At 44.3% G+C, this 72,089-nt stretch overlaps 2 protein-coding genes and 1 pseudogene across 2 annotated transcripts in view; 1 reads left to right on the top strand and 2 right to left on the bottom strand.

The window, feature by feature from the left end:
• The window catches only part of Smim34 (small integral membrane protein 34), a 5,849-nt gene extending 90 nt beyond the window's left edge, over positions 1-5,759 (bottom strand). The window contains exons 1-3 of the mRNA XM_076868628.1: positions 5,628-5,759; positions 5,157-5,304; positions 1-296 (exon numbers count right to left, since the gene is read on the bottom strand). The exon at positions 1-296 is cut by the window's left edge and continues 90 nt beyond it. Of these exons, the coding sequence (XP_076724743.1) occupies positions 1-296; positions 5,157-5,304; positions 5,628-5,759 (576 nt within the window). The remainder of the gene's footprint in view (positions 297-5,156; positions 5,305-5,627) is intronic.
• A 24,515-nt stretch (positions 5,760-30,274) lies between these two features.
• Kcne1 (potassium voltage-gated channel subfamily E regulatory subunit 1) lies at positions 30,275-71,162 on the bottom strand. Its single transcript, XM_076868627.2, has 2 exons — positions 71,146-71,162; positions 30,275-30,759 (listed from the first exon to the last, which is right to left on the bottom strand). Exon 2 carries the CDS (start codon positions 30,707-30,709, stop codon positions 30,275-30,277), a length of 435 nt encoding a protein of 144 aa, XP_076724742.2. The 5' UTR covers positions 30,710-30,759; positions 71,146-71,162.
• On the top strand, positions 66,960-68,610 carry LOC143408123 (elongation factor 1-alpha 1 pseudogene; annotated as a pseudogene).
• Positions 71,163-72,089: the final 927 nt, after the last annotated feature.

Genomic DNA, 72,089 nt, shown 5'->3' with positions numbered 1-72,089 from the left:
GCTAAGGGTCAGTGAGGAACATTTGGCCACCTTGCTCTCGAACGTTTTCTTTTTGAGCTCATACGTCAAATTTGAATAATAAATATCTTCAAAGGACTTATCATTCTTCTTGAGGATGTTGCTGGCTAACCGGAAGAAGATGATCACCCCATAGATGCCGACGATGGTGAGGATGTACCAGGCAGCACTTGTCCCCTCCGGCAGCCACAGGAACCTGGTGGAGTTGGTGCCATTCCTCTCCTCCATGGGGTCACTCAGGAGAGAGCTGGCCTGGGTCTGGGGTGTCCTCGTGATCACTGAGAAACAAAGAGGTCCAGATGAGATGCAGCATCCTGGGCTGAGGCCTCCTGGCTGAGCCACACCAGTGAGAGTGCTACTTTTCCCTGCAGCTGCTGAAAGGGGTGTTCTCTACAACATGGATGGGAGCCCAGAAACATGTGCCTCAATAAAGCTTTAAAAATCAAGAGTTCTCAACACCAAGTTCTTGAATAGGAGACATGAGATCATTTCTACTGTTCCCCAAAAAGTGCAGTATAAATATCAGTAGGATTTCTTTGTGAATAGATAAACTATTTGTATGGAAAAAGTAATTGTCAAAACTAACTAGGAAAAATCTGGGAGAAAAAAGTGATGAGTGAGTTAACCTAACCAGAAATTTAAAACTCGCCAGCCAGAAAGTATAACTTGTGTGTATAAGATCATGGCCCAGCTGCGCTTGGCAGGGTACAAAGGGGAGGGATCCAATTCTCCCTGCAAAATCTCCCAGTGAGACTACAATAGCTAAAACAAGGTATTGTTGATACATAAGCAAAAGACCAATGGAGCAGAGTGAAGGCACCCCCACAGGCGAGGAACTGGGCTGAGGTAGATAATCAAGGAGTGTTTCTGATCAGGAGCGGGAAAAGTGGGCTCTTCAATAAGTAGCATTGGAGCAATAAGCTTTGGACCCACATCTCTCATCATGGGTACCAGGACAGTCCAGATAAAGCAAAGAATTTCACATAAAAAAAATGAAACAATGTAAAGTCTTAGGAAAAAAAAAAACCACAACAGATTTTTTTCCCCCTTATCATCTCAGACTGGGATGTCCTATCTAAGTATAACAGAAAAATGCAGAAGAGAGAAAGAAAAAGTTAAATTCAACTACATTTAAATTTTTTAAAATTATTGCATAACATAAACTAAAAGACAAATGGCAAATCAGAGGAACGATGGAATTCATAGCACTAATTTTCTTAATGGCTCTCGGTTTGTAAGAAAAAGTCTGCAACCCTCTAGAAAAATGTGCAAAAGGTGTGGACAAAGAGATCCTAGGGGAAAAGGAACCGTCAACACAATGAAAAGCTCGATATCATTCATCTACTAAAACTACAAGTTATTTTGTTACCCGTCAGGTTTGTAACTAGTGATATTTCAAATCCACCTGTGGATACATTGTGGGGCAGTGAGGCCCCTGTGTAACCGCTGGTCTCAGCATAAAATCATGGAGTATGCAAGGCCCACCAAGGTCTACTGATATCCAAATGCATTTACCTTTGACCCAGCAATTCCACCTCTAGCAATTAATCCTAAAGGTGCTCTGGAACATGGCTGATAGGACAGTGCAGTCAGCCCACTGTATCCATGGGTTCTGCATCCGGGGGTTCAGAGGGTCACGGATCAAAATATTCAGAAAGAAAAAACTGCACCAGCACTGAGCATGTATGGATGTTAAAAAATCTCTAACAACACAATATGACAATGATTTATATAGCATTCACATTGTATTAGGTATTATAATTAATTTGGAGAGGACTTAAATTATACGCAAATATTATGCCCTTAAAGGATTTAAGCATATGCAGATTTTGGTGTCTGTTGGGGCTCTGGAAAACTCCCCCATGGAGACAGAGAATGACTAGATGCTTAATATAAATCACTGCAGCCTGGTTTGTGATGACTAATGAATGATTGGGAACAGCCAGATTAGTATCCACTGAGGAATGGTTAAATTCATTTTGGAAACTCCATGCAATGGAACCCTATACATTCATAAAAAGGAAGATTTTAGGTATTAAACATTGATAAGTAAAAAAAAAAAAAATAAGCTAAAGCCCATATAGTAAGCAATCAAGAGGGGAGGGGATGCTTATTTTTATTTGTCCGCGGTTTATGTGCTGTGTGTTTGCTTTCTGTTGCTGTAACAGATACCTGAGATAAGTAAACTTATAAAGAAGCAAAGTCGATGAAGGAGAAAGATTAGTTTTAGCTCACAGCTTCAGAGGTTTCCAGTCCATGGTCTCTTGGCCCCACTGTTTTGGGGCCTGTGGCAAGCCACCACGTCATGGTGGGGACGTGTGGAAGAGGAGGCAGGACCCCAAAATCTCCTTTAGGGCTCACCCCCAATGACCCAAAGTCCTCCTGTAAGCCTGCACTTCCTAAATATTCCACACTCCCCAATAATACCACAGACTGGCGACCAAGACTCTGGGGGTCACTTACCTAAACCACAGCAGTACAGAGTATCTCAAGGAGAAAACTCAAGAATTCGGTACCTGTGGTTGCCTCCAGGGAAGAGAACTAACTGGAGGAAGAAGATGTACTTTTTACTGTCTGCTCTTTTGTACAGTTTGTACCATGTCCATTTATTTTAAAAAATAAATAAATCTAAAAACGAAAGAGTACAAGTGGGTGCTTTTCTGGTCTCCTTGGTAAAGTGCCCCTGGGTAAAGACATCATGTGCCCTTGTCAGATGGGAAGATTAAGATCTCAATTGCTGTTTAATTCAAAACTGTGTTCTCTACTTGGGGAGCCAGTAAACAAAAGAGAACAATGAGAACCTCAGAAATCACACATGATCCTTGGCTCCCTGGCTCAGACCCCAATTCTTGCCCTCCACCATCACAGACACATTCAGAAATGTCGTAGGCTAAATCTCAACCTCTTGGGAGACCAAAGATGCTCCATAAGTGCCTCCTAATTGGTATCTGTTTGTTGCTCATTCATTTTTCTAACCCAAGACTCAGAGATATCAGTATTTTTAGGTATAGCTAGTTTCCCGGATGTGTCCATTTTCTACAAAAAAGAAACTCATTATATTAACGATTGCAATATAATGAACGTGACCTTTTTCTTGTAAAAAGCCAGGAGACATCTCAGGGGATTAACACATCCTGTAGAAGAGCTGTATTATTTTGCATTTGTAATTTAAGGAATTAGGAAGCAGTTCTGGAGCTGCCAGCCTTGCATTGTAACGGGACACTCACCTTCTCACACCGTCCTGCCCTTGACTCTCCCGGAGGTGAGTTCAAATGGCCGCCGTGGGAAGCCAGAAGAAAGGCAGTTCTCCCTGCTGACCATCACAGTCCCCCGGTGGGCAGCAGCACGGGGTTCCTGGGCAGGGAGTAGCATGGGGGCCCAGGAGGCAGGAAATGAGCAAGGACATAGATTTTCTCTCTTTTCAGTTAACCGAGGTTCCTGTCCGTCTGTCTTCTGTTGGCCCAGAAGGAAAAGCTCTTCCTGGCTTTGACTCATCAAAGAGGTCTAAGTCAGGATATTTTCAAAAACTACCCCAGAGGTCCTCGGTAGTCCCCAGCACTTCCAGGGCCCATGGAGGCCTGCGGTGACAGGGAGCTGTCCTTGAGACTGGCTTGCCGCTCAGAGCCAGGGTGTCCCCTGAACCTCCCCGTCTGCACTGGCTGTAGGTGTGGCCTATGGCCTCATCACAGGCAGGAAACTCAGCTTTCTCTTGGACAGTCTCCTGCTGAGGACACCCAGCGGGAGGAAGCAGGCCCAGGGGACACGCTGAGGGGTCCCAGCCAGGGGTGGTGGGCAGTGGGTTCATGGGCCAGACTGAGAGGCTCGGCTGTCCTGTTCCTAGACCCCATAGTCACAGGCCATGTTGGATTTGGGGTAGACTTGACTGGAAAGTGCTAGAACAGGAGTCCAGGGCAGAAGTTCCCAGGAAAGGGGGAGGTGACCTCAGAAGACGCAGTTCCAATGCAGTCATGGTGTCAGCCCCCTGCCCCCGAATCTTCACTTGAGGACAGGGCCCTGACATGGCTGTGAGATTGTTGTTTTTTTAAGATGTTATTTGATTAAATGAAAATTTAATCATCTTAAAGGTAATCCAAATGTCTATCAACTATAAACAGATACATAAAATGTGGCATTTCCAACGCTATTATTCAGCGATAAAAAAGGGCGAGGTACTAACACACGCTGCAAAGTGAACATATCTTGGCCACATGGGGAAAAAAGCTGATCAGGAAGGACCACACGTTATGTGATACCATTTGTATATGAAATATCCAGAACTGTCAAATCTACGCAACAGAAAACCATTCGTGGCTGCCTAGGGTATAGGGTTTGGGGGGTAATATAACAAAGGGGACAGGATTTCTTTTGAGAGCTATGAAACTTCTAAAATTGTGATGCTAGTTGCACAACTCTCATTGTACTAAACACCTTTCAATCTTTATTTTAAATGGGTGAATATTACAGTATGTGAATTGTATCTCAATAAAACTGTTAAAAGTTATCATATAGATAGAATACTATGCAATTGTGAAAAAGAGTGGGGAAGCTGTTTGTGCACTGATGAGTAATGACCTCCAGGGTAGATCATTAAAAGAATAAGAGCAGAGAGGGATGTTGCCCCGTATGTTCAACAAATGGAGAGAAAAGCACACATATCTGATTTTGCTTGTGGGCATTGAAAAACCATGGAGAGAAAGCCCAAGAAATGAAGATCAGAGGTACCTGGGGAGGAGAGAACAGTGGACAGACAGCAGGGGTGGGAGAGAGTTCTCACTGTATATTTTTCATGCTTTGAAGAATTTTAAATGTGCTTGTGCATGCAAACTCACAAGCCTGTGTGTGTGTGTGTGTATGTGTGTGTGTGTGTGTGAATGTTTGTGTTACCTATTCAATAGCAAATACACCCATTAACCAGATGTAAACTTTTCTTTCGCCTCCTGCTGTCTCTTGCTCTGGATGGACCATGTCGTTCCTGCTGTGCCCTGTGGACAGGGACTTCTGACACTGCCAATGTGAGGTGGGAGGGGCAGAGCTCTGTGGCCCCGGTAATAAGGGGAAGATGGCAGTGACCAGGGCTGGGGGGTCAGGGGTCTCACCCCGGCTGTGCCCTTGCTGTGTGACCCTGGGCCAGTCCCCACCTCTGTAAGCCACAGTCTCATAGAGTGGAGACTCAGCAGGATCCCACGTCCTCCTGAGGAAGGCCTGGGCTGTCTGTGGAAAAGGCCACTCCTTGAGTAGGTGTCTGAATCCACAGGTGGCCGTGGGGTAAGGAGGGGACATCCGAGCCTGGTGTGCAAGAGATGGAGGTGGAGTGTCATTGGTGGGTTTTGGCTTTCAGCTCAGGAGAAGGTTTTCGTGGGAAGTGGGGAGTTGGGGAGTTCCAGAAAAATGAGGCCCCACTGGGAAAGCGGCCTTTGTGAAGCAACCGTTGGGGTGCGAGTCCTGCCAGCCCACACTGCGGGGACCACCAACATTAAGGAATGTCCTGTGTCAGGCACTGCCCAGCTGTCAAACTGGCACCTTCGAGAATCCTGTGAAGCAGGGGCATTATCTCTGCTTAAAGAGGGGACCCGCAGGTTCAGGGAGGTGACTGGCCTAGTGTCACATACCTCATAGATGCCAGAGGCGGGTTTTCTGACATCAAAGTCCTCCTTCCACCTCCTGAATGTCACCTTCCAGACAGACCAGAGCTTCGCGCTGTGGCCCTGCAGGATGAACTGTGGACTGTCTCTGGGGGTCATGCTCATACTGGTCTTGGAGACCAGAATCGGTCCTCCTCCCGCCCTGTGTTGAAGAATAAACACTGCAAAACGTTGCATCAAGTGTAGAAAGAAAGTTTTATTTAAGAAAGGGACAGAGACACACTTCTCCAGAGAAAGGGAGGCCCCCAGCTGGATGCCCACGGGAATGGGCATGTCTTGCTCTTTTATAGACCCCCAGGATCTCACCACTTCCTCCTTCTTCTCTGTGTGTGCGCCCAAGGGCAGGAAGGCATTGCTGTGTTGGGAAGTGCTGTCCCCGATCCCAGGAGGTCAGCTGTTAGCAACCCAGGGACACCCAGAACTAATCCTCTCGACCCCCACAGTCATGAGCTGCGTGGACTGCCAGGCCTTCCGCCTCCGCCTCAGTTTGTTGAGGAATGTGGCATTTCCTGACCCCTCAGGCCAGATGGGCTGCAGGCAGATGGCTTTTGGGCTCATTTAATCCTCTCAGCCTCGGTTCCCCACCATCTTCTATTTGTTCCCTTACAGTATGAACAACCTTAAATCTCTCCCTGTCGGCCAAAACTAACCTATGAGGTTAGAAGTACAGACAACGGACAGCCTTCAGGTGAGGGTGACGGTAGGGGGACTCGGTCCTGGTTAAGTCCTGCACAGGATCAACCCTCAGAGCTGCTCGTCTGTGCTGTGAGCACTTTTCTGTACCCAGTGTGAACCTCTTCCCGCTGTCTGGAAAGCCCTGATCGTCGATGGAAACAAGGGTTAAGGTCCATAAGGAAAATGCAAATGCTATTTTCAACTGGGACTTTCCATCTGGACAGGGCCACATGGTACCGTCTGATGAAGAGTGTCCTGGTCTGGGTGGGGGTAAAGATTCCAAATCACGGTCAGTCAGCAGGACCCCCTGGCCAATCCTGGAGTTCAGCCAACTCCCCTGACCACCTCCAAGGGGGCAAGGGACCCTAGAAACACCTTTTCCTGTCCCAAGCTCTTCCCTTCCTGCTGGAAGCCCCATAAAAGTCCAGTCTGGTCGAGCTTCCACGATGTTACTCCTCAGACCCTTCCCCTGTCCCCTCTGTGGGTCTGATCGAGTTCCTCCCGGGAGTGATATCTCAATAAAGCCTCGTTCAGCGGCCCTTTTAAATCTGCCTCCTTTGGTGGATGCCTGCCTCGCCTGATCTGACAAACAGGGCAAATGCCATCACACCTCGCTTCTTCTTCTAGTTAATTGCTTGCATTGCCACCTCCCTGATGGCAGAACCTCCTGTACTTGCCTCCCTCTTAGGGCCTTCTGGTTGACCAGGCCTCCCAGGCTTGGTGCGGGGTGAGCAGGGTGGCTAGTCTGGCTGCCCAGCCAAGCCAAGTGGAGTAATCCTCTGCTGCTGTGGCTTCCAACTGCTCCCCGGGGACCTCTGCTGAACACGGGCCTAGTGTAGTCGGCCCAGATGCTGAACAGGTCTCCAGACTTCAGCGGTGTCCCCCAGGGACACTCTGGCTGGGGGAACTGGCTGCAGCAAGCACACAGCAGAACAGGACGCCTCTGCTCCTCCCCAACTCCGCCCTGGAGAAGGAGAGGAGATGGCCCTGGGGAAGGAAGGGCCACCAGGCCACCCCACTTCCCAGCTCCCTCCACCGCTGCAGCTGCCACTGAGCAGAGTCTCAACCCAAATCCAGTTCAGACTTTTGGTTGTGACACAAGACGGCACATTAAGACTGTTCCCAGCCTAAGATGGCAGGGGCAGGGAGAGATGACACCGCCCAGTGTGAAGGGCCCGCAGAACAGGTGTAAGGAGCATGAGAGCAAAGATAAAGCTGTGTTGTTATCAACCCACGGGTCTTGTCCGTAAGGATGTGGTCACCCTGGAGATGCCCTGGGATGCTGAGCCCCTTTTCAAGAGTGAATCAAAAGGGAGTGTCTATTGGTTCCCGTGAGCAAGAAGCAGGAAGGGCAGAGCCGGCCTGAGGGGCAGATCCAGGAGCATCCGGGGCTCTCCTTCTCCATCTCTGCCCTGATGGCCTCCTGCTGCAGGTGCCCAGACTCACCCTCAACAGTTCCACCACCAGCAGGCAGGGCACTTTGTGGTTTGTCCAGCCAGGGAAATTCCAGGGTGTGGCTCTGACAGGCCTGAGTCAGGAGACCACTGCGATGACCACTATAGAACTGGGATGCTGGTCAGAGATCGAGCCTCTCTGAAGCCCACGCTCAAGACAAAAGCTAATCTGTCCTAAGCCACTGGCCGCACCACGGAGCCTGGATTGAAAAGGGACAGACATTGGGGACATAAGCCAGGCAGGAGCTGAGGGCGTCTGAAAGACAGTAGAAGGAGAAGTCTGGAGAGAAGACAATGGACAAAGAGATTTTAGAAGACAGACTGTACAGAGCTTGTTTAGTTGGTGTGGTGGGTTGAATGGCAAGTCCCTAAGAGATACGTCCACTTGGGACCTGAGAATGTGACCTTATTTGGAACAAGGGCTCTTGCATAAGTAATTTAAGGATTCTGAAATGACAGCATCCTGGATTAGGGTGAACCCTAACTCCAATGACAAGTATCCTTCTCAGAGACAGAAAAGGAGGGGACACATGGGGAAGGAGACCCGGCCAGGGCAAAGGCAGACTGGAGTGATAGGGACACTACCCAAGGAATCCTGAAATCACCTGAAGTTTCAAGAGGAAAATTCCCCCCAGAATAAGTGTAGCCATGCTGGCACATGTAAGTGGACCCCGGGACTTCAGGGGAATAAGCTTCTGAAGTTTAAGCCAATAACCATGTGCTAATTTGTTGCAGCAACTCTTAAGAACTACTACATTTGGATCTAAAAGTAAGATATACGTCCATCATATAGGAGAGTCATTCTGAATAAAATCAGACTTGTATTGGTTCATTTATTCAAATATTCATTATAAGTGATTTATTAAGCACCTCTTATGTGCCCATAAGACATAAGTAAGTGCTGGGGATACAGAGGAGAGCAAGGTCGATTCTCTGCCTTCAGGGAGCTTCTCTCTAGTGGAAAGAGAGACAAAAAACCAAGTAAGTAAGCAAGGAAACAAACAAAAATAATTAAAAAATGGACTTAAACCATAGGGAAACAAATGAGCTGCTAAAGTAGGGAATGAAGAGATGGAAGAGGAGATCTTTCTTTAGGAAGAATCATCAGAAAACGTGGTCAGTCTAAGCAGGAAAGCTAGTAGCTTTCTAATTTTATGTTCTCTTAGATTAGACAGCCAATAGGTATGGCCTGAGAAACAGAGAATTAACTACACACAAAAAGGTACATTTAAAAATAACCACTGCATCAAAAACCCAGCAAGTGTGGGAGAAGGTGACCAGCTTCATTATTAGTTAGGGAAACACAAATCGCACCACACTCAGGGAGGACTCAAGGAGAAGAGGAGACCAGCAGGTTTGGGGAGGCCTGGGACCGGGTGCAGCTGCTCTGGTGAGGAATATGGAGGTTTCTCAGAAAGTCAGTCCTAGAAACCCAGAGTGGTTCTGGAAACGCTCTCCAGATACCACTTCTTGGAATCTACCCGAGAGAATTTGAAACAGCCATTCCAACAAGTACTTGCACACGAATTCTGTTCACAGAAGCATCGTTCACAACTGCCAAGAGGTGGGAATAACACCTGCGTTTGGGTGAAGGGAGAGATGTGAAGAGAATGTGGGGCATGCGCACAGTGGACGGCTGTCCATCCATAAGAAGGAATGAAGCCCTGACCGGCTGCCACATCCATCACGGAGACACACAGGTGAAGTGAGCCAGACGCAAAAGGCCACACGGAATGGCTCTATTTGCATGAAATATCCAGAATGGGTAGATCCACAGAGACAGGAAGCAGAGTCCAATGGCCGGGGAAGGGGGACGGCGGGGGCGGGGGCGGGGGGGGGGGTGGGGTGGGATTGGGGAGTAGCTGCTCCATGGCAGGAGCTTGGTTTCCTCTGGTATGATGAAAACATTTTGGAACTACACAGAGGTGACGGTTGCCCAACATTGTGAATGTACCAAGTGTCACTAAATTACACACCCTAAAAAGGTAGATTTTATGTAATGTGACCTTCACTTAGTAAGAAGACAAACAGTCCAATAAAAAGTAGGGCAAGGAATTGAAATGATGCCACCCAAGAAGATGCACCAGTGTCCAGGAAGCACATGAAAGGACACCAGGGAACCACAATCCAAACCACAGTGACACGTCACCCCACTCCCACTAACGTGTTTATCATCCTAACAAGGGAGAGTGTCAGCCAGGCTGTAGGAAAAGAGGAACTCTCAACTCTTGCTGGTGGGATTGTGAAATGCTATGGCTACCCTGGAAAATAATTTGGCCATTTCTCAGGAGCTAAATAAATCCCTTATGACTGAGCAATTCCACTCCTGTTAATTTACCCAAGAAAAATGTACATCTACGTCCACACTTGCACATAATGTTCACATCAGTACTATTTATAATGTCCCCAACTCAGAAGGAATCCAGACTTCCACCCACTGGCAAATGGAAAACCAGAATGTGGCGAATCCTTAGGAAGAAATACTATTCAGAAATGAACGTGCATCAGCCTTCAAAGCATTGCAAGGAATGAGAAAAGAAAAAAAAACAGACCCAAAGACCATACATCCCATGGTGAAATTTACATGAGATTTCTAGAAAAGGCAGAATCATGGAGGCAGAAAACAGATTAGTAGGGATCAAGGGCTAAGGTGGGAGCAGGGATTGATGTGAAGAGGCAGGAGGTAACTTTGGGGGTTGCTGGAAATATTCTAAAACTGGATTGTGCTGATGGTGCACAGTTGTATATATTTACTAAAAATCATCCACTGTATCCTTAAAATGTGTGCATTCTATGGTACGTATTATGTCTCAATAAAGCTGATTTAAGATTTTTCCATTAAGCACTAATTCCAGATGTTTAGGAGAAAACAACAAAATAAATCTAAAGAAAGCAGGTCAAAAATAATTAAAAAGGATAAGAGCAGAATTTAGAAGCCAAAAATAAAACGGTAGAACAAATAACACATCTAAAAGCTGATTCCTTGGGGGCAGGAAATGAAATAAAATGGGTAAACAATTAGCTGCCCTAATAAGAAATGAAGGAGAAAAACAAATACATAAAATGAGGATCGCAAATGGAGTAGCCATAGATGTGAAGGGAACCAGATAAATGATTCTTCAATTCTTCTGTTAAGTTCTCTAAATAGATTTCAAAGTAGACCAAATGAGTGCATTTCCAGGAAAATATAAATGACCAAAAATGAACTCAAGAGATTTTTTTAAAAATCAGAAGATATTGGTGAAACGGAAAATTAAAAAAAAAAAACAAAAAACTTTATCCAAAAAAAAATTATTCACCCAGAGAGCCAGAGCTTGTGGTTCCAATGGTTTTAAAAGTGAATCCTACAGAACCTTATTGGTTGGAGAGGTCTAGAGGTCTAAAGAGCATGGAGAAAGGAGAAATCTGGCCTACCAATGACAACCTGATATAGTCACTGAACTACAAGAAAACATAGGCCAACTTCACTGATGGAGTAGATGTAAATATTCCAACTGCAATATCGGCCAACTGATCCAACAGTGTAGAATTAGGGAAAGAATTAGAGAAGAGTTGGTCACCATTCAGAAACCCATTATTGTGATGTATCACAGAAAGACTTTTCCATAAAGTATGTTGGGAGATGCTATATAGTCATCAGTTAAATTACAATTCCTCCTGGTTTTTAAAATCTTGATAAATAGGAAGATGAATACTTCCCCAATATGCTCACTTAAACATATCTCAAGTCAGTAATCATACACCCCTTCTTTCATAGTACTAGGGATTAAACCCAGGGCCTCACACATGCTGGAAAAGTGCTCTACCAGTAAGCTATATCCCTATTCCTTTGTATAATTTTATTTTGAGACAGGGACATGCTAAGATGCTGAAGCTGGCCTCAAATTTGTGATCCTCCTGCCTCTGCCTCCCAAGTTGCTAGGACTATAAGCTTGTGCCACAGAACCCAGCTTAGACTTAAGTTTACTGGGGAAAGATTGGAAACACCCCAGTAGAATCCAGGATAACACACAATTACCCACTGTTACCACTGTCGTCTAGAATTGCATTAAGGAATTATCCGATAGAAATAGACCAGAATGAGGGAAGAGGTAAAAAAACTAGAAAGGAAGAGGCAACAATTATCATGGAAAAATGAAGAGGATCAGTTACAAAACTGTCAGCAACGGTAGGATAATTCAGTAAACTCAGTGGGCACAGAAACATGTTTAGACACTAACGCGCAAGAATCTATATTAACAGCAATAACTGCAAGTATAATTGAAGATTCCATTCAACAGAAGAAAAAAGAGAAAAAACACCCAGGAGGCACAAATGTATGAGATTCATAGAAAGAAAATCTGAAAAGCAGGGATGTGAGGGAAGATTGGCTAAAGGCAAATATTTCCTATTTGTGGATAAAGAGACTCACTTAGATAAAGATGATCGTTCTCCCCAAATTAACCTATAAATTTAGCCTAATCCCAATGAAAATGTCAAGAGAGGCTTTATTTGTTTGTTGTGTGGTTTTGGTTTCCAGAACTAAACTGAAGGTCAAATACACCTGAGCCCATGTGCCCCTTGTGAAGGGCCCCCACCCCTTGCTTTTCGTTGATATATTTTGTGTTTTTAGGCCCATCTTTCTCTCAGTGCCAACACACAGAATTCCAGCTTTAAAACTTGAAAAATTACAGCAATATTGCAACAAAAATCAAAAGGAGAGGCTTCTTCCCCTGCCCCTGCAGGAAGAGCAGATGGGATCCTGCCTCACAAACACTCCTCCCCGTAGTCGTCCTAACAGAGGGAGGGGCAGCTCAGGGAATGCCAGAGGTCGCTGCTGTGCCCTGGAGAAGGAATCTTCGCTTCCCCCATGGCCAGCTCCAGATTGCTGGGCCCCAGCGGAAAAATTTAAATTGATTCCCCTGTTTTTTTCCAAATATAAGCATTAGTCACTTTGTGTAGGTTCCCTCTTTTCTCACAGAAGCATGAGAAAACAACCTGGATTTCTTATTTAAATGAAGCATTTGAGGATCTTGCCTCATTCAAATTATCATAGACAAGTTGATGCTAAAATTTATATGGACAATCAAGTACAGGAGAAGAGCAAAGAAAATTCCATGAAAAACAGCAACCAAAGAAAACATTGCCAGGAAATACGAAAACAATATTGTAAAACCACAGAAATTAAGAGTCATTGATTCTGGCAAATAGGTAGACACATCAATGGAACAGAATAAAGTCCAAAGATAGACCCAGGAAAATAATATAAAACAAAGGGAATGTTTGAAATCAGTAAAGATGGGTTATCTCAGAAGTGCATGGGAAAGCGAGTAGATCACTACTCACACTAAAATAAATTCCAGGTGGCACTAGACATGCAGAAGATCCAACAGTGCATACATAACAAAAGCCAAGGAAGAACTAAAACATGAAAGATTTATTTCTATAGTTCCAGAGTATGGTAATTTTCCCGAGCATGACACAAAAATCAAAAATCTTTTAAAAAGTGATAAACCTAACTACATAAAATGTCTCTTTCAAAAGATACAGTTTTGTAACTGATCCTCTTCATTTTTTCATGATAATTGTTGCCTCTTCCTTTCTAGTTTTAATAGAAATACTATCAAAATACTGTCAAAAGAGTCAAGAAAGAAACGATAAACTGAAGGAAAGCATTGACAACGTGATAAACAATCTCAAATGTGTTAATATTCAAAAGGCTCTTAAAATTAAGAAATAGACTAGCCATTCAGAAGGTCTGTGTGCTATCGATTTTAATACTGCTAATTATCCTTGATAATGATAAGAATAGTAACTCCTAGGAGTTGTGACAATGTGTCCAACACCATTCTGCTTTGGATGTTTGAAGGAACCTGTGGAGAATCAAGAGACAACTAAGTAAACAGTATTGGATTTAAAAAAAGACCTTTTGAAATGCAGTAATTCAGTTTTCTTTTGATTCTAATCTCCCACACCATCAGTGACACTGTCTCTGGAAACACTCTCTGTGGGGCTCCTGAAGTCAAAGATTGGGATCAGGGAGAGTTTCTTGCACCATAAGGGTATATAGTACCCATGGAAGCTCTGCCCCCATGTGGCGAGAAGCTGTTATAACAACCAGGACACGGCCACAGAGTTGGCGCAAGGAATTTCCTGGGAGTCAGGCCCAGAGATTTTTTTATAGAGGGCGTTGTTGAGACAGCTGGGGGCGCTGTGTGTGTTTCAGCATAAGAATGGTTAATGTGGAGGCGGGATGATGGGATTATGGCTCAGCAGCAAAAGCGCTCTCCTAGCATGTGTGAGGCCTTGGGTTGGATCTTCAGCATCACATATAAATAAATAAAATAAAGGTATTGTGTCCAAAAAAAAAAAAAAAAAAAAAAGAATGGTTAATGTGGATTTTACACATGTACATACAAAAGCAATTGCACAAAAGCAGTACAAAAATTGAGATGCATAATTCTGGGCTAATGATAGTTATTGGTTACCTTAAAAAAGAAAAATCCCAAATTCTGGAAAATTCCTTCAAACAATGGTGAGGTGTCAGCCAGAGCCTGTGTCTGTGAACAAATGAATTTCCACCTTGCCAATCATTCGTGGCTCCCATGATTGTCCAAGGCCACTATGGGTTCAAAAGTCCCAAGTTTCGTTAGGTAGTTCAAAAATTCAGGAAGGCTCCTGAACAGGGGTTACCATACTTATTGTCTATAAGAGCCAAATAGGAAATATTTTTAAATTTTTAGTTCATATGATTTTTGTTTGAAGGACTCTAATGTGCCTTTGTAGTATGAATCCAGCCTTAGACTATATGTAAAAGATTAGGTGAGTCTGTGTCCCAATAAAATCTTATTCACAAAAATATGGGGCAGGGCTAGGGTTTATGGATCAGTGGTAGAGAGCTCAACTGGTGCGTGTGAGGCACTGAGTTTGATCCTCAGCACCACATAAAAATAAATAAATAAAATAAATGTACTGTGCCCATCTACAACTAAAAACAAAACAAAACAAAACAAATGGAGCAGGTTACATATCTATCTGATTAATCAAAATCTAGAATGCTGACAACGCTAAATACTGGCAAATATGTGGAGCCACAGGAACTTCCACTCATTGCTGGTGGGAACACAAAAGGGTACAGCCTAGTAGGAAGACAGTGTGGCGGGTTCTTACAAATTTAAAGATCTTCTTTTCATATGATCCAGTATCTGGTATTTACCTAAAGGAGTTAAAAGCTTAGATTCATATGAAAACCTACATATGGATGTTTGTACAACTTTATTCACAATTGTGGCAACTTAGAAGCAACCAAAATATCCTTCCAAGTAGGTGAACGGATAAATAAAGGGTGGCACATTCAACTGATGGAATATTATTCAGCTTTAAAAAAGAAAAGAGCTTTCAAGAATGATGGGATATTGAGGAAATCTAAATGCACATCACTCAGCGAAAGAAGCCAATCCATAAAAGCTGCATTCTGTGTAGTCTTGGCCACATGACATTCTGGAAAAGGGGAAACTTTTGAGATAGTAGAGATCTGTGGTTGAAAAGGGTCAGGACAGTTTGGAGGGATGGATGGGTGGAGCACAGGGTATTTTTAGGGCAGAGAAACTACTCTGTATGATACTGTAAAGATGGATGCACATATTGCTCATTTGTCTAAACCCATACGACGTCCAACACCAAGAGTGAGCCCTAATGTGAACTAGGCACGTCGGTGATCACGATGTCAGCGTAGCTTATCAGAGGTAACAAAGGTCCACTCTGGTGGCAGAAGCTGATAAGGGGAGAAGTGATGTCGGTGGTGGGATGGGCCTATGGGGAGTCTCTGTGCCTTCCTTTAAATTTCACTGTGAGAGACAGAACAGGCCCAGCGGCCCGCGGAGGGGTTGAGCCGCCCCACCCACCCCCGCCTGCAAGGTAGGTGGACCTGCGACCCACGGGCAGGTCAGGCCCAGCAACCCGCGGAGGGGCACAGCTGCCCCACGCGCCTGCAAGGTAGGCGGAACCGTGACCACCTACAGAACAGGCCCAGCGGCCCTCCAGACACATCGCCCTGGTTGGGGGAGGGGCAGAGCCGCCACGCGCCTGCAAGGTAGGCAGACCTGTGGCCCACCAGCAGAACAGGCCCAGAAACCTGTGGAGTGGCAGAGCCACCCCCTGCACCTGCAAGGTAGGCTGGCCTGCGACCCACCGGCAGGTCAGGCACAGCAGCCGGTGGAGGGGCACAGCTGCCCCATGCGCCTGCAAGTTAGGCGGAACTGCAACCCACCAATAGAATAGGCCCAGAGGCCCACGGAGGGGTAGAGCCGCCCCCTGCGCCTGCAAGGTAGGCGGACCTGAGACCCACCAGCAGGTCAGGCCCAGCAACACGCGGAGGGGCAGAGCCGCCCCACGCGCCTGCAAGGTAGGCGGACCTGCGACCCACCGGCAGAACAGGCCCAGCGGCTTGCAGAGGGTCAGAGCCGCCACCCGCGCCTGCAAGGTAGGCAGACCTGCAACCACCGAAAGAACAGGCCCAGCGGCCTGCCAGCATGGTAGGCACATTGCCCCAATTGGAGGAGGGGCAGAGCCACCGCCAGCACCTGCGAGGGAGACTTTGCAACTATACAAGAGCAATATAAATATATAGGGGGAAAAATCAATAACACAACAGTTTCACCAAGCAGAAAGAAACGCGAACAGTATGAAAAGACAAGGAAAGAAAGGACCACAAGCAATGCAGGTCAACTCAACTTTAGAAGAGGTAATATCTGCAGCAGATGGAATGTCAGATAAAGAATTCAGGATATACATGCTTCAGATGATCTGGAGTCTCAAGGAAGACATTAGACAGCAAAATCAGACAATGAAAGACCACTTCGACCACTTCGACAATGAATTACATAAACAAATACAAGAAGCAAAAGATCAATTATACAGGGAGATAGTGGTTATAAAAAACAAACAAACAGAAATCCTAGAAATGCAGGAAGCAATAAACCAACTTAAAAACTCAATTGAGAATACTACCAGCAGAGTAGAACACTTAGAAGATAGAACATAAGACAATGAAGACAAAGTATTTCAACTTGAAAAGAACATAGACAGCTCAGCAAGACTGTTAAGAAACCATGAGCAGAACATCCAAGAAATATGGGATAACATAAAGAGACCAAACTTTAAGAGTCATTGGGATACAGGAAGGTATAGAGGTCCAAACCAAAGGAATGAGCATTCTATTCAATGAAATAATACGAGAAAACTTCCCAGACTTGAAGAATGAGACAGAATCCCAAATCCTAGAAGCCTACAGGACGCCGAATGTGCAAAATCATAAGAGATCCACACCTAGACACATTATAATGAAGATGCCCAACATACAGAATAAGGAGAGAATTTTAAAAGCTACAAGAGAAAGGAAGCAGATTACATTTAGGGGTAAACCAATAAGGATGACAGCTGATCTTTCAATGCAGACTCTGAAAGCTAGAAGATCCTGGAATAACATATTTCAAACACTGAAAGAAAATGGGTTCCAACCAAGAATTGTGTATCCAGCGAAATTAAGCTTCAGGATGGAAGATGAAATTAAAACCTTCCACGATAAACAAAAGTTAAAAGAATTTGCAGCTAGAAAACCATCTCTTCAAAACATCCTCGGCAAAATATTACAGGAAGAGGAAATGGAAAATATCAATGAAAACCAACAGCGGGAGGTAGTACAGAAAAGGGGGGGGGGAAATAATCAAAGAGGAAAACAAACCATGTTTAGTAACATAAATAAACAAATATGGCTGGAAGAACAACCCATATCTCAATAATAACCCTAAATGTTAATGGCTTAAACTCACCAAATAAGAGACACAGGCTAGTAGAATGGATCACAAAACAAGACCCAACAATATGCTGCCTTCAAGAGACGCATTTGATAGGAAAAGACATACATAGACTGAAGGTGAAAGGTTGGGAAAAATCATATCACTCATATGGACTTCGGAAACAAGCAGGAGTGTCCATACTCATATCAAATAAAATAGATTTCAAGCCAAAGTTAATCAAAAGGGATAAAGAGGGACACTACATACTGCTCAAGGGAACCATACACCAACAAGACATAACAATCATAAATATATATGCCCCAAACAATGGTGCAGCTATGTTCATCAAACAAACTCTTCTCAAGTTCAAGAGTCTAATAGACCACCATACATAATCATGGGAGACTTCAACACACCTCTCTCACCACTGGACAGATCTTCCAAACAAAAGTTGAATAAGGAAACTATAGAACTCAATAACATAATTAATAACCTAGACTTAATTGACATATATAGAATATACCACCCAACATCAAGCAGTTACACTTTTTTCTCAGCAGCACATGGATCCTTCTCAAAAATAGATCATATATTATGTCACAGGGCAACTCTTAGACAATATAAAGGAGTGGAGATAATACCATGCATCTTCTCCGATCATAATGGAATGAAACTGAAAATCAACGATAAAAGAAGTAAGGAAAAATCATGCATCACTTGGAGAATGAACAATAGGTTACTGAATGATCAATGGGTTATAGAAGACATCAAGGAGGAAATTAAAAAATTCTTAGAGATAAATGAAAACACAGACACAACATATTGGAATCTATGGGACACATTGAAAACAGTTCTAAGAGGAAAATTCATTGCTTGGAGTTCATTCCTTAAAAAAAAGAAAAAACCAACAAATAAATGATCTAATACTTCATCTCAAAATCCTAGAAAAAGTAGAGCAAAACAACAGCAAAAGAAGTAGGAGGCAAGAAATAATTAAAATCAGAGCTGAAATTAATGAAATCGAAACAAAAGAAACAATTGAAAAAATTGACAAAACTAAAAGTTGGTTCTTTGAAAAAATAAATAAAATTGACAGACCCTTAGCCACGTTAACGAAGAGAAGAAGAGAGAGAACTCAAATTCCTAGCATACAGGATGAAAAAGGCAATATCACAACAGACACTTCAGAAATACAGAAGATAATCAGAAATTATTTTGAATCCTTATACTCCAATAAAATAGAAGATAGTGAAGGCATCAATAAATTTCTTAAGTCATATGATCTGCCCAGATTGAGTCAGGAGGATATTGACAACCTAAACAGACCAATATCAATTGAGGAAATAGAAGAAACCATCAAAAGACTACCAACTAAGAAAATCCCAGGACCGGATGGGTATACATATACCTTTAAAGAGGAACTAATACCAATACTTTTCAAGCTATTTCAGGAAATAGAAAAAGAGGGAGAACTTCCAAATTCATTCTACGAGGTCAACATCACCCTGATTCCTAAACCAGACAAAGACACTTCAAAGAAAGAAAACTACAGACCAATATCTCTAATGAACCTAGATGCAAAAATCCTCAATAAAATTCTGGCGAATCGGATACAAAAACATATCAAAAAAATTGTGCACCATGATCAGGTAGGATTTATCCCTGGGATGCAAGGCTGGTTCAATATACGGAAATCAATAAATGTTATTCACCACATCAATAGGCTTAAAAATAAGAACCATATGATCATTTCGATAGATGCCGAAAAAGCATTCGACAAAGTACAGCATCCCTTTATGTTAAAAACTCTAGAAAAACTAGGGATAACAGGAACATACCTCAATATTGTAAAAGCAATCTATGCTAAGCCTCAGGCTAGCATCATTCTGAATGGAGAAAAACTGAAGGCATTCCCTCTAAAATCTGGAACAAGACAGGGATGCCCTCTCTCACCACTTCTGTTCAACATAGTTCTCGAATCACTGGCCAGAGCAATTAGACAGATGAAAGAAATTAAAGGCATAAAAATAGGAAAAGAAGAACTCAAATTATCACTATTTGCAGATGACATGATTATATACCTAGCAGACCCAAAAGGGTCTACAAAGAAACTATTAGAGCTAATAAATGAATTCAGCAAAGTGGCAGGATATAAAATCAACACGCATAAATCAAAGGCATTCCTGTATATCAGCGACAAATTCTCTGAAATGGAAATGAGGACAACCACTCCATTCACAATATCCTCAAAAAAAAAAAATAAAATAGTTGGGAATCAACCTAACAAAAGAGGTGAAAGACTTATACAATGAAAACTACAGAACCCTAAAGAGAGAAATAGAAGAAGATCTTAGAAGATGGAAAAATATACCCTGTTCATGGATAGGTAGAACTAACATCATCAAAATGGCGATATTACCAAAAGTTCTCTATAGGTTTAATGCAATGTCAATCAAAATCCCAACGGCATTTCTTGTAGAAATAGAGAAAGCAATCATGAAATTCATATGGAAAAATAAAAGACCCAGAATAGCAAAAACAATGCTAAGCAGGAAGTGTGAATCAGGCGGTATAGCGATACCAGACTTCAAACTATACTACAGAGCAATAGTAACAAAAACAGCATGGTACTGGTACCAAAACAGGCGGGTGGACCGATGGTACAGAATAGAGGACACAGAAACCAATCCACAAAACTACAACTATCTTAAAGGGGCTAAAAGCATGCAATGGAGGAAGGATAGCATCTTCAACAAATGGTGCTGGGAAAACTGGAAATCCATATGCAACAAAATGAAACTGAATCCCTTTCTCTTGCCATGCACAAAAGTTAATTCAAAGTGGATCAAGGAACTTGATATCAAATCAGAGACACGGCGTCTGATAGAAGAAAAAGTTGGCTACGATCTACATACTGTGGGGTCGGGCTCCAAATTCCTCAATAGGACACCCATAGCACAAGAGTTAATAACTAGAATCAACAAATGGGACTTACTCAAACTAAAAAGTTTTTTCTCAGCAAAAGAAACAATAAGAGAGGTAAATAGGGAGCCTACATCCTGGGAACAAATCTTTACTTCTCACACTTCAGACAGAGCCCTAATATCCAGAATATACAAAGAACTCAAAAAATTAGACAATAAGATAACAAATAACCCAATCAACAAATGGGCCAAGGACCTGAACAGACATTTCTCAGAGGAGGACATACAATCAATCAACAAGTACATGAAAAAATGCTCACCATCTCTAGCAGTCAGAGAAATGCAAATCAAAACCACCCTAAGATACCATCTCACTCCAGTAAGATTGGCAGCCATTAGGAAGTCAAACAACAACAAGTGCTGGCGAGGATGTGGGGAAAAGGGTTCACTTGTACATTGCTGGTGGGACTGCAAATTGGTGCGGCCAATTTGGAAAGCAGTATGGAGATTTCTTGGAAAGCTGGGAATGGAACCACCATTTGACCCAGCTATTCCCCTTCTCGGTCTATTCCCTAAAGACCTAAAAAGAGCATACTACAGGGACACTGCTACATCCATGTTCATAGCAGCACAATTCACAATAGCAAGACTGTGGAACCAACCTAGATGCCCTTCAATAGACAAATGGATAAAAAAAACCGTGGCATTTATACACAATGGAGTATTACTCTGCATTAACAAATGACAAAATCATAGAATTTGCAGGGAAATGGATGGCATTAGAGCAGATTATGCTAAGTGAAGCTATCCAATCCCTTAAAAACAAATGCCAAATGTCTTCTTTGATATAAGGAGAGTAACTAAGAACAGAGTAGGGACGAAGAGCATGAGAAGAAGATTAACATTAAACAGGGATGAGAGGTGGGAGGGAAAGGGAGAGAGAAGGGAAATTGCATGTAAATGAAGGAGACCCTCAGGGGTATACAAAATTACATACAAGAGGAAGTGAGGGGAAAGCGGAAAAAAAATATAAGGGGGAGAAATGAATTACAGTAAATGGGGTAGAGAGAGAAGAGGGGAGGGGAGGGGGGCAGGGGGGATAGTAGAGGATACGAAAGGCAGCAGAATACAACAGACAGTAGTATGGCAATATGTAAAACAGTGGATGTGTAACCGATGTGATTCTGCAATCTGTATACGGGGTAAAAATGGGAGTTCATATCCCACTTGAATCAAAGTGTGAAATATGATATATCAAGAACTATGTAATGTTTTGAACAACCAACAATAAAAATTTAAAAAAAAATTTCACTGTGAGCCTAAAACAGCTTTTTTAAAAGTATGTTAAAAGACAAGGAAAAAAAAACCAAAACCAGTTTGTGAGCCAGATTTGGTCTGCTGCTGGAGTCTGTCAGGCTCTGGTCAGGAATGTGCATCCTGCCTCCTCTATTCAGTGAGACGGTGGTTGCTGGCAGTGTCACATTTTCAGCTTCTGTCCCTGGAGTCGAGGGCAGTTCATCCATGGGACGTGCACAGAGTCCGAGTTGCTGTTTGCTCAGTCACTGTCCAGATACCTTGTGAGAACAGCACATGTGTAACCTCCAGGAGTGTGTGTGTGTGTGTGTGTGTGTGTGTGTGTGTGTGTGTACATGTGCATGACCAGCATAAGGCCCCAAAGCCTCGACCCAAGGTATCTGCTCAGAAAGTTGTCATCAAATAATCCCACTTCCTCCAGCCGCATTGAAACCTGATGCCCGCTACGTACTTACTAGAATGGCCAAATCACAGAAAATGCGATATTTCAGTGCACGACGTGATGTCCATGACACCTAAGAATCACATGGGATGTTGGTGATGAATATCTAAAAAACAAAAACGTAAACACAGACAAAAGGACCTCGCTTCTTTCTCCCAAGGATCCCGTGAAGGCACATAGAGAAAACATATCCCCCGCCTGGTTTCCTCGGTGGCTCTGTGGGGACCTCCCCCCCCTCCTTTTGACTGGTCTCTGTGGTGACACCCTTGCTACTGGTTGAAAGTGTCTGCAGATTCCTGCCCTGAAGCCCCCTCCCAAGGAGGCAGCGTGAGCGGGTGATGAGGCCATCAAGGCGGAGGCTCCTGAAGGGCCTCAGTGCCATAGAGAGGACTTCCACCTGGGGAGGACATGAAGATGACCGTGACCAGGGAGCGGCCTCTCCATCCCACTGGGGCAAAGCCTACTAGGGCATTGACCTTGGGCCTCCAGCTCCTACAGCTCTGAGAAACACACGTGGGCTGTGCATAAGCCACCAGGCCACCGCAGTATGTGACAGCAGAACAAGCGGGGGAAGGCAGCCTTCTTTCCCCTCCCCGACTGTGTTTTAATGCAGACTCAGATGGAGCCTGGCCTCAGCTCCTGCACCCATCCCCACTCTCCTGCCTGGAAGGGTTCAGTTTCGCCAGCTCTGGGGACCTGCTTAACAGCAAAAACAAATATTTAAGATTTTTTTTCTTTATCTTTGCCTCCCCACGCCATCCCCCAAATATCAGAAAGGCCATATTTTAAGTAAAACAGACAGAAAGCTTTGGTCTAGAATGTGCTCAGCAGACAGCCTCTGGCCTGCAGAGAAATCCCCCAGGGCTGGCTCCAGAGTCCAGCCCCACATTTGCCACTCAGGTGCCCGCCCTGCTGCAGGCAGTCCGCTAAAAGATTTCTAGGGCAGCCAGTGACAAGACCTACTTTCCCCCTTGGTTCTGTTAGCTGAATTCTCTGTGGTCAGCAGCTCTTCTTGGAGGTTCTTCAACACCGGCTTAGCTGGTTCTTCCCCACTCACTTTTCTCTTACAATGAAGAGCGGAGCTTCTGGGGCCGGGGTTGTGGCTCAGCCGTAGAACATTCGTCCAGCAAGGGCGAGGCACTGGGTTCCATCCTCAGACCACATAAAAATAAATAAATAATGTCCAACTACAACTAAAAAAAAAAAAAATTGAGAGAAAAAGAGGAGCTTCTGTTTTCCTGATTCCACCCAGACATTTCACAACCAAGTGACATGGCAGGTGTGTGGCAGGGGTGAGAATACACGGTGGCAACCTCACTTGAGAAAAGCTACAGTTGGGTTCATAGTAGCAACTTTCACTGGGTGAAAACAGCTCATCTCAACACTTATTAAGTGATTATTTTGTGCCAAACACTGTCCTGATCCCTTGGCCTGTAATCACTGTAGTAATAGCAGGGGAATAATGTCACCCTCACCTCTAATTCATCTCATCCAGACCCTCAGGACGTGGCCTCATTTGGAAATAAGTTCATTTCAGGTTTAACCTGGGTAAGGATCAAGATGAGATGGCTCTGGATCATTGGACCTAAACTCAATGGCAAGTGTTACAAGAGACAGAAAATCACCCAGAAGCTAAGCGTGGCGGCACACACCTGTGATCCCAGCCACTTGGAAGGCTGAGGCTGGAGGATAGCAAGTTCAAGGCGATCCTGGGCCACTGAGCAAGGCTCCTTCGGAGTCACCAGAGGCAGCGTGGCCCTGCCTGCCAGCAACTTGATTTTTGAATTTCTGGCCTCCAGAACTGGGAGAAAATAAGTTTTTGTTGTTTCAAGTCATGGATTTTGGGGTGATTTGTTATGGCAGCCCTAGAAATGGATATCATTTAATTCTTATAGAAAAATCTGTGTTTAAAGAGGAGTTTGGAAGCTGGGTTCTTCTCTCTGGGTCTTCCAAGTGTCCCCCACGTTGTGTGCACTGGCCCAGGGCTTCATGCTGCCTCAGGCCGTCCGTGTTCAAGTGGCCTCAGTCCCCTTCCCTGGTCCTGGGGAGCTGCCCGACCCATGGGGCATGGAACCGGGCCCCAGTTTGCCTGCCTGCCCTCACCTCCCTTGAGCTCTGTGTTTGAAATGCATCAACACGTAACTTTGAGGATGAAGTCTCCTTGTGAGTTTTGGATAATAAGCACTGCACTGCACTTGCCAAGCCCCTGAAGGGAGCCTCAGGAGACATAGCCCCTGCTGCTCACTCTCTGCCCTGTTCTCCTGACTCCTGGGGAGGCCCTGAGGCCACTGTGCTTGCTGGATAGTTCCATTTGTGATTGGGTTGCTGAGCACCACCCATACCCAGGTGGCTGTGTGAAGAAAGAGGAATAGGAGTCGGGGTAGGTGGAAGAGCTCTCCAAGCCCACATGGGGTCTCTGTACATGGTCATCTAAACCTTTCTTACCACGGGACCAGGCACAGCTCTTGCCTGTCCTTGAGTGGTGGGCTTCAGTCCCTTGCAATCAGTGGAATTATTCCAGTACCCTACTGTGGGGACCAAGGAACCTCCTGTCAGTATGAGGCCTGCCCCCCACCACCCTGCCACTCACTTTGCTCCCAGGTATTTTTGGAAATATCTGATATACTTTACCACTGCTTTACTGACCGCAGGTGAACATACCCAGTGAATTGAGGACCAATTGCTCTAAATCTGTGTCTTTTTGCATCTTCCCTTTACAAGGGAGGAGGGTTCTCCAGTTGGCCACAGCATGCCATGTGCTCCTCCGGCTGTGAGTGTATGTGACTTATCACCGTGGGTCTCCTCTGTCCTGTATCAGGTGTCTTACACTTGGCCAGTCCCAGAATCCTAAGCAAGGAACCGCTCCCTTGCTAATGGCGTGAATAGGAGGCGAAAAGAAAACTCCCCTGTCCTGCGATTATTGGAGGAATGTGGAATTCATTCCCCACTCACAGCATGAGTGTCACAGGCCTGGAAGTGCAAGGGATTTAGGTCTGGGTGGAAGATTATTTTCCAGGGGCTGGGAAGGATGGTGAAGTCATTCCTGGAAAGGGGAGGAGTCTGAGCAGGTTGTAGCACAGAGGGAGAAGGGGTCTCAGAAACCTTCCCAAAAATCTGCATTGTGACTCCAGGGCCCCTGCTTAGAGGTGGTGCTCCTGCTGATCTTGGAGAAGAGTTCTTCTCTCTGGGTCTCCATCCTCCCCTTTCATAGTAGTGTGAAGGGTTGCATGTCTCCTTGAACTTCATGGTTGAACAGAAGTTCAGCCTCCAAGCCACTCAGCTCCTGGCCCAGCCCCTGGCTGGCACCTGCCTGATTACCACCTGCTCAGAGTTCACCGGGCATTGAAAAATATCCTCAATGTGGCCACCAGGGGGCAGCCACACCCAGAAGTCCTCCTATGCACAGGTACAGGGACATACAAAATCCAGCCTTTTGGGAAATAATCTGATATATTCCGTTACTGCTTTACTGACCTCAGATCTACACACTGACCAATGCATTGAGGGTCCAATTGCTCTAAATCTTTCTCGTATTCAGATTTGCTTTATATATCCAATGACTGCATGCTTAAAGAATTTACCAGTCCTTTCCAATCTATTTGGCCAGTGTACTTTCCTTGGTTCTCAAGCCCTCTTAGATTTTGCTTATCTCCCTCAGCCTGATTTACAATTTATGCCTTACGTGTGCCCAAAGAGAAGCCACCCGCTGATGTGGGTTTAAGATAGCACTCACATGGCTTTGCCTAGTGATTCAAAGATTATGGAATCCGTAACAGTTCTCTTGGCCAGCTGATCTCTAACTCTTGTCGTGGCTCATATTGAATTGTGACTGTTCTGAGGGGACCTAAGCTCAAAGGTAAGGCCAGAGGCAGCATTTCAAATCACATCCTTTCCACTTGTAACTGCTTCTTTGTGGCTCCATCTGCTCCTCTTGTTTTTGAGTGACTTGGTTCACATGCTGGATTACTCTGTCTCTAAACAGACACCTGGATGAGCAGCATTATAGATGATTTTAGAATAATTTTTGAGAATAAACTGCCTGATATCTCATTTAAAATTTATTGGCTTGAATAAAGTCAACAAACTCAAGTCTCTTTCCCTGTAACGTTCACAAGTCTTCGCTCTTGCGGCCAAGAGCGATTAGCTTTCCACACACTGTCTTGCTGGTCCTTTCTGCACCCAGGAGTCCTTGGCTGATGAGGCATGTGGAGGAGGGTGAGGGCTGGAATTAAGGAAGCAGAGAGTAAGCTAGCTTTCTGCTTAAAGCAACCAGTGACCTTGGATGCGTCCTTGAACCTTGCCCAGCATCTGTTTTCCCCACCAGTGTTTGGCTAACCTTCACAGAGCTCTTCAAAGCCAGCTCTCCAGGGAATTGCAGGCCACATATCTATTCTAGAGAAGTTTAAAGCCGCTCACGCAGTCAGGCCAAGGTGCCCCAGCAGAGGGGGGAGAGGTGTTCTTCTTGATGCCTAGTTCATGCCAATCCATGGCAGTCCTGGCTCCCATAGGAAGGCCAGAAACCTAACTCATCTGCATACAGAGTGGACTCACCTCTTCAGGAGAGATTCCCAGATGAGACTCCACAGGAGCAAAATCAGAGTCGTAATGTCCTCACCTATGGTGACAATGAGGGACCTGATATCTGAATGAGAGACTCTCATGGTTATCAGATGAGGGCAACCTGATAAGGAATTTCATTAGGGGGCTGTGACCAGAGGGTCCCTGGCCAAAGACATGATTGGGGAAGTGCCTATTCGTACCACCAAGGCTGGGCAGGGTCCCTTCTCTGATTCTGCTCTTACTTTCTGTATTAGTCTGTTTTCTGTTGCTATAACAAAATACCTGAAGTTGGGTAACATAAGAGACTTATGTAACTCAGTTTTGGAGGCTGAAAGTTCCAAGATCAAGTGGCCTCCTCTGTGTGGCTTCTGGTGGAGGACCCCTTGTCTGTGTCACCTGGTGGGTGGCATTACACCAGTAGTGCAGTACAGCAGGAGAGATCGCCCATCAATCTTGGTCCTTTATGACATGCCTTCTTGTGGGAACTAACTAGCTCCCCTGAGAACTACATCAGTCCTTCTGAAGACAGCGTCTCCAGTGAGCTGACCAACCCTCTTCTTCACCAACCACCACACCCAGGACACGGCTTCCAACACTCCAACACTTGGAGGAAACATCACTCCAAACCACAGCACATTTTACCTGGAGGGCCCCAGGGCTGGTTGGGTGCTGTTCTTTCTCTTTGAAACACATCATTAATTAGCGATTTGGGGGTAGAATTCAGGTTAAGGTCATACTTTTTTTTTGGCTCACATGGTTTATAAAAATTAGTTGCCCATAGGTAAAGATCAGATTTCATAACCTCCCTTACAATATCCAGAAGTCGGTCCAGACTTCGCGGACGTGACCCCCTGGCTGGGAGGGCTGGAAGCTGAGCAGTGTGAGGGATGGGCACTCTCCCGTTGGCCATGGTGCCCTCTGGGGCTTAACTTCTGCACCTCCTGTCTGCAGGCACAGCACGAGGGTGGATGTTTCCCTGACTGTGTGACGTGGACAGAGTGTTCTACCCACAGGTGACCTCAAGTCTTTGGGGCAACTCTCTCAGAGACCCCCAAGAACTGCTACCATCTTCTAAAAGCATCAGACAGATATTAAAAGAATACACAGAAGATCATGATGAAAGACTTTAATTTCTTTTTCAAAATCGTAATAATACAGCACAAAACCACGGTCATCCTATCCAATGGACACGTGAAATATTACATGCAAAATAGTCACTGAGATTTCATTAAAATCACTTAGAACAGCACCTGGCACGAGGCAAGCACTTGATGTATGTGAATACAAATTTAAAATGTAAGCATTTGAAATGTGGCTCAATTCACCTCCCCCCCCACACACACACACCTTTCCCCCTCCCTGTGTAGGCTCAGCGGGGAGAGGAGGGAGACGGAGATAAGGGGTGAGTGGTCAGGGGAGTGGGTGTGATGCCTTCAAGGGCGGAAGGACTAAAGCCCCCAGGTCTCCCCGTGCCTGGAAAGGCCCAGGAATCCCAGTGGGGACGTGAAATGGTGACACGGAGCCAGTCTGTACGTCTGTACTATCAAGGGCTCACGCTGCCAGTCACAAGTGTTCTGGGACCCTCTCCAAACTCCATTCCTTCTGTCTGGGCAACACGAATCCATCTGAACCAGCGTCTGGCTCACACAGGGGCCATGAGCTGCCAGCAGCCATAGCTGGGCTCCAGGGGCCCAGAGTCCCCAGAGGACAGCAGGCCAAATGTCGCGTCCCTGCGCTTTTGGGGTTGGGGAGGATCCTGGCTTCACTCAGGATTTTGAAAGACTCTGGGACCCAAAGATTCACACATCTCAAGGACGGCAGTAACTCAGGCTGACCCAGGCCAGGGTTCTGCCCCGGGCGGGGTGGGGGGTGCCCCAGGCACTCACAGGGGAGTCCTGTTGATTATGTGCCACAAGGACAGGAACTAGGCAGGCCACATTTGTCTGAGGATGGTGGCTCATGCTGATGTGCTGCTTCTCCTTTGTTACATCCGGGGGTTTTTTAAAATTATGTTTTACTTAAATGTTCCACACTCTCCAGGAAAACTGAGGCAGGGGGACTTCAGGATGTCCCAGGGCAGAGGACCCCATGCTATAGCTGGAGAAGGCTGACCTCCAGGACACGCTTCCTCTGTGACTTTCTGAGGAAGATGGCACTAGTAGAGGCCTAGCAGGTGCACCCCGAGTTGCCCAGGGCTGCAATAACCAAGTGGCCCCAGGACAGACAGGCAGGGTCTGCCTCAAGCTCTGGAAGACTGAAACTGAAGTGTGGGCGGGGCTGGGCGTCCAGTGAAACCTGTGGGGGGGGTTCTACCTTGTCCCTCCCCAGCTCTGTCAAGGCCATCCATCCTTGGTGGTCCTTGGCCTTTAGCTGCGCGGTTCCAACCTCGGCCTCTGTCACCCCATGGCATTCTCCCTGGGTCTATCCAGGTTTCCCTCTTCTGAGAACTCCAGTCATATTGGATTAGGACCCACTCCAATGACCTCACCTTTCCAAAGGTCACCTTCACAGGTGGCGGAGAGGTAGCACACCAGTATATCTTTTGGGAGGCCACAAAACAAATCAGTTCGTGGCCAGTGCTCCTGCCACCTCGGCCCACGTGTTGCAGTGCCCACACCCACACCTCCCCACTGGGCTCCTCGGGGTGGGGGACACCTCTCCACCCAACTGAGCACCTTCCCCTTGGTATATATTCTGAAGGGGGCATTTTTTTCTCCTCTGTCTCAGTCCTATAGGAAGCGGGTTTCCTTCCAGACTGAGACATGTGCATGGGAAATGTGTGTCTGCATCTGTGACACTGCGTGCCGTGTCTGTGTTTTGGGGAGGGGCACTTGGAGGGCGGATGGGTGGAGGAGAGGAGTGGGAGATGAGAGGGTGGTAGGAGGATAGAGCCACAGTCGTGAGCCCAAAAGTGACGGGAACAGAAGGAAACTGAGCTGTGACAAACACGGGAACATGGCGCCCTTGGCCGCAGCCTGGCTAAAGGGGGAGTAGATGATGAACACCGATTAGAGGGTGGCTCGGGAGGGTGGGAGCTCCTGCTTCAGGGCCAGGCCCAGGCCCCAGACCCTTCTTCCGCCCTCTGAGAGTCGCCTGTTCGTCCCAGACAAAGCTGCTCAACACCTGTCCATGTCCCAGTTGCTGAGAAGGGGGACAAGGACAGTGGAGGGCATGTCTTTCTTTCTAAGAATTACCTGGAAACTGCACGCGTCACCTCCCCTTCTCCAGGCCAGGCGGAGTCATGTGACCTTGCCAGCAGCCTGGACCTGTGGGACAGGCCGCCCACACCCCTGGAAGGCCACCGTGTCAGGGATTCTGCAGGATTCGACAAGGCAGCCAGAATTCTGGGGAATAATTGACGGTCTATTTCAATTTTAGAAAAGGAGTGTCATTAATCCACCCTGCACCCCTAAAAGAGCAAAAGAAATCCAATGGCACCCAGACAAAAAGGAATATGAGAAAACTCAGATTAATCTGTCGTGGCGGCTTGTCCCGCGCTAACGAGGCTGTGGGGCTCACGGGGAGGCGGCAGCCCAGGCAGGTGTGCGTTGGGCTGCTCCACGGCCAGCTGGTTCTCGACGACGTAACATGCTCTGCAGCTCTCCAGAACCCGGGCCTGGAAGAGGGCCTTGTCCTTCTCCTGCCAGGAGTTCGACTCGATGTACACGTTGAACGGGTCGTGGGAGTGCTCCAGTTTCTTGGAGCGGATGTAGCTCAGCATGATGCCCAGGGTGAAGAAGCCGAAGAAGCCCAGCACCATGAGGATGTAGAGCGCGGCCAGCTGGCTGTTGTCGCGGGTGGGAGCCCTGCGGGCCAGGCTGGACGCGTTGATGCCCTGTTGAACTAGCTCCCGCCACAGCGTGGTCAGATAGGGCATCACCACCGTGGAATTAGACAGGATCATCTGGGCTTCCAGGTTCCACTGCTGGACCGAGAACTTCCCAGGCAAACTTCCTGAAAGAAAGATGCAACCTGACACCAAAGATCCACCAGTCATACCCACGCCCGTGCACACATGGCACACGAGTCTCTAAAATCTCCGTGACAGAGATGAGCAGACATGCTCCTCAGGCCACAGCGTGTGTCCCTTGGGTCTGCACCATTCCCTTTGTTGATGGATCAGTTGGTAAGTCAATTCCCTTTATGTCCTTATCCCCCACACAGGTGACCACTGGCCTGCGTCCCATTAGTACGTATTGTCGTAGATTCCCGGATTGTGTTATATGTGTGCATTTTAGTTGGCATAAATAGGATTGGGTTCCGTGTCTCAGCAGGTCTCTCTTTTCCTTCACCATTGTGTTTTTATGCATGCTCACGTTGCTGTGTGTGAGTGTGCGTTGCCTTAAATTCAGCTATTGCACACACCCTGCGAACACTCACTTCTCGGCTCACCACCCCCCCAGAGATGGACCCCTCTGTGACCACAAACTCCATAAACAAAGGAAAGACAAATATCCTTACCCTTGTCCTCTTATGGGCCTGAAAAAAGTCACATTTCATACAACTAGATCCTGGAGACTGAATGACTCGTCAGACTGAGTTACTGTCATGGCGCTCTAGGGAGCAACGAGCGATGGGTGGCTGCTGAGGTTTGAAGTGTTACCCCCAAAGTCCCTCCTTTGGAAATCTGCTCCCCACTGCAACAGTGTTGAGAGGCAGGACGTTTAGGAAGTGGATGTCATGAGGGCAGAGCCCAGAACTCATTTGTGGATTGAGGGGTCCTCTCTGGCAGGCTTCTCTGTCCCACCAAGGGATGCCCTCCACCATGTTTAGGGGCAGCACGAGGCCCTCACCACATACTGAGCTCATGCTGGCACCAGAACCTTCCCAGCCTCCAGGAACATGAGCTATACATTACTCTGTATGCAGTTCTAGCCACAGGAAACAGACCACAGTGGTCTACGGCACCATGGACATCTCTCTAGGGACAGCCTCATTCATTTGAATGGCACCTACCCCATCCCGTGGCAGCCTTTGGAACAAGCTGTCAGAGTCCACTGAGGCCCTTCTCCAAGAGGCTGGTGGAGCAACCTGTGCTGTCTGCCGTTCTCTGCCCACTGTCCTCCACTGGAAGGCTTAGCATGGCCGTGTAAGCCTTCCATTGACGCTGCACACCAGTATGCCCGGGATGGCTGTCAACCTCAGAAGCCCAGGTCTAGGTCCGCAGAGTAGACCTAGAGCTCCATTTTCATAACATTGGCTAATTTAAAAATGAACACTGAAGCCAGCACCAGGTGAAGACGTTTTGCCTCTTTTCAAGGACCCTCTTGCTCCGTCCATCCCTGAAATGTGGACGTACCTTAGAGTCCACTGGTCTTCTTTGTCCGCTCTTTCCCTGGATGATCACACCCTCTCCTTCAGGTTCACTCACCTGACCTGGACCCTGGTCTCCCTTCTAGCCGAATCTCCAATGACCCACCAGGGGCCAACCGCATCCTGCCTCAGTAGGCCGAATGGCCATATTATCAACCCCCAAATCTGAGTCACCCTCGTGGCAAATCTCGTCATCTCAGTGCCCAGGTGGAAGGCCTTCCTGGGCTCTGCATCTTCAGAGGAATGCCTCTTTGTTTGTGTGGCTAGAGGCCTTAAATTCCAGGGGCTTCCCTTTGCTCTTCAGCTCCACTGTCACCATGGTGCCCAGACACCATGCCCTTGACCCCTGGTGCCTTGTGGATCCTGCAAACCTCCTTCATCTTTCTGTGCCTCCAGCTCACATTGGCTCTCCTGAAACTGTGCTACTCAGGCTTGGCCTGTGAGACTCCTTCGTGGTGCCCTCTCATGCTTTCCAATTCAGCTCTCCTTCCGGAAGCCTCCTCTGATGTATGGGGCTAGCTCAGCACTCTCCTTCCCAACTTCATCACAAACAGGCTCTCTAGACCCCTCACCCTGTCCCCTGCTAGATCTCTAGCCTGGTACCTGGCACACAGAACACAAGATCTGCCAGGAAAGTTGTTGAGTGGAAGCCACCGGAACTTAACACCTTTCCCCGAGGGGGGCCTGATTCCTTCAAACCCGCTTAAAATAGTTAATAGATGCCAAGAAGCTGGCTTCAGAGCATGAGCTAACTCCCTTTTCAAGAATGGAAATGATCTCCCACCCCAAACAACCCGAGAGCATGCACAGAGGAGCAGAAAGAGCTGAGGCTTTGGGATGGCCCCTCCAGCCCCAGGTTTGGATCCTGGCCCTGCTACCTCCTGGCCACAGGATCCTGGATGGGTTCCTCAGGTGTGCCTTTCCCCCTTAGTAAAAGAGGAAGAAACATCACAGGTATCTGTGGGCTGCTGGATCACTGATACAGCATGATGACCCTACATTGGGCACAAAATGTGACACTTTGTGGTCCCCAGTATGGGACTGTTTGTTTTTCTACCTTGTTAAGAAATTACAGTCCAAGGATTTGGGGTTTGATGCTAGGCTTCCCCATGGCTGACCACTGTGGCTCTCTTCTTTACTTATGGAGAGACTGGTCTTGAATGAGAAGTGACGATGGCTTGTGACTTCCTGACTGCTAGGCTTCTGAGTTTGTGCACGGAGGCTTATTAGGGGTAGTACAGCTGTGTGGGTTTAGGAGACACCAGTCACTGATTCTTGCACAAAGGCGACATTTATCCCTCGTCTGATAACAGATCCAAACTTGATGCTCAACAATTTCTTCTTAAATGACTTGGAGCCACATAAGACTGCATAGAACCCTACTCCAGAAAAGAACAGGCCTTGAATTGAATTGATGATATGTTGTTATTTCCAAAAACCCAGAGTGACCACAATTGGCAAATAATTCTGCTACCAATTACTATTAGGGGGTTCTTATAGCTTAATGACCACATGGGAGTAGACTATGGTGGGGAACATTAAGAGTCCAAATGTTAATTGGTTTAGAACCAATAACTCCACACAGCAAATTAACTCAAGAGTAACTTCTGTATTTAATTCATACTGGTGGATTTACTGAGAAGACTCATTACTTAAAACCAGATGGAATTTTCTAGGGCCTGAGGAAGCAACCAGAAACATCTGCTTTGGAAACTTCCTGGACCTCGGCTTTATTCTAAGGTGGTAGGTTCAAGCTTCAGTATGCTTTAGAAGATTGGGTTAAAATGCAGATTACTGGACTCCTCTGCTTCCAGAGTGTCAGGAGGTCCCGGACAGGGCCTGAGAATTTCAAACACGTTCACGGGCAGTGGTGATGTTGTTGGTCAGTGCTGGTCAGGAGACCATGCTTGGTATCCTACCGGAATCCCCTGTGGCACTCCAAATGCTGCCTGGATCCCACCTCCAGAGACTTGAATGAGGTCCATCTGAATTCCTGGCAGGCAATGGGACTTTTTAAAACAATTCTGCTACGGTTTGAATGTGTCCCTTGAATTGGACACTTAATCCCTAAGACAATGGTCTTAGAGGTGGGATCTTTAAGAAGTGATTGATTCATGCCTTATCTTGGGGGCAGGTTTCTAATAAAAGAATGAGTTTTAAACTCTCTCTCTCCCCATATCTATTTCTCTTTCTCATGCCCCATTCCCTTCTGCCTCCCATCATGGGGTGCATAGAAAAAAGGCTCTCTGCCAAATGTGAATCCCTTGACCTTGGACTTCCCACTTCCAGAACTGAAAGAAACAAACCTCTATTCTTTATATATTACTCAGGCTCAGGTATTCTGTTATAAGAGCACAAAACAGAGTGACATCCCTCCGAGTGATCCCTGTTTGCAGCCAAGATTAAGGGCCCCTGGGCTGTGGTGTGGCACCTTAGAAAATTGACCACTCAGTCTTTTGTGCTGCAGAGTACCTGGAAGAATCTTCTAAGAATGCAAGACATGATTTCACTGCCTAATTTTTTTAATCTCATTTGTTTTCCAGATCTTTCTTATTCTTGTGTACCTTTGATGTCTGAACTGAAGTTTCCTGAGAGAAATTCTGGCCTTCACTGTACCCCCATCTGCCCCCATCCTAATGCACACTGGTAACTTAAGTGATTATTAACCTGTCACAGCTTTATGAAAACTCTGCAGTAAAAAAAAAAATAAATCTTTTCTTTCTTATATTTAATTTATCACATTGCTTTTGCTAAATACCCTCTGTACCCCAAAGCCTGCAGGCTGGGTCACTGAGGTATTTGTGTAATGTGTCTTCAAATGAGCTGGGCAATGTCATCCTAACAGTCAGCATGGTGTAAATGACACAGAAGTCAATCTGCCTGCCATTAGGGAGAGCTTGTGTCTGATTCTCCAAGTTCACACTCCTTATAATGTCAAAGCCATGGCCCTCAAATCAGACTGCTGCACTCAAATGAATCTGGAGAGCGACTAATCCAACAGTCTTATAAGGCAGGGCTCCATAGAGGAGAGAGCGCTTGCCCAAGGTCATCTCTCTTATCAAAGATACGTGTGAAATCTAATATGTTGGGTCTTGATTCACATTTTATTTGTATAGAAAAAGGAGTACCTAAAACCTTGTAGAAAGGGGACAGACTAGTTAGGCTCAGAGTAACTGAGAAATCAGCCACTTTATCAGGTGAAATTGGATCTCACAAATGAGGATTCCCATGGATTCCCATGGGCAGACAGGGGAGGCCTGGATGTCAGAGCCAGATACCTAAATATGTCACCTGCAGTTGTCCCATGCCCACCCCTCCACACCCCAGCCCCAGCCCCCAGAGAGAACCATGGCTTGTGTAACTTACACAGTGAGTAAGGGGCTTCCCGCCCTTCCTGGTGGGAGGCAGTCATAACAGGAGCCAGGGATGTCCAGCTCCATGCAAATCCAGCTGGATGCTCAGCCTGTGCTGAACATTCTCAAACTGGGTCTTGTTGGGTCCAGAAAGAGGCGAATTTCTACAAGTTTCTGCATCTGCTTAGATTGGAGGCATGGGTACAGTTCCAATCAAGAGAGTGTACTTTTGTTGTTATTATTCCTTTTCTTAAAATCATGGGCCCAGAGCTGCCGGTGTGCTTGAGATCACTCAGAACACAGGGCTCTGAGCAGCTGCACTGAACCAACAAGCTGCAACGGAGCCCACGCGGACACTGGGGGTGAAGGGGGCAGGGGTGTGGCCTTGCTGTTTCCAGCATGTATCACCTACATGCACACATTTCTCCCACATGCTCTGGCTCGGTCGCCTATCAGCACTGATAACAGCCTAGAAGTTTCCAGAACAGAACTGGCAACTGTCCTTTTTTAAGCACATACTGCCTGGGTGGGGCTTCCACGGCTGACTCCCAGCCTTCCTCCAGGAGCTGTAGATTCTGTGGGCAGGCAGGGGAGGCCTGGATGTCAGAGCCAGAGAGAACTCAGGGATCCGATTTCCAGCCCTGCTCAGTCCTGGGTGAAATACACAGTCCCTCCTAGGTAGAACAGGAACAGCATTCCTGAAGGGTTTCCTCGAAAGAGCAGTCTTAAGTAAGACTGAAAGACCCAGCTTTGAGATCATTTTGCTATGGGCCAGGCTAAAGGGGCAACAACAAACAGACTCCATTTTGCCCTGAGACTCCACGTCATGTAAGACATGCTTCTCCCGTGGAAAACCCCACCTCTGTACCCATCCACAGTTCTTAGCATGTTTGGCAACACAAAATGATAATTCTTACACAATGTAAAAATGTTCTTTCTTTGGTTCCCGTTTTTCTTGGACAAGGTACCCTGTCAGAGATTGATGGTCTAGATATTAGTAAAGAATTAAAGTACAAATTCTTTAACTTATACACAACTAGGGACGTTGTGGCCCACTCCCTTTTCTGCTTATGATTTTAGATCTCATGACATTTGCTTATGGTTTTGATTTATAGCAACAGCAACTTATGCTTTAATATGGGTTTGGACTATAAAAGGTGTACTCAAACCCCAGGAGGGGGTTGAAGGGTATAGACTTGCAGTCTACCCCTTGGCCCACCAGCTGGCGGATTCGTACCACTGACTGGTGAATAAAGTTTCCATCTCCTGCTTTAAAATTGACTCGGTGATTTACTGCAATCTCGCCTTAACAATTTGGCCTTGGACTGAGGAAGCAGAATGAGGGTAAAATGCAATTATGGATAAGCCTAATTTGTTTGTGTGAATATGATCTTATCTGAGTCAAGAATTTGGAGTCCACTTTTCTTGGAAGCAACTGTTCATTGTTTTGTCTTTATCACAACCTTATGTCTGAATTCTAGAAACATGCTGAACTTATCTCCTCGTAGGAAAGAAGATACCCAGGGCCACCGGGGTCTTCCAGACAGTGACTGGTGTCTTTGTGTTCCAACCTTCCCTTCTCCCTGGAGTCATAGGGTCTCTAGGGCGGCCAGGGTCTCTCAAAGGATTAGGAGTGAACCATGCAGAGGCACAGAATCACACAATCAATGTCACAGAAATCAGTGTCCACATGGATGAGAAAGGTGTTTTCTGCCACCACCTGGTTGGGCATGGGCTGTGGCCCTTGAGTCTCTCTCTATTACCAGGAGCCTTCGAGACCTATTCCTGGGTGATAGACAGGGAGCTTGGAGTTTGAGGAATGGAAAATAAGGAACGCCCAGGAAGTTCAGCCAGGGCACCAATGAGAGGGACCCAGGCAGCCTCCATATGGGAAGAGAGTAAGCACTCTAGGCAGAGAATGGATGACAGCTAAAATCACTTATAAGGAGGACAGACAGAAATCTTATGTTCAGTTAAATAAATAAATCCAGGGAGCCCCACCTTCCTCATTTGAAAAGTGGGAATAATAAAATCTAACCTGATTACATATGGCAGGTTTTGTGCAACATAAAAAAATTCCACCACCTCTTCCTTTTGCCTGCCAAAATTCTAATCTGCTTGTTAGAATTCTGCTTGTCCTTGGAAAGCCCGCTTCTAAGTCAAACTATGAGTGAACCCCATTTAGACTCCCCACCCTGCTTTGGCCCCTCATAGAGTCTAGTTTTCCCACAACACTGATCATATTCTAACTTGTATTGGAATAATTTATAGATGTGTTTGGGCATTTCCTTCTGGGAGCCTGAGGTCAGACTATCTTGTTCACCTATGACCCCCACCCCAGCACCCAGAATATTTCAATAAGGGTTTGCTGAGTTAAATGGGAATGCAAAGTAGATTCAATACCACTACAGTGGGAATGAGAGGGTGGATAATTTGTAAAGTACAGTATACTCTGGAAATAGACCATAGGGTAGTCACAAGAAAACATCTCACAATGCATGTGAAAATGTATAATATTAAAATTTATAATATTTATTTCTTCATATTATTATTTATTTTGCATATTAAAATTTATATTATCCATATAGTCACATATATATCTGCAATCCACCTTATTCCTAAAGAAGGTTGAGGCAGTTAGAAATTGGTAATGGTAGAATACAATTTTCATCCCCACCCCAGTAACACTTACCCTACTTTCCTTTTCTTTTTTCTGTAGTATTTATCACCTGCTATATAAAGATAGTTTTCTTAATTATTGTGTCTGTTGTTTGATGTTTGTCTTTCTCATCAAAATATAAGCTTTTGAGGACACGGATCTTTGCAGGCATTGTTCCTCATTTTCTCCCCAGTGACTGGAACAGAGACTAGCATATGGTGGGGGTGCAATAAACATTCATCAAATGCAGGCATGCATGAATGCATAAGGGTTCCTTTCAACTACCACAATGACCCAAACTGTGCAGGAACTGTCTCATCCTCAGAAACTTAAAGTAAATCATCGAGTCCCTCCGAGATCTTCAAAGTGCACCTTATTTTTAAAAGGATTCCCTTTCTGAGCACCTGTCTTAGGCAAGTCACACCTCTGATCTTAAGACTGTCATCTGGGGACACACAAAGGCCTTTCTCAGACAGACCTTGGCTGCTCTAATGGACAGGGGAGAAGGCAGGAAGAAGGCTTTGAACCGGAGTCACAGCTGCCTAGAAACTTACTCATCACACCACCGCATGTGAGCTCTGCAAAGTTCCCCTCACCCTAACCATAAATGACAGCTACAGTTACCTACAGGGTCTTCCCTGTAGTTGGGAGCTCTTAATCTACATGTGGACTCAAGTGAGCTCTCAACTCGCATGCAGCGAGGGCCATGGATCATGTTAATGCATCAGGCACCTACATACCTGGGGCTCTTTGGTCAGCTTTCTTCTAAAAATTCTCAGTTGTCCCCATCACAACCATCAAGGTCGGCACATATCAGTCGTGCTCTCTGTGCTCCATGCCTTTTCCCCTGAGAGAACCTTCCCAGTCCAATAAGTAAATAGATAAAGTAAATTAAAAAGCTTCTTCCTTTGAGGCCGCTATGTATTCAAGTATTGCTGAGCTGGAGGTCTCTCTTTGAAACAAAGTGAGGATTGGGATGGTGGGTGGTTTTAATTTTCTTTTGATGCTTTTAGGTATTTTCCAAATTTTCTACAAGAATGCCTATAACTTTATAATTATGGAAAAAATGTTTGTCGCCCTACGGTGGTGACATGTTTCCCTATGCCTTTGTTTTATAAGTAAGTGAAGACAGGCGGAGAGAAAGGAAGGGAGTGAGAGGCTGACCCGGGCATTGAATCTCCCACTGCCGAGATCCGGACGCCTGGCCTGGGGCAGGAGCTGTGCGTCCCGGGACTGAGAGGCAGCCCAGGGAGCCCCGGTGGGGTCCCCACTAAGACATCTGCGCACGGAGAGAAGTGCCGGGAGGCAGGAACCCCTGACTTACCCGGGTCTGAGGCGCCAGAGAGCTGGACGTCAGCCGAGTCCGCGCTTGGACCGAGTGCCGGGTCCCGGACTGGCGAGCCGGGGGGTGGCTCCCAGTAGGGCCAGCGCGGCGGGGCGGGCGGGGCCTCCCGAGCCCGAGGGCGTCCAGCGAGCTCCGCCCCTCAGAGTCAGGGATCCGCGGGCGACCCCAGCCCAGCCCCCCCACCAGCCCCCGCCCAGCCCAGCTTTCTGCACCCTGCGCCCCAGCCCAACGCCGCGGCGGTGCGCGGGGAAGCGCTCTGGGTCGCACCGGGTAGGCTCAGGGCTGGCAGAAAGCCTGCAGAATCCAGAGATAGACGGGAAAATCTTCCTAGTGTGGGAGTTTGGGATCAGCACGGAAGAAGCCGCCACAGCCAGGAAAAATGCCCCCTGGACGACCCCCATCCACACACCACCAGCCGCGCGCCTGGGAAAACACCTCTTCACGCGTCTGCGAACCGAATCGCTCAAAGATCGCTCAGAACCCGGCCAGACTCCTTTTAGCTTTATCCCGCACCCCAGTTGTGGCTTTGAACCCATTCAACAAACATCCATTGAGCACCTACTTACTGGTGCCTGGCTCTGAGCTGAGGATGGGCAGAGTCCCAACGCGACAGCCAGTCGTGGAGGCGCCCAAGCCCGGGCTGCACACTCCTAAGTCCTCGGGGAGGTGGGAACAGCCCTTAGGTCAGCGAAGGGGCAAACCGTGCAAAGGTGCAGGTGAGCTCCTGGCAATTTCACGGGAGAAGCCCTGAAGGCCACAGTGAGAAGGCAGCCCCCCAGTGATGCCCGATGCCCATTGCAGCGCGAGAATAAGGACCCGGCTCAAGGTCTGCAGGCGGGTATCGGAGGCAGGTTTCTGATGTGGAGCTGGAAGCCAGTCTAAGGTCTGCCCCAGGGTCTTCCTCAGCGAGTCTCTTTTCCCTGGGCCTCCTCCTAGGAGGGCAATCTGAGGCTCTCCAATTGGAGCAGTCTGCCTGTGTGGCGCCCTGGGACCCTACCTTCTGCAGATCTGGCAGTCTCCCCACGTGGGTGGGAATATAAACCCACGAGGCCACTTGGGAAAGTCCTAAAATGCCCATAGCCTTGGACATGTAATTGTACTCTGGCAAAACTATTCCACGGAAAGAATTTTAGAAAAGAAAATTTTGGAACTACAGAAGAGCTTTATGTAAAGATTCTTTGCAGTTTTACTTATAATAACTAGAATCTAATGTCTAAAAAAAGAAAACGGTGAATTAAATTATGGTACATATGATAGAATGTTATTCTATATAGTGAAATATTATATGTGGTTATTAAGGTAATGTCTACCTATAATTGGTTACAACATGGGGATTTTTTTAAATTATTTTTTTTTAATTGTAGATGGACACAATATCTTTATTTATTTTTATGTGGTGCTGAGGATCTAACCTGTGTGAGTCAAGTGCTCTACCACTGAGCTACAGCCCCAGCCCCAACATGGGAATCTTTATATTACAACATTATAAGAAAAATACAAAGCCCTAAACTCTACATATGGGATCCTAGACACCGTTTTAAAAGAGAGTGAAGAAACACGCCACCATTTTTTAATGTTATCCGTTAGTGATGGGCTCATTCAGGGTTTATTGTATTTATGCTGTTATGTTTTAATTTTATTTTTTAAATTTTACTTTATTTTATTTATTTATTTATTTATTTATTTATTTATTTATTTATTTATTTTGGTATTGGGGATTAAACCCAAGAGTGCTGAGCCACATCTGCAGCCCTTTTGTAAAAAAAAAAAAAAAAAAAAAAAAATCTTATTCAGAGACAGGGTCTCCCTGAGTTGCTAGATAGGGCCTCACTAGGTTCCTGAGGTTGGCCTTGAACTTGTGATCCTCCTGCTTCAGCCTCCCAAGCCACTGGGATAACAGGCATGAGTCATGAGTTTAGGCTGTTTTCACTTTTTAACAACTTTCTATACTTTTATGTTGGGAGAGAGAGAGGGGAAAAATGACCTTTATCTGAGAATTCCCTGGACTCTCTCCTAGGTCATGTTGTAGGTATGCAGTGTCCTCCTGCCCACCTGTCCACAGAGGACTCCGCCAGGAGGAAACATGGGAAGGGATGAAGTCAAGTGTTTGTCCTACCAAACATCTAGTGCAACCCCTTTACTCCCAGTCCAAGTTGACAGCCAGTGCACCCCACCAGCTGCCTCCATCGCCCTCATCCGGAGGCCGCTCAGCGGCTGTTGTGAAGAGAGTGCCATGTGTTCTTTCCATCCCCCGTAGGAAGAATTATTTTGTTATTATGTCATTTCCTGTTTGTCAGGGTGAGGCACGATTACAGGTGACAGCGTATATACCATGCCCTTGTTGAACTTGGAATGTCTTCCTCTCGTCCCTTCTTCTTTCCTCGTTCTTCTCCTATTCCTCTTTCTTTCTCACCGTTCCCATCATACAGGTATGATTGATCTTCACATGTTGCTATTAACAGAATCACAGCCCGCAAAGGCCTTGAGGTACTCTCTCTCTCTCTCTCTCTTTCCCTCTCTCTCTCTCCTTCCTTCTTTTTCTTTCCTCTTGGTGCCTTTACTAGAGGGGTGGCAAACACAGCCTCACTCCTCTTCGTGGGTTTCCATTCACCTCCCACCTCAGAGCACGTGACCCCAAAGCCTACACGCCAACCATTTCTCATTCTCTCTTAGGAAAATCTCAAATCTTAATTCAGAACTTGGACATCTTCCTTTGGCCCTAACTTTGCTCTTTGCTACTGAGTAAGATAGGCTCAATCTATCACCAAAACAGTCGGGTCTTCAGTGTGACCCACGTGCAGTGCAGGATCATGCAGACTTTCTTGACTGCTCTCAACTCCAGACGTCCCTGTGTTGGGCTGGGGCAGATCCCTACCCTTTGGCCCCTCTGGTTGCCTATATTAGGCAGCTTTTCATGACCTGAGATGATCAGCTTACAAAGATTTACACCTTATTTCATCTCAGTTTTAGAGGTTTTGGTCAAACAATTGGTTGACCCCATTGCTTTGGACCTGTGGCAGTACATCACAGAGGGGACTCATGGCAGAGCAAAACTCATCTTGTGGTTAGTAAGCAAAACAGAGGGAAAAGGGAGCTCCATCCCCACTACCTCCTCAAAGGCATGTTTGCAGTGACTCAAGAACCTCCTGCTAGAGGTCTCACCTCTTAAAGTTTCTGCCACCTCTAAATAGTACCAAGGTGGGAACCAGGTCTTCAGTTCATGGGCCTTTAGGGGCCCATCTAAGGTCCTAATCATAGCATTGCCTTTTGGCCCCTCTACCTATGGCTCCCACGATCCTCCCATGGACTACTCCCATTGCCCTGGGGTTTCTGGGTCTTCAATGAGAAACACTTCCAAGGCAAAGACCTTCCTTTAGCACCCAGAATAAGCTGGTGCAGTAACGCGCTAATATTATTGCTTCCCCAGGAGGAAGACAAAGGGGAAGAAGGTCCGAAAGTCCCTGTCCTGCCCTCTGTTGACAAGCAATGGGTGAGAAAGAAGGGAGAGCCCCCCCCACCCCGCCTCCTGGGCAGTCTCCCCACAGTTCCTTTGCCAGCCACGTGGAGGTCTTGACAAGTCTTCTCCGATGGCCCCTGGGTGCTCTCTGGTCACATCTGCCTCCCTTCTGTGACTATCTTCCTGTAGAGTCCCTCAGTCACTGAAGACCTGCCTCAGTGTCCCGCGGGGCTCCTCTGGCTGGGAGTCCTACCTGTTAAGGCATCCTTCCCCAACAAATGAGCAAGGTCAAAGCATTTCAAGTAGACGTGTATCCTCAGGTACAGAAAGGTCCTTTGTTGACAGTCTCCTAAGACCCCCAGAGGACTGCTCTGGCTCCAGAAAGAAACCACCTCCCCCAGCAGGGCTCTGCTGTTCTGGTCACCATCACCAGGCTACCCCAGCAGAGCTGCTGGGTCAGCAGCACAGGTGCCTCTACAGACCCTTCGAGGGGGTCTTCTCTCTGCTTCCAGCCTTCTGAGCCACAAGCTGATGATCTCCTCCAAACAGGGCCCAGCAGTCATGCAAACCTCAGCCCCACACAGGGGTCTGGGATGGAAACCTCTGAGCCATTAGGAATACAGTCTCTTTGCTTACTTAATTTTGAATTAATTTTAAGATTAAAAAATCAAAAGCATTCATATGAAATGTCCAACTTTCTGGTTTCAATTACAAAAACTCAGGAGAGCTAGAAAGGCTATGCCTACCTTCGGCAGGACAACAAATAGGTGATGGGAATCTCTGCAGTAAAATGCACACGAGAGAGGTTACCAGAGACCCTGCACCTCGCATTCTCCCCAGCAAGGACCCTAACAGCCTCCAGTGGATGAATGTCCTGCCGGGGTCTGTAGGTCCTGAATTTGTCACTCTGTTCCAGGTCCTTCCTTTCTAGGACCTGCCTTCTGCAAAACCCCTGCAGAAATCGTTTGCTCCTTCACTTTGTGTACCTGAGGATGTATTTCCACTTGAAATGCTTTGATCTTGCTCATTTGTTGTGTTGCAAATGCTTTGGGCTGTCTCAGATATGTATGCTCTGTTTATCATTTTAGAGAAGTGGTTATTAATTTTTTCATATTCTTCTTGGGAACCTGAGAACTATAACTCCTCTTCTCTCCCCTCCCAAATGCATACACGTTCGACATTTCACTCACAATGCAAAGGATTTATAGATCCCTGGCAGTCTAGGTGATTTGTAGCTGCACATGAAAAATTGTTGATTTAGGGTAAGAACTACCTTTTCTATTAACCTATGGAGTCCCAAGTTTTCAATTATGTGAACATATTAATTATTTCACAGTTAACATTTATTGTTCAATTTATGTTTTTATAGAGATGATGGGACAAATTGGGTTAAAAGAATTTAACTGTTTACCATCAATTCTATGGGTCTTTACTGTGCACTGGGCTCAACAAATGCCACTGAATGTTGCCCAACTGATGGACATTAAGGCATCCATTAAAATAGTCATTTAATAGCCAATGAATATATGAAAAATGTTCAGCATCTTTAGCAATCAGGGAAATGCAAATCAAAATTACACTGAGATTGCATCTTGCTCCAGTTAGATTGGCAACTATCAAGAGTACAAGTAATAATGATGGTGGTGAGGCTGCGGGGGAAACATACACTTACACCCTGTTGGTGGGATTGCAAATTAGTACAACCACTATGGAAATCAGTATTGAGGTTCCTTCAAGAGACTAGGGATGGATCTACCATATGACCTTCTGTAAAACTCAGTATTTTTCTAAAGGAACTAAAGTGCATACCCCTGGGTATAGCAGCACAATTCACAAAAACCAAGATAGGGACCCAGCCTAGGTATCCATTAACAGATGACTGGAAAAAGAAGATGTGTCACGGAGACACAATGGAATTTTATTGGGCCATAAAGAAAAGTGAAATGATGTCATCAGCAAAGAAAATGGATGGAATTGGAGACCATGGTGTTGAATGCTATAAGCCAGACTCAGAAAGTCAAGGGTTGTATCCTATGTGGAAGCTAGAGACAGGGAAAAAAAAATTTTAAGGGCTTTCACAAGAATAGAAGGAAGACTAGTAGGACTGAGGAAAGGGATCAGGAGATCAGAAGAGGGGAGGGGAGAAGAGGTCCTGGGGAATGAAATCCATCAAATTATGCTCTGTACAGATATGTCACGACAACCCCACTATCACGTATGATCATAACGCAGAAACAAAGAAAGTTATTTAAGCTGCCTCTGCCCAGACTAGGGGCATGTGCACTGATTCACAGCACCCTCAAGCCGCAGGAGGAAGACAGCTGCCCTTGCGTTTGGTAAATAACCATAGTTATGTTACAAAAAACACACATTCAATTAATAGAATTTCTCCAAAAGAAATATCAGAGTTCCCACCCGCTCTGCCTGTTCCACCCCCTTTTGTCCCTGAATAATGTGCTGATAGGAACATGGATACATTTATTACAGTGTGGAATGTTATTCCTGGGTAGGAAAGAACACTAAATCTGCTCACATAATGTTTGACATTTGAATATAAATATTGTCTTTAAGGTTTTTTTTTTTTTTTTAAAAACCTCAATCGATCCAGTTTGCGCAGACATAGGTACAATCCTTTTCAACATTGTGGATTGAAAGTCAAAAAGGTAACCGGGCTGGGTGTTTTCCCCAGCCATGGAGTGAGGCAATGCAGGAGTGAGATTAGCATCTGCTACTTCCTGGCCTGCCTGATGTTGCTTGGTGCACCTCCAACTCCTGAGGACACAGAAGCTCTTTTGTGGTTGAAGTCCCTGAAGTGGAAGGACACGGGCAACTCCGCATTTAAAACTGGTGTAGGAGGCCTTTCTGGGAAAGTGTGCCAAGGTCACTTTTTAGAAACAGAATTGTCCACCATCATTGTCATGATTTCTGTGTGATTTTGACCAGGACCTAAACCTGGAAATCTGGATGGATGAATGTGGGTTGGTGTGTGGGCTTCCCACGTCTCTTGAACGAGTAAGCGCATAAAACAGGTGGAATCCAACATGACTGGGAGCAAGAGAGGGAATGAATTCCAATGAAGTCTTTAGAAAAGCCAATTTTAAAAAACATACTATAGGATTTGTCTCAAGACAAAAGATTTTAATCACAACCTTGATCTTCAAACTGAATCCTGATTCTAAGTAACATTCGGGCCTTGAACTCAAGAGTGCTTTGCTTAAAATTTTTCTTAAATAAATCTGTGCCTTAATCAGTTTGACTCACTATTTACTCAATTCCTGTATGGATGGTGTCTAGGGCATGGAATCAGGTTGGTTCAGATTTGCCCTCCTTGCAGGGTAGAGCTAAATACACAGCCCTATCCTCTCACCAATCTACCCATCAACCAATACCCATGGAGAATTCCTGGCAGAAGTGACCGTCTCTCTCTGTGCTGGGATCCACTGTGCACTCTACAACGGCACTGGGGTGGCCCATGCGACCACCTTCGGTCCCCCGGTGCCCTCAGAACTGTTTTCTCTTTTCATTTCTGAGGCCCCACCAAAGGCCAGCCTAGATCAGCTTCTGCCAGGAATCTGTAAGAGCATCTAAGCTGATCTGCTGCTCCAACCTGGACCTCTTCTTTCTGACCTTGGGGGGTCCACACTTCATCTCCTGCCATGTGTCAGTCATTGACAGCCATGTCAGCTCCCCTCCCCACCTTCAGCCTCCCAAAGGTCAGTTTCTACCAACTGATTTACCTAAAGTCCTCTACCATGACCAGCGAGGACCTTGGCATGTGGGAAGGCTTCACAGGCAATTCTGAAATGGATGACTGGTTACTTGTCTACTCATGACTTTGGGACACCTCTTTCTAGAACAATCCTAGGCCATCGTGTACTACCGAGTGGTGCCAGAGGACAAAAGAGCTTCAGTGAACTCTGTTGGGTCAAGTTGAATTCAGGAGTCTGTTGGAGCATGGAAGTTTGGACTAGAAAGAAAAGCAGGAAGAATAGGTGTGAATGACGGTATCTAAATTAAAATCTGTTGTCATGACAGCAAATCAGACCCTTTCTCCTCTGATAGTGTTGTTCTGGAGGTCACAAAATGCCCAAGGAATCAGTAGCATTGAGTAACTGAACAAGGAAATTGTTCACTCTGTTTCTCTTGGCAGCAACAGTGACCTAAAGACGAAAATAAGACAGGGTCTGGAGTCCCTTGTGGGGTTCTAGGCTCCGTGGCTAGTCATCCTTTTATAGAACCTGAGCCGGGGGACCCAATTTCTAGTTTTGTTCGCTTTTCCCTTGCTCAGTGTGATAAGAATATCTGCTCCATTGGGCTCACACACAGTGTCAGGTAGACTGTGTGATGAAGTAAAATAGCCTTTTAAAATCCCTGCACAATAAGGCAGTGAACTGTACATAAGAAAGACAGGGGAGAACATTCTGGACAAGAAAGCCTAATAAATTCATGCTTTGATCCATCTTTCAGCTCTGAAGGCAAAGCCATAACAAACAGATAAGGTACAAAACTAGACACGTCTAGTTCAAACCAGCAGAAAATAGACAACTGGAAGACTCTGCCCCACGGGCTCTTTGTCTAAATCAGGCAGGGAGCTTGGCCCTTGCAGGCCAAATTCAGGGTGTCCCCAGATGGCAGACAGGAGCCAAGCACATATTTAGGCACAGAGTCAGGAAGTGGGGTGGGGCCCCGAAAAGAGAAATAGTGCCTCATCACTGCCTGGAGACCGAGATTTAGGAAGAACGAGGGTCTCCAGGGTGGGGCTGGAGTCCCACCCCCAGCCAAGCCTCACCTGTGCATACTGAGCCAAGTTTTACTATGGGGCAGCTTCTCATGGGGCAGAAACCCCAAACTGCTGCTATAGAATCTGGTTCAGGACAGAATCTCAGAGTCCCAGTGGAAGCTATCACAAAATGATGGTCAGGCTGTCTGGGAGAGGCAGCTGGGCATCTATACGACAAGAAGGAAAAAAACACACAAATCACTCAAAATGAGCCTAAAAACCAAAATTCTAAAACATGACAACATCTAATACTAAGAGCAGCTGACAATGCTTGTCTCATTTTCTGAGGTTGGCATACACTAATATCAAGTCATAGGAAGAGCGGAACAAAACGGAAATCAGAGGACAGCGTCACTCCTGAAAGTAGAACAGAATTTTAGATAGAATATTAGGAAATTGAATCCAGTAATTCTAATATAAAAACTACCTCATACTCTGAAAAACAGATGTTGATTCATAAAGGGGTGGGGGAGGCATGGGTAAAATGGAGGAGCTTTGATTGGGCAAAGGGGAGGGAGGGCTGGGGAGAGGGCATGGGGCAGGAAAGATGGCGGAATGAGAAGGACATCATTACCCTAGGTACATGTACGACTGCACATGTGGTGTGATGCTGCATTACGTACAACCAGAGAAATGAAAAGTTGTGCTGCAATTGTGCACAATGAATCAATATGCATTCTGCTGTCATATATATTTAATTAAAATAAATAAATTGATTTAAAAACCCCTACATCATAGCCAAGGCTGGTTTGTTCCAGGAATGCCAGGTTGGTTTCACACATTATAAGAACATCAATGAATGTAATTCACATATTAGTAGTATTAATATTGCATTATGATTTGATGGTTAATTTTACGTGTCAACTTGACTGGGACAGAATGTGTACAGATATTTGGTTAAACATTATTCTGGAAGTTTTGGTGAGGATATTCTTGGATGAAATTAACATTTACATCTAAAGATGGAGTAAAGTGGATCACCCTCCCTGTGAATGGGCCTCGTTCATTCTTGAACAGAATCCAAGACTTGAATAGAACAAAGGCTGATCTCCCCTGAGTAAGAGAGTTCTCCGATCTGACAGTCCCAGAACTGGGACATTGGCTCTTCTTGGCCTTTGGGCTTGAACTGGGACACTGGCTCTGCAGATTTTGGGCTTTCTAGACCTCTATAATTGCAGACAGGGATCAAAAGAACAGAAAAAAAAATTCCTTCTTTGATTTGGTTGGATTTGGTTGGAACGGTTGGGGTGGGGAGTAGGTAGAAGAAGGACCAACAATATAAACAAAAGAAGTGGTTAACATTTATAGTGTGTTCAACATTTGGAAGCATTATTGAAAGAGGAGAGAAGGGTCCGTGCAGTGGCTTGCGTGTGGTTTGTCCCCCAAAGGTCAAGTGCTGGAGGCTTGGTCTTCAGTGTGGCTGTGTCGGGAGGTGGGGCCCAAGGGCAGGTTCTGGGGCTATGGGGAACCACACTAGGGAGATCCCCTACACACACACACACACACACACGCACACACACACACGCACGCGCACGCACACACACACACACACACACACACACACACACTGTCTCCTCTTTGCATTCACTCACTTCCCTTTCTAGTTCTTCACCATGTGGTGACATGAGACCTTCACCAGACAGTGCCATACTTAATGGACTTTCTACCCAGCAGAACTGTGAGCCAAAATAGACCTCTTTTCATTATAATTTACCCAGTCTTGGGTATTTTGTTATAATAACACAAAATAGATCAAGACAGTTTGGTTCTAGGAAAAATAAGTAGGCAAGTGTGATGAGAGAGAGGGGATTATGGAGTAGAAGGAAAGGAAGAGAAACTTTTATTATTTCTTGGGTTTTTGTTTTTGTACTAGAGATTGAACCCAGAGTCACTTTACCACTGAGCCACAGCTCCAGCCCTTAATTATGTTCTATTTTGAAACAGGGTCTCACTAAGATGCTTAGGGCCTCAGTTTCTGAGGCTGGCCTCAACTTGTGATCCTCCTGCCCCAGCCTTCCAAGTATCTGGGATTGCAGTTTACCACTGGTTTTGAATGAAGGAATGTGATGGTTTGACTGGCATTTTAATGTGCTCACTCTTGCTGTTATGCTAAAAATGGACTGAGAAGGCTGAAAAGGGAGGACTAGTTAGGAGGCTTAAGAGTGGTGGTGGCAACATAGACCAAGAAAGTAGCAATGGACCTGGTGATGAGTGTTCATCTGCTGGACCCTATTCATACTTATGTACAGTCTTGTTTATTGGACTATAATTTGCATTCAAGGTAAATTTTCTTTTTGAAGTATAAAGTCTGTGGAATTTTGGCTAATGTATAGGCACATCCTCATCATCGTCATGAGGATATAGACTATTTCCTACTCTGCAGAAAGTTCCACTGCATCCCTTAACTATACCTTCCTCAACCCTAGCTCCTATCACCTCTAACCTGGTGTTTGTCCCGGTGGTTTCTCTTTTCCCAAAACGAAAGTGTGAATGGAATCATACACTCTGCAGCCCTCTGTGTAAATGTGAGTGGATGTGAATGGAGGCTCATCCACATCCTTCCAGGAGTCAGTGGGTTGTTCCCTGTTATTGCTCATTACTGTTTCATTATGAATTTGCCATATTTTGTTCATCACCAGTCAACAGACATGCAGATTGTCTCAGCTTTGGGGTTCTTAAAAAGGAAGTTGGTAACAACCCCCACCTGAAGGTATTCTTGGCTAGATACTTAGGACAACTAGGTGTATGTTTCACTTTAAAAGAAATTTCCAAACATTTTCTCATATGGATTAGTCCTGTTGTGCACACCTGCAGGGTACGTTCCAGTTGCTCCTTATTCTCGCCAACAGCTGGTGTGGTCAGTTGTAGGAATCAGTCATTCCAGGAGGTATGTGGCGACATCTCATGCAGTTACAGTTTCAGCTTTCGATGACTAGTGAAAGCCATCTTTTCACATGTAAATTGGCCACTCATATTTTCCTCCAATATGGGACTTGTCTTTCATTTTATTGACAGTTTTTCAAAGATTCTGGAATCTAATTTATTGCATCTATTTTTTAAAATTTTTATTATTAGTTGTTCAAAACATTACATAGCTTTTGACATATCATATTTCATACATTTGATTCAAGTGGGTTATGAACTCCCGTTTTTACCCCGTAAGAATCACATCGGTTACACATCCACTGTTTTACATACTGCCATACTAGTGTCTTTTGTATTCTGCTGCCTTTCCTATCCTCTACTATCCCCCTTCCCTCTCCTCCCCTCCCATCTTCTCTCTCTACTACATCTACTGTAGTTCATTTCTCCCCCTTGTTTTTTTTCCCTTTCCCCTCACTTCCTCTTATATGTAATTTTGTATAACAATGAGGGTCTCCTTAAGAACAGAGCAGGGAGGAAGAGCATGAGTAGAAGATTAACATTAAACAGGGACGAGAGGTGGGAGGGAAAGGGAGAGAGAAGGGAAATTGCATCTATTTTTTGATTATGCTTTTTGTTTTAAAAGTCCAAGATAATAAGATTTTCAACTACCTTTTGTTTTAGAAGTGTTATGGTTTTGAGTTAAAATTTAAGTTATTTCCCAATTCAATTTATAGTCTGCATAAATAGTGAGGCAAAGGTTCAGATTATGTTTTTGCATGAAACATCCAATTGTTTGACTACTCCTTGTTGAAAAGACTCATCTTTTCCATTAGAATATTTGGGCTTAAAATTATGAAGTCAGTTAAATTACCATTTCAGAATAAGAAAAACGGAAAAGATTTTCAGAATTCCAAAAAGATCAAGAGTATTCATATTCGCCAAAAGAACTATTAATGGCTGTATGTCAGACAAAAAGAGGGAAAGTATGAAACTGTTCATTAACAGCAAAGTTTAAAAGGATGGCAATCATATGAGAAATCACCACTAAGGTTAATAAAGCGATGGTTAATTTGGGTATTTAAAAGGGATAAGATTAATTGAGTGAGAGTCTAGTAGACAGTAGTTTCCTGGAGTCTCTGATGTTTTCAGGAAGAAAGTAAAAATACCAAGTCCCTAGAGAGTTTGTTGGAATACTATTAAATTCATAGCTGATTAATATGTTTAAAATGTATAGGCAGTTATGAAAAGCATAGGAAAAATCTTTAAGTGGCAAAGCAACAAAATATAAAATAAAAGTAGATAGAGAATGCTTTATCACTCCAGGAAAAAAAAAATAGGAGGGAAAATGTTTTAAGAAAATGTTTTAAGCCCATACAATGGTGCATGACTGTAATCTCAGCAAGTCAGGAGGCTGAGGCAGGGGGTCACAAATTCGAATGCAGCCCTCATCAACTTAGTGATACTCTGTATCAAAATAAAAAATTTAAAAGGGTTGGGAATGAGGCTCAATAGTTAAGTGCCCCTGGGTTCAACAACAAACAAACAAAGACTGCTAAACAGAAATTTTCAAATAAGACATTAGAAATATATCCAAAGTATCAATAAGCACAATATCTATAAATAGAATAAGCTCATCTTAGACAAGAAATATCAAATTGAGTAACAAAATAAAAGCTAAAAATATGCAGCATAAACACACATCTAAAATAAAAAATAAATCAAAAAGTTGAAAATTAAGTAATGAAAAAATATGCTAAAACTAAACCACAGAAATCTAAGGTAACAATACTAACACAAGAAAAAGCAAAAATTCAGTGGATTAATAGGATACAAAGGTCACCGCAATTTAATAAAGGAAGCAATTTTCTAGTCTTTCTCAATTTTTCTGATGTTTTTTATTTTTGTATTTTCCACCATTTTCCTCTTGTATTTTACTGATATTTGTGTTTAAACAAAATATTATTCACAACAGCATCTTGACCAAGACATTCCACACCATCCCTTCCAAATCCCAGCAAGCTATTTTGTGCCTATCAACAACCTGATTCTAAAGTTGATTCAAAAAAGCAAAAGACACGAAATAACTAAAATAATATGGAGGAGTGAGGCCGCTGACTTCAAGATGACCCAGAGAGCTCCAGCAATCAAGATGGGCACTCAGTCAGCAGAGAGAGCAGAGGCCAGAGGGGACAAAGTCAGCTGTCTCATTAGGAGCAGAGACAATTCGGAGGAGTAAGGTCAGTCTTTTCATCAAGTGGTGCTGGGACTACTGGGCGGCCATAGGGGAAAAAGTAAATCTAGACAGATTCTACCTTTTGCAAAAGTTACCCAAATGGATTCCATATCTAAAAATAAGACGCAATGCTACGAAACTTCTAGGATAAAAAAATCACAACAATCTATGTGACGTTGGATTTGATGATGACATTTTCAATATGACACCAAAAAGCATGATCCTTGAAGTTAAAAAAAATCTATAAATTATATTTTATTAAAATTAAAATCTTCAGTTCTGTGAAAAATACTGCTGGAAGAATCAAAAGACAAGGAGAACATGATTGTAAAACATTCATCTGATAAAGGGTTTATATCCCCCCCCAAAAAAAAAAGAAAAGAGGGGGAAAACCCTTTTAAAACAAGATACTGATGTCATGTATAACTAAAAAGAATCAATAAAAAAAAACAAAGGAAAAGAACCAAGAGGACAAGTAATGCAATTTAAAAAATAGGCTAATGATCTGAGCAGACACATTGCCGAGGAAAACATACAGACGGCACACACACAGATGAAGAGATGCCCATCTTATGGGCATCAAGGAATCCCAAATTAAAACTACAGTGAAACATCACTACCCCTCCTAGATCTCACGCACCTACCAGAAAGGGTAAAATCCCAGAGCTGACGAAGCTAAATGCTGACAAAGACGCAGAGCAACCGTCAGTCTCCTTCTCTGACCATGGGAAACAGCCACCTTGGAAGGCAGTTTGGTTACCTCTTATAAAATCAAGTAGATCCATCCCTTGTGCTAGATACTGATTCAATCAATTTCAAAGTTTATCTTCACATAAAAGTCTAAATGTGAATTTTTAGAACAGATTTATTAAAAACTGCCCAAACTGGAAGCAACCAAGAAGCCCTTCAATAGTTGAATGACTAAAACTGGGTGCATCTATACAATGGAATTATATTCAACAAAAAAGGAAATGAGTATCGAGCCATGAAGAAACGTGGAGGGATCTAAATGCATGTTGCTAAGTGAAAGAAGCCAGTTATGGAAAGATCCATGTCATTGATTGAGATCATACAACAGCCTGGAAAATGCGGACTGCAGAGATTGTGAAGCGATCCGTGGACGCCAGGGTTAGGATGGAGGAGGGAGGATGGATAAGGGAAGCACCAGGGACTTCTAGGGCAATAAGGTCACTGTAATGGCAGGTGCATGATGATAGGGACTTGTCAGAAACTAACTACAACTGAACCTTAATAGATCAAATTAAAAAATGGTTGGGATCTCAGGGAAGAATGCAAGCTACAATGAGAGACTCTAACTGTATTACAAATGCATGAAGCAAATTCACTGAAGGGGATGGGTGGGGGCGTGGGAGAGACACTGGCCTAACTCTCTCTGGATTTGAATGAGGTGTCTGTATGACTAAAGGCAAAAGGAACTGCTTGTGAGCTTTGAACCCTGCTTGATGAAATTGTTCCACTCCATGTACTGGATGGCAGTTCTGGTGCTGCTGTATGTGAGCTGGAATCAGACAGCTATGGAAACGGACGGCAGATGGTGGGAGCCATGCTTCTCACCACTGACGGGAGTTTATATGTGTGTGTGGGGGGGAAGCTAGGAAGGTTCTTGTAGTGACAGATTTGAGTTGGAGAGAGCAGTACGAACTCACGTTTAACTTTACAGTGACCTGTAGAAGTACCTGTAGATGTGTGTAGCTCGACAATTCAGTGCATGCATGGACATTTTTTTCTGTTTCTGAGAGGGCCTAGAAGAAATGCCTCCCCAGTAATAAGAGCATGCTCAGTGCTCCGACCTGGGTTTCTATTTTCCAATAAATGAAAATAACTCTCCTTAGTCTGATTCTAGGACTGGGGCAGAAAATATACAAGATAAACCTAGAGCATTTAGCACTGCTGGAAAGTTAGCAAGGGCTTAAAGCAAAACAAACACCAACCGAAGTTATACCAGCACAGGAGCTGACCAATAGCACTGTCAGCGGCCAAAGCTGGAGCGATTCGAGGAATAAAATAAAGTAGGTTTGGATTATAACCCAAAATATAGAGTAAGTATCCACAAACTTAAATGATTGAATAAATTAACAAACGGGCAAGAAGAGACACACCTCCCTTGCAGAATTCCAATAGCCTACAGCAATACTCTGGTTAAGGAGAGGGAACCGCTCCCGCTCCTCAAGAGCACCATCAGTACCCAACAGGGAGAAGCAGGCTCTTTACAGTGGAGAAAGCGATACACATGGACTTGGGCAGGCTACCAAGGCCACTGTTGGCACTCATAAACCATGCTGACAGTCAGCACTTCATACCATGTGATGAAATAGTACATCACCTCTGTGGTCCCCTGTCAATAACCTAGGACCACGATCTTATCATAAGAACAGCACAAGGCCAAGTCCAATAAAGGGATATCCTACAAAACACCTGACCCGTCCTTGAAATTCTCAAGGGTATCCAAGAAAAGAAAAAAAAAAAGAAGGGGAAGGAAAGTCACCAAAACTGCCACAGACAAAACCAGATCAAAGAAACATGACAATTCCCAAAAACCAGAAATAAATGATGAACGCTTGTTAGTAATGCATCCTTTACGTGATTCATTGTAACAAATGTAAAATAGTAACAATAGGGGAAAATGGGTACAAGGGGTATGGGAATTCCCTGTACTACCTGCTCAATTTTTCTCCAAAACGATTGTAAAAAAAAAAAATCTCTTAAACTTCTTTTTTTTTTTTTAAATGAATACACCACTTTAATGTGGCACAAAGCAAAGATGAATCTCTTGAATGTAAAGCGGAGCAGGAGCAGCCAGACACAGATCCGCTCGGGATCCCTTTGTGCGGGCAGCTCTGGCATGAGAGCTTGGGAACGTGGTTCCTCTGGGGAAGCAGATGGTGACAGCTAATGCAGGGGGAGGGCTGCCAGGAGCCATTCATGTTCTAGTCCCCAACCCCCTTCATGGGTCCATGTGTGTGTTCACATGCAGAAAATTAATTCAGCAGACATTCATCAATTTGTGCACTTTTCTGTATAATGGAAAGAAAACAGGGATGAATCAGAACTGTATGTATCCATATGGATAAAAAGCTATGCTGAAAAAAATAAGTGGTCATATAATTAATACCTAAAAGAGGCCAACTGAGAAAATTTACTCTCTGGGAAACAAACTATATCTTGCTTACGAAAAAAAAATTAATTCTAAGTAGAAAAATATACTCAAGATTATAAACACCAAATTTATGTTAGTAGTTCTCACTGCTGAGAGAGAAAGGGGAATAGAAATGCAGGTTTTTTTCAAGTCTACCTATATTGTTTTATGTCTATTTAAAAATGTGAAGCACATTATTGCAAAATGTTGTGAACAAAGTTGTGAAGAGTTGGATGAGTTGCATGGGCAGTCATGATATTATTCTCAATGTCTGTTTCTAGTTTTAGGGGGAAAATGTGTGTAAAAAAAAGAGAGAGAGGAAGAGAACACACATTCTGTAAGAACACAGAACTAAGACCGAATAGAATAACAACAGATTGGAATTGACGATTGATAAAGTATTCTGCTGTGATTGCTTGTCCTCTGTGATGCTGAGGATGAACACATCCATACGTCTTCTGCAGATGGAAACTAGTTTTCTTTTACATCACAAGTACATCTAACTCCAAGCCTGATGGCATTTGTATTTCACCACTCCCTCGTTACCCTCATATCTTTCATGAAATCCAATCCAAAGTTCCCTGGAAGATAATGGCATTCGCTGACAAGACTCTTTGGAACCACAGGAGCAGCTGGGAGCTTCTCAGTCCTTCTCTCCATAGCACGAACTGAGTACCCACACGGCCCTGGGAGATGGGATGGGGCTCGAACATGGCTGAGTGCACAGCAGAGAGAGTCAGAAACAAGGAGATCTGAGAAGGATATTGAGGCAGAGCCCTCAGAGGTCACCAAATGGATCTGAATAAGCTGGAAGAATCCAGGGGGTGAGCGGAGGCATCCTGGACAGCTAGGAGTTGACATGAGCCGCTGTGTGGAGGTGGCACCATTAATAGGGACAGAGAGCAGGGTGGAGAAGCAGGCCTGGCTGGGCAAGGCTGGGGGCTGACCAACAGTTTTTCTTTTCAATGTGTGATGTTGGCGAGCCCTTACCAAGTCTGTCTAGAGATGGACGCTACACGTGGAATCTAAAGCTCAAAGAGGAGCTGGTCTGGAAATATGCATGTGGGTGTCATCAGTATACAGATGGTGCTTAATGCCATGGGGCTAGATGGGACCCCTCGCACTGGAGAAAGGGCAGGCAGGAGAGAGAAATCCAAGGGTCAAAGCCAAGGGCACTGCAATGGTAACTTTCATAAAGGAGGCAGGAAATAAGTCCACGGAGAGCAACCGAACAAGAAAGGTAAAGGCTCTGTCTTCAGAGGTAGTGGTAGCAGAGGAATCAGCCATCATCACCTGCATTCTGGCAGAGACTCAAAGGCAAGGCAATCGGGGAGTGGGAAAGGTGTGCAATGGGGAAAAGCCCTGAGTCTGTTGGCATGGCGAAGCCGATTGGCCCTAAGGTGGAAGCTGGGAAAGTCGTTGGGGAAATTATCAGTTATTAATCAATCCTGGCCATTTTGGTCCAGTTGTTACAGATGTTATCACTGAGCTTCCTGGACTGCTACCAGAGATAGCAATCTGGCCTCTAACAGGCCTGACCCCTAGCAGCCTGGCTTCCTGGGTTGTTTTATAGATAAGGGGGTAGGTTTACTGGGCAGGCTGCTGGGTGGTGAGCCAGATTCTATTTTACATGTGATGTGGCCATTACCCATCTGTACACCGAGTCTCTCAAAAGAATAAAGCAGGAAAGGAAGCTGAGAAGGAGCAGCCAGAGAGGGGAGAAACCCAGAAGGGGGTGTCCTCCAGGAAGCCAAGAAAATTGTCTCAAAAAGGGAGGTGGGTGCTTAACTGCAGCAAGTGTTGCTGGAATGGGGGATAAGATGGGGGGGGGGGTGCCAAAGCTGGGGAAGTTTTCCCAGATAAAAAGAGGTGAGATCAAGGTTCCTGAGGATCTCCTATGGCTTCAGGTGATGGTGAGAAAAGGAACTAATAGGGGGAGTTAGGAGGAGATAGACTTCCATCCCTCTAAAGGGTCTATCACATCCTGGCTTAGGACTAAGCCATAGACACTGTACTGCCCCACGTCAGAGAGCCATTAACCCAAACCTAGGCCCAGGCTCAAGTACTCTACGTTCCATTTTAGGGAATTCCTTTATCAACTAGACTGGGACATGAATCGTCCTCCTTAGATGACTGTTAGGCACAGGAAGAAGAAATCTAAATATTCCCTGAGTTGGATCTCAAGAACTTTGAATCAGCCTCAAGAAAGTAACCATGAGCAGAAGTTGTCCAATGATCATTTTTTTTTAATCTTAAATTGGGTTTCCTTTAAGCTAAATAGTGGAACCATGTTACAAAAATTTGCAAAGTAGAACAGAAATAAAAGTTAATCCAGGATCTCTCTATCCTCACATAGCCCTATTAGAATGAGCTTGCACTTGCAACCATCTTTGATGAGTGATGTAAGCAGGTGTCTCTGCCCTTTCCTGAGGGGACACTTTCCTCATTGCTGGAACACTAACTCCGTTCCTCTGTTGCTGTCTTTCTAAAAGACAGCAGATGCTAAAGAGCAGGGAAGAATGGTCACGCATGCCGTCATTCATCTTTCTTCACGTTCCTCTTGCCTCCACCACAGCCCACAGTCAGATGGTTCTCACTGGGATTAACCCTATGCTGTAATTTGGATAAGTGTCTCCAGAGGTTACGTGTTGAATACTTTTCCCAGCTGGTAGCACTGTTGGGAGGATGAGAAAACTTCAAGAGGTGTGGCCCAGTGAGAGGTCCTCCCGTCACTGGGAACATACCCTTGAAAGGGATTGTGGGACCCGGGCCCCTTCCTCACTCTCCTTTTCTTCCTGTCCAGGGTGAAAGCAGTTTTTCCCTGCCCACCGTCTTGTGCTAACTTCCACGGGCACAATGGGACCAACCAATCATGGACTGAAACCTCCAAAACTATGAGCTAAAATAACCCTTCTCCTCTCCCCCCCCCCCCCCCCGGGTGTGTGTGTGTGTGTGTATGTGCTAGAGATTGAATCCAGGGCCTCACACATGCTAGACAAGTCCTCTACCACTTAGACCCTTTTCTCCTTATAAAAGTTTATTACATTGCATATTTGTTATAGTGCCAGCAATCTAACGGAAAATTGGTATCAAGAGGTTGGGTTTTTGCCATTACTATACATCCAAAAATGTGGAAGAACCTTTGGAATTTGTATGTAAGAGAAGTTTGGAAGAATTTGGAAGAGCATACTAGAGAAAATCTAAAATGTTATAAGCAGAGCTTAACAACAGGAGAGTCTGCTAAGGGCTCAGAATACCAGAGTGCTAAAAGTATGTGTGTTAGAGTCTGTAAACAAGTCTGGATGGTGCCTGGCATTTTGCCAGGGGGAGTGGTTTGTGAAGTAACTCCAGGGAGCCATTAAATGTGGAGATTTCTTATTGGTTGACTGCTGTATCTAGTTTATGCTAATTAAGATAAGCTGTATGGAATGTATAAATACCTCTGTTGTCTTACAATAAACGGCTCCTACTCCTGCTGTATCAATGTACACAAGTTGCTCGTCATCCCCCACCCACCCCCACCCCCGTTAATTTACTGCGGCATATGTGGACAGTAAAGGCTACACTGAAGTGGTTTCAGATGGAAATGAGGACTCTATTAACTGTTCCACCAAAGGTAATCCTTGTTACACTGCGGCAAAGAATTGGGTGCATTTTGACCATTCTCTGATACTTTGCAGGAGGTTGAGCTTAAAGGCGAGGGATTAGTATATCTGTATATCTGTCAGAGGAAATTTAAAGATAGTAAAGCACTTGGACTGTGCAAGGAGAATTAATGGCTGATTTTAGTCAGATTTGAGTGAGAGTCAGTAGCAAAAAAGAGCAGAGCAGAAATAGTTGAAAAATTCATAGCTTGCCCAGGAAAGGAGTACTTGTCATGGTGTATCCAACAAGGGCATAGTTGCTAAAGAGATTAGCACCACTAAAAAGAAGTCAAGTACTTTGCACTAGGACAGTAGGAAAGCTGCCTGAGGGCCTTTCAGAAATTGGCAAGGCCAGATTTATCATAGACTCAATGATATGGAAATGAAAACTTGTTTCAAAGACTTTCTAGGGCAGAGTCTTTTGAGAAGAGAAACCCTGCTGTGCCTAGGATTGCCCAAGCACCTTGAACAACTATGCTTGCCCAGGACTGCCTAAGCCAGCAAGATACTTGGAAGTTGCCACAGCAGTGATTAAAGTGGTCTCAGGTACAGCTTGTGCTGGCAGCAGGCTTTGGCATCATCCATGTGATGCTGTTGAAGGCATGCTCAACGAAGAGTCAGAGTCATGGAAGCTTCCACTTAGATCCCAGAGGAAAGACTAAGAGGCCAGATGGTGAATTGCAAGATCAGAATCCTGGTAAGCAACCCCTGACAGGTCAAGGTGGAGCTGCAAGAGTGAAACCAAAGCTGTAGTAGATGTCCCCCAAAGGTATAAGAGCCAGCAACAACTAATACCTGCCAAAGGAAGCTGTGGGCTTTAAGCAGAACCAGCCCAAGAGTGGTCATGTGAGCTGCAATCAGACGGCTGATGGGTGGAGGTGTCCAAATATCCCACCACAGTATGGCCTGGGTGTTGCACACGGAGACTTAAGATTCGCTGCAGGTTTTCAGTCTTATTTCTATCTGATCCCTCCTTGTTATTTTCTTGTTCTTCCTTTTTGGAATAGGAATGTTTACCACGTGACTGTCCCATAATTGTGTCTTGGAAGTACAAACTTTCTTTTTGACTTTTACAGGAGCTAAAACCTGAGTTTGCTTTGAGTTTCAGAGGAGAATTTGAATTTGGACTTTTGAGCAGGGTTAGAATTGTTAAGACTTTGGAGAATCTTGGGCTGGACTGAATGCCTTTTACATGGAGATGGTCATGAACCTTTCAGAGACTGGGACAGAATGCTATGGTTTGGAAAAGTGTCCCCTAAAGGTCCACATGTTAAAGTCTTGGTCCCAGCCTGTGACACTATTGGGAGTTTGTGAATTTAAGAGGTAGAGCCTAGTGGGAGGTCTTCAGGTCATTGGGGGTGTGAGCCAGGGTAGGACCCTGGCCCTCTTCTCTTTTTCACTTCCTGGCCTTGAGGTGAGCATTTTTGCTCTGTCGTGGGATCCTGCCACGATGTGTTGCCTTGCCACAGATACAAAGCAACAGGGCTGAATGGCCATGGACTAAAACCTTCAAATCTATGAGTCAACACAAACCTTTTTTGGGCAGGGGGTTAAATATGGCAGAATAGAGGAAGTTGCTTTCCTGGTTGCTCTGTGGCATGGAACCAGGAAATCAGACTTGCAGCTTCTCAGCAAGGTGGGTGAACAAAAAAAGTGAGGGGGACATTAATAGAATTTAAAACTGGACATTCAAAGCAGATTGGGGGCTCAAGAGGTTGGACATAATAAAATAATGAAGAAATCCCCAGCTGCACAGCTGCTGCCACGGCCAGGCTGGAAGAACCAGCCAGAGTGGTCCCTCCACCTTGCCTGTGATAAGGGAATTAAATGACCCTGCATTTTTAGGAGGTCTGAGATATGTCTGGGCACAGAGCATTTAGAGATTGAGGACATTGCACAACTAAACTGCAAGTCACACTGCATGATGTCCTTGTATGGTAAAGAAGCGGCCATCTCTCCTGACAGCTTGCAGAGGACAAAACAAGGAAACATTTTGCAGCCACAGTGCAGGTGCTGGCAGCTGAGAGAACCGATTCTTGGCAAACCCAGGTTGTTTAGAAATACAGGCCCAGTAAACACACACTGCATGACATAGAACACACTTAGGTGACCAGGAGAAAATCAAACATAGAGAAGGGTTTACACAGGGGACAACTGGTTATAGAAACCCAATGGTCTACCCCTTTCCAATCCTGCTGCAAGCTGGGAATTCAAAAGGCTGGGGGTAGGAGAGATTAAATTTGGAGACTGAATCCAAGATCAGGAAACATGGGGTCCTAGGGTGATATAGGGGACTAAGAATTGGGTCCCCCACCACATGAGTGGAACCCAGGGGAGATCCTGTGCTAGTGTTCCAGTGTTCTGGCAATTACTAGGCCCTGGAGGTGCACTGATATTAAAAAAACTCCAGAAAATTGGCATTTAGCAAAGAGCCTGGAGCCCACCTGAGTCTAAACCCTGACACCAGGAATTCTGCGTATGGGATTACCTCTGTCACTCCAACAACACAGAGAGTGGAGCATCATGCTCCAGATGACCCCACCTAAAACTTCTGAGAAAAGAAGCTGAGAATCTTTTGAACTCTAGTGAAAAGAATTCTTTAACTTTTCATTGAGATTTTTTCCCTTCCTTTTTTTCCCATTTTCTGTTTAAATGTGACCTTAAAGGTACATGGACATTTATCCATACTCATATTTTCCCCATGTATAGCATTTTTGAAGCTAGTTATTTTTCATGAATCAGTTTTTTGAGGACTAGGATGTTTGATTAGTATATTTTAGTTTTTGGTTTTACTTTTAAATTTTAAACATTTTTACTTTATATATATTATTTTCTCTTACCTGTTTCCCTTGATTCTCTTTCTTTTTTCTCTTTCACTAACAGCCAATTTCTATTGTTCTATATTTCAGTCTTCCTTTAATTTTTTCTTCTATCTTCTCTCCTCCCCCCTCATAATTATCACATCCTGTATCACTTCTGTTCTCTCCCTGGCCATCATTTGAAATTGTAAACACATTTGCAAATTTGCTATTTTTATTATAGGCAATAACTGATCATATCATTTCTATTTATTGTGATAATTAACATTGTAGATGTCATAGTAGGAACTATTTGGTTTAATGCTATTGTTTTCATTGGTTATTATTATTATTTGTCTCCCCCCTAAATAGTGAGGTACTAGAAACCTTCAGGAACACTACAATCCACAGGGTAGAAATTTTACTGCCTCAGATCCATACTGTAAGATGGGTAGGCACACAAACAAGATGAAAACTCAGGGGAACAAATCACCCCAAACAAACAAAGATACTCTAATAATCCATCAACACCAGAGTTAAACTGATCTGCAAAGTAAAGGATGGTATTAGGAATGGTATTAGAGAGAAAACACAGAAAGTGAAAGATCACTTCAAAAAGGAGTTAGAGTTTCTGGAAAAAAAAGAAATCCTCAAAATGAAGTAATCAATAAACCAAATTAAATATTCAATTGAAAGTATCATCAACATACTAGATCACCTGGAAGACAGAGTTTCAGACAATGAAGAAAAATAGATAATCTCAAAAACAAAGCTGACCATGGAGAAAAGATGTTAAAAGACCATGAGCATAACCTCCAACAAATATGAGATAACCTGAAAAGATCAAATTTAAGATTGTCAGGATAGGGGAAGAAGGCACTGAGATACAAATAAAAGGAATGCACAATCTTTTCAGTGAAATAATATCATAAAATTTCCCAAATCTACAAAATGAAATGGAAAATCAAATACATAAGGCTTACAGGTCCCAAATATACAAAGTTATAACAGACCCACACCAAGGCACATTATTATGAAAATTCCTACCACAGAGAGTAAGTATAGAATTTTATAGGTGACCAGATAAAAATGACAGGTAACAGGGCTGGGATTGTGGCTCAGTGGTAGAGCACTTGTCTAGCATGTGGGAGGCCCTAGATTCAATCCTCAGCACCACATAAAAATAAATAAACAAAATAAAGGTATTGTGTTCAACTACTTCTAAAAAATAAAGAAATGACAAGTAACATTTAGAGGGAAACCAATCTGGATCTCAACTGATCTTTCCACCCAGACCCTCAAAGTTAGGAGGTCTTGGAATAATACACAAAGCTCTGAAAGCAAATGGATGTCAACCAAGAATTTTATATCCAGCAATATTAAACATCAGAATTGACAATGAGATAAAAACTTTCCATGATAAACAAAAGTTAAAAGAATTCACAACTAGAAAGCCTAGGCTACAAAACATTCAATAAGGTATTTCATGAAGAATAAATGAAAAATAAAAGTGAAAACCAGCAAAGAGAGGAACTACACAAAAAGAATAGTGACTCAGTGGAGAAACTAATTCAAATTAAAAACTAGAAATAAATCAAAATGGCAGGGAATAAAAATAATAGCTCAATAGTAACATTGAATATAAATGGCCTGAACTTATCCATTAAAAGACATAGACTGGCAGTTTGGATTAAAAAACAAGACCCAACAATATGCTGTCTCCAAGAGACTCACCTCAAAAGCAAAGACACATCCACAGGCTGAAGCTAAAAGGATGAGAAAAAAACACAAGATTCACATGGATCTCAAAAACAAACAGGGGTTTCTACCCTCCTATCAGATAAAGTGGACGTTAAGCCAAAGTAAACCAGAAGGTACAAAGAAGAACATTTCATACTGCTTAATGGAGTTATATATCAACAAGACATAGCAATTGTAAATATTTATGCCCCAAACAATGGAGCATCCACATACATGAAGCAAACTTTCTCAATTTCAAGAAGCAAATAGACCACAACAAAATAATACTGGGTGACTCTAATATACCTCTCTCACCACTGGGTAGATCCTCTGAAGAAAAACTAAATAAAAAAAGCTATAGAACTAAAAAATAGAACTGATATTTAGACTTAATAGTCATATATAGAATATTTCATTCATCGATGACTGAATACACTTTCTTCTCAGAAGCACATGGATCCTTCTCTAAAATAGACCATATATTATACCACAAAGCAGCTCTTAGAGGAAAATACAAAAAGAAAAAGTTAATACCTTACATCCTACCAGATCATATAAAATTAGTAATCAACAAATAAAAAATAGAAACTATTCTAAAACCTGAAGACTAAGTAATACTTTACTGAATGATGAATGGATAGAAGAAAAAAATCAGGGGTGAAATTAAAAAGTTAAATAAGTTAATAAGAATGCAATACAATATTATCAAAATCTCTGGGACACTTAGCAGTGCTAAGAGGAAAGTTCATTGAATTGAGCTCATTCATTAAAATAATACAAAGTCAACAAATAACTAACCTTACATTACATCTCAAAGCCCGATAAAAAAGAAGAACAAATCAATACCCAAACAGTAGAAGACAGGAGATAATTAAAATCAGAGCTGAAATCAATGAAATTGGAACAAAAGAAACAATCCAAAAAATTGACAAAACAAAAAGTTTTTCCTTTGAAAAAAATCAATAAAATTGATAAGCCCTTAGCCAAATTAACAAAGAGAAAGAGAGAAAACTCAAATTACTAAAATTCATGATGAAAAAGAAAACAGCACAATGGATTCTATTGAAATACAGATGATAATCAGAACCTATTTTGAAAATTTATACTCTAATAAAATAGAAAATCCTGAAGACATTGACAAATTTCTAGAAACATATGACCTACCCAAATTAAATCAGGAGGATTAGAAAATTTAACAGATCAGTTTCAAGCAATGAAATGGAAGATGGCATTAAAAAGCCTCTCAAGAAAGGAAAGCCCAGGAGCAGATGCTCAGTTGAGTTCTACAAGATCTCAAAGAAGAACTAACACCAATCCCCGTCATTTATTCCATGAAATAGAAAAGAGGGAACCCTTCCAAACTCATTCTATGAAGCTAGTATCACCTGATACCAAAACCAAAGACATGTGGAGGAAAGAAAATTTCAGACCAATATTCCTGATGAAAATAGATGCAAAATTTTTTCATAAAATACTGGCAAATCACATATAAGAACATTAAAAAGATATACACCATGACCAAGTGGGGTTCAACCCCGGGGAATGCAAGTTTGATTCAACATATGGAAAACAATAAATGCAATTCATCACATTGGTAGACTTAAAGACAAAAATCACATGATTATTTTAATAGATGCAGAAAAAGCATTTGACAAAATACAACACCCATTCATGTTCAAAACACTAGAAATACTAGGAATAATAGGAACATGCCTCAACATTGTAAAAGCTACATATGTTAAAGGCCAACACCATTCTAAATGGAGAAAAAATTGAAAGCATTCACTCTAAAAACTGGGAAAAGACAGGGATTCCCTCTTTCACCACTTCTATTCAACATAGTTCTGGAAACCCTAGCCAGAACCATAAAACAGAAGAAAGAAATTAAAGGGATACAAATAGAGAAAGAAGAACTCAAAATGTCACTATTTGTTGACATGATTCTATATTTAGAAGACAGACCTAAAAAACTCCACCAGAAAACTTCTAGAACTCATGAATGAATTCAGCAAAGTAACAGGATATAGTATTAACACCCATAAGTCAATTGCATTTCTAAACTTTAGTGATGAATCAACTGGAAGAGAAATTAGAAAAACTATCCTATTCACAATAGCCTCAAAGAAAATAAAATATTTGGGAATCAATCTAACAAAAGACGTGAAAGACCTCTACAATGATAACTATAGAACACTAAAGAAAGAAATTGAAAAAAACCTCAGAAGATGGAAAGATCTCCCATGTTCTTCAACAGATTTAATGCAATTCCTATTAAGTATCCAATGATGTTCTTCATAAAACTAGAAAAAGCAGTCATGAAATTCATTTAGAAGAATAAGAGAGAGCCAAAGCAATCCTTAACAAGAAAAGTGAAGCAGGAGGCATCACAAAACCAGACCTTAAATTATACTACAGAACAAAAAATGGCATGGTATTGGCACCAACCAGACATGAAGACCAATGGTACAGAATAGAAGACACAGAGACAAACCCACATAAATTCAGTTGTCTCATACAAAGGCACCAAAAGCATATTTTGGAAAAAAAATAGACTCTTCATCAAATGGTGCAGGGGGAAATGGAAATTGATATGTAATAAAATGAAATTAGACCCCTGTCTCTCACTCTGCATAAATTTTAGCTCTAAGTGGATCAAGGACCTAGACCCTAGACGAGAAATCCTGCACCTAACTAGAAGAAAAAGTAGTCCCAAATCTCCATCATGTCAGATTAGGCACTGAATTCCTCAACAAGACTCCTAAAGCACAGGAAGTAAAATCAAGAATCAATTAATAGGCTTTTTCGCAACGGGTTTGCCGCCAGAACACAGGTGTCGTGAAAACCACCGCTAAATCAAAGCCAAAATGGGAAAGGAAAAGACTCACATCAACATCGTTGTCATTGGACCCGTAGATTCGGGCAAGTCTACCCCTACTGGCCATCTGATCTACAAATGTGGTGGCATCGACAAAAGAACCATTGAAAAATTTGAGAAGGAAGCTGCTGAGATGGGAAAGGGCTCCTTCAAGTATGCCTGGGTCTTGGATAAACTGAAAGGTGAACGTGAGCGTGGTATCACCATTAACATCTCCCTGTGGAAGTTTGAGACCAGCAAGTATTACGTGACTATCATTGATGCCCCAGGACACAGAGACTTTATCAAAAACACGATGACAGGCACATCTCAGGCTGACTGTGCTGTCCTGATTGTTGCTGCTGGTGTTGGTGAATTTGAAGCCGGTATCTCCAAGAACGGGCAGACCCGTGAGCGTGCCCTTCTGGCCTACACACTGGGTGTGAAACAACTAATGGTTGGTGTTAACAAAATGGATTCCACTGAGCCACCCTACAGTCAGAAGAGATATGAGGAAATCGTCAAGGAAGTCAGCACCTACATTAAGAAAATTGGCTACAACCCTGACACAGTAGCATTTGTGCCAATTTCTGGTTGGAATGGTGACAACATGTTGGAGCCAAGTGCTAATAGGCCTTGGTTCAAGGGATGGAAAGTCACCTGTAAAGATGGCCGTGCCAGTGGAACCACACTGCTTGAAGCTTTAGATTGCATCCTGCCACCAACTCGTCCAACTGACAAGCCTTTGCGTCTGCCCCTCCAGGATGTCTACAAAATTGGTGGTATTGGTACTGTCCCTGGGGGCCGAGTGGAGACTGGTGTTCTCAAGCCTGGCATGGCGGTCACCTTTGCTCCAGTCAATGTCACAACTGAAGTAAAGTCTGTTGAAATGCACCATGAAGCTCCGAGTGAAGCTCTTCCTGGAGACAACGTGGGCTTCAGTGTCAAGAACGTGTCTGTCAAAGATGTTCGCCGTGGCAATGTTACTGGTGACAGCAAAGATGACCCACCAATGGAAGCAGCTGGTTTCACTGCTCAGGTGATTATCCTGAACCATCCAGGCCAAATCGGTGCTGGCTATGCTCCTGTACTGGATTGTCACACAGCTCACATTGCTTGCAAGTTTGCTGAGCTGAAAGAAAAGATTGATCGCCGTTCTGGTAAGAAGCTGGAAGATGGCCCTAAATTCTTGAAATCTGGTGATGCTGCCATCGTTGACATGGTTCCAGGAAAGCCCATGTGTGTTGAGAGCTTCTCTGACTATCCTCCTCTGGGTCGTTTTGCTGTTCGTGATATGAGGCAGACAGTTGCTGTGGGTGTTATCAAAGCAGTGGACAAGAAGGCTGCTGGAGCTGGCAAGGTCACCAAGTCTGCCCAGAAAGCTCAGAAGGCTAAATGAATATTACCCCTAATACCTGCCACCCCAGTCTTAATCAGTGGTGGAAGAACGGTCTCAGAACTGTTTGTCTCAATTGGCCTTTTAAGTTTAATAGTAAAAGACTGGTTAATGATAACAATGCATTGTAAAACCTTCAGAAGGAAAGGAAAATGTTTTGTGGACCATTTTGTTTTTTGTGTGTGTGGCAGTTTTAAGTTATTAGTTTTTAAAATCAGTACTTTTTAATGGAAACAACAAAAATCTGTCACAGAATTTTGAGACCCATTAAAACAAAGTTTAATGAGAAACCTGTGTCTTCTTTGGTCAACATGAACTTATACAAATGTTAGGCAAGAGTTCCTCAACCTATTTGTGGTGTTGAGAATCTGTTAACTTTATAAGTATGATTAAGTTTTCTGGTTGGGAATTTAGTTAAGAAGGGAAACTGGGAGGGATCTTTAAGTACCTGGCGAATATCTGGGAGGGGTGTATTGATTACAACACTTGGTTAGGGTAGAAAAATAACTTTGTAATTTACTTTAGAGGACCAAATCCTGTAATATTAAAGGCTGTGACTTCTGAAAAAAAAAAGAATCAATTAATAGGATTGTATCAAACTAAAAAGCTTATTCACAACAAAGAAAATTTCAAGAATGTGAAGAAAGAGCCTACAGAATTGGAGAAAATCTGTACCACCTGCACCTTGATAGAGCATTGCTCTTCAGGATCTATAAAGAATTCCAAAGACTTAGCATCAAAAAAACAAAACAAACAAACAAACAAAACACCCAAGTAAAATCAGTAAATGGGCAAAGGAACTGAACAGACACTTCACAGAAGAAGAAATACAAATGGTCAACAAATATATGAAAAAATGTTCAACATCTCTAGCAATTAGAGAAATGCAAATTAAAACTACACTGAGATTTCATCTCATTCCAGTCAGAATGGCAATTATCAAGAACACAGGTAACAATAAATGTTGGCGAGGATATGGAGAAAAAGCTAGTGGGACTGCAAATTGGTGCCACCACTCTGGGAAGTTTTATGTAGACTCCTCAGAATACTTGGAATTGAACCACCATTTGAACCAGCTATCCCATTCCTCGGCATATACCCAAAGGACTTAAAATCAGTATACCATAGTGACACGGCCACATCAGTGTTCATAGCAGCTCAATTCACAATAGTTAAGCTATGGACCCAACCTAGATGCCCTTCAATAGATGAATGGATAAAGAAAATGTGGTGCACATACACAATGGAATACTACTCAGCCATAAAGAAGAATAAAATTATGGCATTTGACCATAAATGGATGGAACTGGAGAATATTATGCTAAATGAAATAAGCCAATTCCAAAAATCCAAAGGTCAAATGTTCTCTCTGATATGGGGATGCTGACTCACAACAGGCCAGGGGCAAGGGAGGAATGGAGGACCAATGGTGGATTGGGCAGGGGAGAATGGGAGGAAGTGAAGGGCGATGGGAATGGGAAAGACAGAAGGATCAGGCATAACTTTTTGATGCACTTATATGAATACTGGACCAGTGTAACTCCACATCATGTACAAGCACAAGAATGGGAAGTATATTTCATGTATGTTTGATACATCAAATGCATTCTACTTTCATGTATAACTAAAAAGAACAAATAAAAAAATTTAAAAGATGATTCTTCTCAGGCAGTTGTTATAATGATAGAAAGCTGCGTTAACACAGTCTCCTGACCTGCCCCTCTGCTTGTTCCTCTCCTATATCCATCTTCTACATGGTCTTCAGAGGATCTTCCAAAGTCCTCTTGCTATCCTTGTCCCCTACAAAGTCTCAAAGGCTTCTCTTGGCTCAGGGGTCTAACCCAGACTCCCTGCTAACCCATAAAGTATCCCTCTGCATTGTGCTTCCTAAAGGTATTTTTCAACCTTGGCTGCATTTCAGAATCCAGGGGAGCATTAAAGTCTGCCCAGAAGTTATGATTTAATCAGCCTGGGCAGGGTCCCAAGCATCTGTTTTTTTATTCCATTTCCCATGACCTGATGACGTCTTCTTGAACTATCTGCAGATTCCTGCCTCTATCAGAGACCCAGCTGTTGTCTAATCTCAGATCTAAGGAGAGAGGTAGGAACTTGCCTGCAGGCTTGATTTTTTTTTCCCCTTTCCATTCCCCGTAGTTGGTAATTATTCTTCTGTATTTAAGGGTCAAAACTAAGTTCTTTGTGTTCCCAGATGGAGTCCCATTGCGGTATGTGGTAGGTTTCAGACAGAAAGATGGGAGTGGAGAGAGGAAAGGAAATATGGGTCTCTGTGTCTGGGGGGTTGCCTGGAAAGGGTATATGCCACTCCAAAACACGCCTCCTTGTTATATGGAGTGTTTGTTCTAAAGGAAGTTGAGAGATGTAGGAAAAACTCCCAACTCAGGGAATGAGTTTTCCTCTTGTAAAAGATTATTGTTATGGTTTGGATGTGGGGTGTCCCCCCAAAGCTCATGTGTGAGACAATGCAGGAAGAGTTAGAGGAGAAACAATTGGATTATAAGAGCCTTAATCCAATCATTGGATTAATCCCCATCAGAAGACAGAGTGGTGACGGGAGACAGGTAGGAGGAGGCTGGAGGAGGAGGGTGCCTGGAGGAGGAGGGTGCCTGGGAACGTGGCCTTGTAGCGTATATATTACATCTGGTGCGTGGTGTCTCTCTGCTTTCTGATCATCATGTGAGCTGCTTCCCTCCACCACACACTCTTCTGCCATGATGTTTAGCCTCACCTTGATCCCAGGGGAATGAAGCCGCTGTCTATGGATTGAGCCTCTGAAACTGAGCCCCCAGACCGTTCCTCCTCGGCAGTTCTTCTGGTCTGTCCTGTAGTCACAGCAACAAAGAAGCTGGCTAAAACAATTACAGAGGTGTCTGTTTCCTTCAGGAAGAAGAAGACTCTTAGCGATTCATCAATGGGGACGGCACAGACTTAACGCTGCCTAACAAAACTTACTAATGTTTAGCAGACTCTGTACTTTCCCTGGTCACCCTCCCAGAACTTGCCTTTCCTTCCCAGAAGGCCCCAGCCTCTTTTCCTTTTAGCCTAAAATGACATTTAAGCTCAAGTTATATTTTGGGTCCCTCATCTCTGAGTGTTCCCATGCGTCCGTGGGTGATGTGCAGGCTCATACCCTTGGTTTTCCTCTGTCCAGTCTAATTCACATAGCCCCAGTTGGGGAACCCAAGAGGGACAGAGAAAAGGATGTTTTCCCCCCACTATACTTGTGAGAACTCATGAAAGGGCAGCTCCAGGACAGGCCAGTAATTCAGGAGGTCGAGGGGTCAGTGGCCCAGTGTACCCGGGCCACAGGACTCCTCAGCCCTGGATTCGAGGAATAGTCTCAATTTCACCCCTCACTGGGGCCTCTACTGCTCCTTGATTTCCTGGGCAATGGAAAGGATGATTTAAAAAATTATGCAATGTCCTAAACTTAATTATAAGGCCCAGAGGATAGAGGAGAAAAAAAAAAAAAAGATAAGAAAATTTCAGTTAACAGAGACGGGAGAAACCAAACAAAGACGGTTTCCGATTCCCCAGGGGGATTTAAATCCCATCCCAGCCGAGCACCAGAGCCACTGGGTCCTGTTTCCACATAAAATTCCTGGATTCTTAGCCCCAACCAGCCCACTAATTCTCTATGGACTTCCCGCATCCTGAAGGTTTCCCTGCCTG

This window comes from Callospermophilus lateralis, chromosome 10 (assembly GCF_048772815.1).
Source record: "Callospermophilus lateralis isolate mCalLat2 chromosome 10, mCalLat2.hap1, whole genome shotgun sequence".
NCBI classification, from domain to species: Eukaryota; Metazoa; Chordata; class Mammalia; order Rodentia; family Sciuridae; genus Callospermophilus; species Callospermophilus lateralis.
Note: the sequence above shows the minus strand (reverse complement) of the source record. Positions and strands in the feature narration are given on the sequence as shown.

Coding starts and splice junctions, on each gene's coding strand:
- Kcne1 (XM_076868627.2), bottom strand. CDS start 30,709: ATGATCCTGTCTAATTCCACGGTGGTGATGCCCTATCTGACCACGCTG.